Genomic DNA, 69,439 nt, shown 5'->3' with positions numbered 1-69,439 from the left:
TCCCAGTTTCTCCTCTTGAATGAATTTTCCTTTTTTCTACGCTCACCCCTCCATGGACATACTCTCCCACTCCATGACCTGTATCTTTGTCATACACCCTTGGGCCTTGGTCCCACCCCACAAATGATCCCGCCCATTATTCCTTTTCTGAACTGCCCCACAGAGTTTTCCTCTGCACCTCATTCCCAGTCTTTCTATTTCACACAGCCTCCACCCCAGGCCTCCTTGGTTACCAGCATCCTTGTTCCACACTGCCAGCACTCGGAACACGAAGGCGCTGAACGTGGCTGCAAAGAATCCTCGCCAGTAGTTCCGAACAGCAAAGTAGGTGGAGGTGACCTCGATGCTAAACAGCACTCCTGCAGGGGCACAGAAGTGTGGTCGGGGGCAGACAGCAGTGAAAGGGCTCCCCCACACTCCCCAATCCTTGGACCTAAGGAGCTTTTGCTGAAACATGAATCTGGGAGGAAGCAGGAGTGGAAAGTCATGAACTCTTGGATTCCCATGCTCAAAACCACACAACCGCTCAGGCTAGGAGTTTTTTATTCTTATTTTTATTTCAGACAAGGGATGGGTTCAACAAGACATAGAGAAGGTTGAAAATGAATGGGCCTTCAACTTCCAAAACATGAGGATCAAGTGTCCGTGCCCTCTGCATCCCTTAGAATGTAGGGTGGAATGGGGTTCACAACTGTCAGATATCCACAGGGACTAAAAGGTAGTTGAAAAAAATCTGCAGAAAAGTTAAGAGAGAGAAAGTTCCAGAGCAGGTCCTCAGTAGAGCTGCCAAGCAGAGTTCAGGATTTACAGGGACTCTCTTTAGCACCCTCCTCTGGACTTTCCTACCGCTCTACATATACCATGTACCCTGGAGCAACCTTATAAGGAAGACAGAACAAAAATAGGAGGGGTCTTTGCAGGAGCTGACGATTCTCGATAGTTCAAGAAAAGAAGGTAGAGGAGTCATACCAATAATAAGAATAAGAATAAGAATAAGAATAAACTAATACTAGGCCAGGCGCAGTGGCTTATGTCTGTAATCCCAGCACTTTGGGAGGCCGAGGCGGGCGGATCACCTGAGGTCGGGAGTTCGAGACCAGCCTGACCAACATGGAGAAACCCCATCTCTACTAAAAATACAAAATTAGCAGGTCGTGGTGGCGCATGCCTGTAATTCCAGCTACTCGGGAAGGCTGAGGCAGGAGAATCGCTTGAACCCCGGAGGCGGAGGTTGCGGTGAGCCGAGATCGCACCACTGCACTCCAGCCTGGGCAACAAGAGTGAAACTCTGTCTCAAAAAAGAAAAGAAAAGAAAATAAAAAAACCAAAAAACTAAAAACCTGACTTAAAAGGACCAACGCAAGGGGAAAAGCCAAGAGCCTAGAAGAAGATAAAAACAATCATGCTTAAGAAAAGTGGGTGAGGCAAAAGGAAAGCTAAGTAGTAGTTCTAAGTAGTACTGTGTCTGAGCGTAGGTGCTGGAGCAGAAATTGAGGGGGTAGATCTACAGAAAAAGAACAAGGGTTGGTAGGGACAAAGCAAGGAATGCCAGTGAGGGCATAAAAAGCAACACTCAAGAGAGGCAAAGAAAAAAAATCTTTCAACATATTAAGAATAAGGGGGGTGGACTTTAATCCGATGCAAAGTAGAAATTGATGACAAAATTACCTAAAACCTAGCTAAGCCTCATCTTTATCAAGAACGAGGAAAAAGAACCAGGGAAATGCAACCATGCACATAATTGGATGAATGGAGATGAGGCCTGACCTCAGGAAACCTTGAACTAGGCCGGTTTGTCCCCTTTCTCTCCATGTGAACAGAGTGAACGCCCTCTTCAGGCAGCATCTCACATCCTAGTAATTTTCTTCTCCCTGTGCTATACTCAAAAGTCACATCTCTTGAATCCCCCAGGACCACCACCTTCTCTTCTATAGGTGACAGTCGACTAGTTACATCAGGTCATTTGCTCCAAGGGGAGGGTGGCCTAATGGTTACATCAGGTCATTTGCACCAGGGGGAGGGTGGCCTAATGGTTACTCCCGAATACAGCAGCTGCTGCAGTTTGGCAGAGGATTTCCAGTGGTCAGTCCCAACTCCCCTTCCCTGGGAAGCCATCCACAATCCTCCTCTTCAGGTCGAAACCATCTGTCCTTCAGCCTGCGCTTTCAGAATTTTGGGTTACTATAGCACTACCACTTTCAGATCCAGATATTTGTTTACATTTCTGAGATCCCCTAGGATTGAAAATTCCTTGGAGGCTGGGTGCAGTGGCTCACGCCTGTAATCTCAGCACTTTGGGAGGCCGAGGCGGGTGAATCATGAAGTCAGGAGTTCGAGACTAGCCTGGCCAACTTGGTGAAACCCCATCTCTACTAGAAATACAAAAATTAGTCAGGTGCGGTGGCAGGCATCTATAATCCCAGCTACTTGGGAGGCTGAGGCAGAATAATTGCTTGAACCCAGGAGCCGCAGGTTGTAGTGAGCCAAGATCGTGCCACTATACTCCAGCCTGGGTGACAGAGCAAGACTCCGTCTTGAAAAAAAAAAAAGAAAAGAAAATTCCTTGGAAACCAGCACCTAGTACGGTGCCTGGTGCATAATCAGGGCTGAATGTCTATTCTAGGGATGAGCAGGGGAGGAGAGGAAAGGACAGGATGAGGATAAAAGAGAACAGAAGAGAACAGAATTTCAGGAAACAGAGCAAGGCAATGGACAATGTGGGGCAGACAGAGCTTCGTCAATCACCCCTTCTGCCCTGCTCTTCACATCACATCAGGTAAGCAGCTACCTCTGGGGCCTAAAAGGAGGATTTGACACAGCAGGAATCAGGTAGAGTGAGTCTCTCTCCTTTTCTATACCAGTAACAAAAGCAGTCAGCTTTCATTTGCCTGGGTGTAAACTATCCAACTGATGAATATTTTACAACAATTTTTTTGAAATCCTGGGCTAGGTTTTCTTTCCCATGACGTGGTTCTGGGACACTTTCCCTAGCAGTCTGTCACTGTATGCTCTGAAATGAGAGCTAATTTTAATATTAGCCTGAGCCAAACATAAAATGTGCAGTTAAAAGGAAACAAAGCATTAAAAACAAAAACAGCTTTTGGAAACTCTCCGCTCAGGTTCTGGAACATTGCTCTCTTCTCCCACCCTGGATTCCCTCTCTACCTTCTCTGCTGCTCCTGTGCCTCTGCTCAACCCCAGCCTTTGTCCTTGGTCTCCTACTCCTCCTATTCACAAACACACTTTCTCTCTCAATTTCATGTATGCTCGTGCCATCACCTACACCTATATGCTGCTGATTAGCAAAGCTATGTTCCTGAGCTTCAGACTCGTCAACCCTGCTGCAAAAATGGTATCACCTAGATATGTCACAGGAACATCAAACTGAACACACTCAAAGTGAAATGTATCAGCTAGCTCCTCCCACCAGATCAGTTTTACTTCCCGTATACCCAGTCTTGGTTACTAACACCACTATCCACCCAATCACCCTTGTAGGAAAGCTGGGTGTTAGCCTAGATCCCTCCTCTCTTTTACCCCACACAAAATTAATCACCAAGATGCCAGGCACAGTGGCCCATGCCTGTAACCCCAGCACTTTGGGAGGCCGAGGTGGGTGGATCACTTGAGGCCGGGAGTTTGAGACCAGCCTGGCCGACATGGAAAAACCCCGCTTCTACTAAAAAAAAATACAAAAATTAGCCAGGCATAATGGCATGCGCATGTAGTCCCAGCTACTGGGAGGCTGAGGTGGGAGAATTGCTTGAACCCAGGAGACACAAGTTGCAGTGAGCCAAGATTGCGCCACTGCATTCCAGCCTGGGCCAGAGAGCAAGACCCTCTCTCAAAAAGAAAAAATAAAATTAATCACCAGGTTGTATCAATTTTACTTTCTATCATTCTTCTCTTTCTCTTCTGCCTCTGTCCAGTGCAGTCTCTTACTACACAGCATCAGGACTATGACAATCGTCTTCTTGTTAATCTCGGATTAATCCTGTTAATCCTCAGGCCGATTTTGTCCTGCACACATCTGACAAAGGGATTGGGTGGACACTCAAGGCTGGCCATGTCACTTCCTTGTGCACAAGTCTTTCATAGCTGTAATTCACCCATGACAGCATTTCCCAAAGTCAGGTCTGTGAGATACTACAAATCCCATGAGACAGGGTTCTGTGGGAAACGCTGCATTAGAGCCACATTTTGGATATTCCCAATGCGTGTCACCATATCAAATGTTCTGGCAACTTTTTCTTTTCCTTTTCTTTTCTTTTTTTTTTTTTTTTTTTTTTTGAGATGGAGTCTCACTCTGTTGCCCAGGCTGGAGTGCAGTGGCGCAATCTCGGCCTACTATAACCTCTGCCTCCCAGGTTCAAGCAATTATTCTGCCTTGGCTTCCTGAGCAGCAGAGACTACAGGTACCTGCCGCCACACCCAGCTAATTTTTGTATTATTAATAGAGGTGGCGTTTCACCATATTGGCCAGGCTGTTCTTGAACTCCTGACCTCGTGATTCGCCCACCTCGGCCTCCCAAAGTGCCGGCATTACGGGCATGAGCCACCGTGCCTGGCCACTGATAACTTTTCTAGTTTCAGAAAGAACTGTCTCTCTAACCAAGCACTTTCCAACTGATTTACAGAACCATTTTTACACATTAGATCTACAAAACCATGAAACACATTTATGCAAATCCTAGTCTAGAGAATAAATTCCATATTCTTATACATAGCCATGAGGGTCTCCATAATTCAGTCACCCTTTACTTGTCCAGACTCATTTGCTATTATTCCTTCCTCTGTATCCCCTGCTAATACGCAGCTACTGCCCCCATCTTGACTTTGCAATGCTGGTTCCTCTATCCAGAATACCCTGCCCCCACCATCCTCCTTGCCAGTCCTACTTATTATTCAAGCCTCATATCAAACACCACCTCTTTTGTGACGCTTCATGGGCTCTCATAGGCAGGTTAGCATAAGGTTCCCACTGCACTTTGCCCCAGCTGCCATTGGGCCACTTTTTCGAGTGGGCTATGACGATAGGTTTGCCTGCCTGTCCAGCCTCTCAACCAGGAGCACCCTGAGTATGCATGATCCAGCACAGGGCCTGGCACAGAATGGGAGCAAGATGCTTGTCATTTTAGCAGAATGCTGAATTCTATTTATTTCATTAGTGTAAGAAATTAAGAGCTGACTCCATAATGAGTACATCATTTCGATACTAATTTTCCTTTCAGAATTATTCAGTATTCATTTTAAAAAATCAAGTAATGGGCCAGGCACGGTGGCTCACACCTGTAATCCCAGCACTTTGGGAGGCCAAGGTGGGTGGGTCACTTGAGGTCAGGAGTTTGAGAGCAGCCTGGCCAACATGGTGAAACCCCGTCTCTATTAAAAATACAAAAAATTAGCCGGGTGTGATGGTGCGGGCCTGTAATCCCAGCTACTAGGGAGACTGAGGCATGAGAATTGCTTGAACCTCAGAGGCAGAGCTTGCAGTGAGCCAAGATGGTGCCACTGTACTCCAGCCTGGGTGACAGAGCAAGACTCCATCTAAATAAACAAACAAACAAACAACAACAAAAAACCAGGAATGCCACCTGCAAATACCTTTGTCATTTACCATGTAATACAAACAGCCTAAACATAGCATCTTAATTTTTAAGTTCTTAACAATTTCTTGTGTCAACAGCAATGCTTTATCTATGAATTTTTTCTTCCCTTTTCTAGCACAATGGTTTCAGAACTGTTGCCTGTAACTTCTCTATGATCTTTACCTCTCCCATACTTGACCCAGGTCCAAGAAGAACCTTTCTGATTCTTCTCAGAAATTCCAATGTTATCAGGAAAATGCAAATTCTCTTCACATTAAGAGAATCTGGCTGATTGAAACAAAATAACAAAAGTCTCCCAGTCTAAAAATATTCTTTAGACCTCCTGGATTTGAAAGGCTAAAGAGTAAATAAAGGTGAAAGTGGGTACAAATGTAAGTGTGAACGTTTAACATGTGCAAAAATCCAAATACACTATCCTCCGCTGACAAGGATTAGTGATTTTAATGAGTAGAGCTGAGGACAGAAATGTAAACAGGATGCTAGCTGGTATGCTTGCTAACTTGGGCTCCGAAGTCTGTGCTTTGCCACAGTGTTTGCATAAGTTAGATCATGCATTTGCATTAACTTTAAACTCTTCTCCATTTATCATTCCTGCGCCAAGTCATTTTAGTTCCCTGGAAGACTCTATGAAAAGATTGCTTAACATTTCCATAACCGAAAAGAAACCTCTAACAGTGGGTCTTTTAAGAAGCAAATGCCCTTCCTACAATTTTGTTTCTTCACATATCTACTTAGTGTCCTTTTTATCATCAATGAATCCAATGAATGACCTGTATAATTCTGCCCTGCTAATCTAGCGTTAATTGATTTTGATGAGTCAATACACAGATACGACTGCTTTCTCCGACTACATCCATTTGTTAATCATCCATGATAAGGAAAATAATCTGAGAAATCACTATTTGCCTTATACTTGGAGAAAGAGCTAAACTTAACTTTAAATTGCTATCAAGGGACATTTATCCCTTGAAACTCTCCTAACTATTCTTCACTAAAAGCTTACCATTAATCTAAATAAGGTCTACCTGAATTCCCATGCAATTAGTAAAGCACAACAAAATGTGGGTTTTTCCCTTGAAGGAGGAAGTTCATAGAGTTCTCCGTTAGAGATGTCATCGGCGTAGGGCAAAAACATCCAACAATACAAACAGGTTTTAAAATAATTAAGGGAGCCACGGAGACTGCCTTGGTTTTAATTCCCAGCTTGGACCTTACTAACAGAATGAACTTGCTCAAGTCACTCTCCCTCTCTGTAATTCAGTTCTCTCCTCTTCCTCCTCTGGAATATCAGTCTCATATGGCTTTGGCCAGGAGTAAAAGTAAGTGCTTAGAACGTTGCCTGGCACATAGCAAATGCTTACTAAAAGTCAGCTATTCTTGTAAATAACCTGGTAATACCAGCACTTATGGATACTGATTCAAACTGTTTTGGGAGTCAGGCCAGGCAAGATGATTGATGGGGGAGGGGGCCAATCACTTGCCTCCAAGTGGTGTCCCAAAACAACAGCCGACTCCCACAGCACAGCCCACCGTCAGGATATCAGAGTAGTAGTATGGCTGCTACTAGGGGAGAGACAGACAGAGAGACAGGTGGAAGAGAGGGAGGTGGGCAGGCAGAGGACAGGAAAACAAGCAGGGATGGGGAATAAGGCAGAATGAGAGGCCTAAGTCACAAGTAGTCCTTGTGGTCCCATGGCCCCTATGATTCCCAGGCCAAGAGAAACTCAGTGAGTTTGGCAAAAAGGAATTAACCTCATAGCACAGCACCGAAATGAAATAGAAAGTAGAAAATGAAATAAAAGTTACGCAAATATATGCCAGGCATATAAATCAACAAATGATAAGCAGAAAAGAGAGCAAGAACTCCAGAAAGCAGTACTAATACATCCTGCACCACACAGCAAGCAGTCTCAAAAGAATACACAGCCCTTTGGTGAAAAAATACAGGTATCTGGATCCTAGGGGCTGTGATCCACAGCCATTCCCTGGATGCCCACTCCAAAGCTTGTGGCAGCCACCCAAAATCCCCTTCTAAGTCTTGCTTAGGCAATCGGGATAGGGAGGAAGTGCAACTTGCCTCCAACACGGACTGCAAAGCAGCATCCCACGCCCACCGCACAGGCCGACACCAGGAGGTCAAGCTGCCCAGGCACGGTCTGCAACAGAGAAGCACGCGGGACAAGGGGGTGGAGGGGTGGGGCAGGCGGGGCGTATGTAAGAGGTGGGGTGAGGGATTGGGAGCTACACAGGGAAGGAGGAGCACAAGAGGGAAACGTGGAGGGAAACTGACACAGAGGGGGTGGTATGGACTAGCAGGGAGAGCATGGGAGCAGACCACAGGCCAGCCCTCCATGTGGGGGCACAGGTCAAAGAGGGGTGGGCATTCAGAGGACAGGCACAGGTTAAACAGAGGCATTTATGTGGCTAGGGTAGGCGGACAGGGGGACGAGGAAGGGAGCGTGGATTAGTGCGATGCTCCTTCAGCACCACAGCCAGCCCAGAGCAGAGGCAGCCCTCCCAACACCCTGGACACACAGCCGGACTCCTTCTACCACCTGGCCCTGGCTCATTTCGCTGTCTCAACCTTACCTCATACACCCCACAGAACACAGACATGAACTTGCTGAGGACAGCAGCACAGATGCTGGCAATGTGGACGAAGGGGCCCTGGGGGAGGGGGAGCAAGGGGGCGGAGGTCAGAGGCCAGATGGAGGCTCTGCAGCACTCACTGGACTAACATTCCTTACTCTGGGCACTGTGCCAGGGGCTGCAAATACAGGAGTTACGCAGAGGTCCCGTCCTCATGAGGCCTCATCCCAGGGAGGAGGAAGACGAGAAACCAGTGTATTTCTCCTCTCCAGAGAGCAAGGGTGGCGGACGGTGGGAGGGCACGTGTTTAGAGGAAAGAGCCTGAGGAGCCTCCCTCAAGCAGGGCTCTGAATGATAGGCGGGAGGGAGCCACGCAGATGTCAGGAGGAAGAATGTTCCAGGCTGGGAAAACAGCACACAGGGGCCCTGAGGGGCCCAGGGCAGAGTGACTGAGGGACAGAAAGGAAACCTGTGAGCCAAACACAGGGAAGCGGGGGCAGAGGCCTGGAGAGAGGAGCAGCCGGAGTTCACAGTCTCGAAGGCCATGTAAGAAGCTCCGATTAGGCCGGGGCGTGGTGGCGCATACCTGTAATCCCAGCACTTTGCAAGGCCAAGGCGGGCGGTCACCTGAGGTCAGGAGTTTGAGACCAGCCTGACCAATATGGTGAAACCCTATCTCTACTAAAAATATAAAAATTAGCCGGATGCGTTGGCTTTTGCCTGTAGTCCCAGCTACTCAGGAGGCTGAGGCGGGAGAATCGCTTGAACCTGGGAGGTGGAGGTTGCAGTGAGCCGAGATTGCACCACTGCACTCCAGCTTGGGCAAGCGAGCTAGACACTGTCTCAACAACAACAACAAAAAAACTTTCAATTTTATTTTAAGAGGCATGGAAAGCCTTAAGAAGTTTTTGACCAGGGGTCAGATGAGGCTGATCCCATTTTTAAAAGATGCCTCTGGCTGCTGGGTGGAATATGGCAGTAGGGGGCAAAGGTGCACACCAGCAGAGAACAGAAGGAGGCTGCACCCTACTGAGCAACCTTGAAAATAGCACAGCCTCATTCTCAGTCCTGGTTTTCTCAGATTCAAGCAAAGGAACTGGTCTGGGTGATCTCTAAGACAGTGTTCTCAACCAGGGGAGATTTTGTCCCCCAGGGTCCATATGGCAATGTCTGAGGACATGCTGGTGTCACAACTCGGGGATGCTGCTGGGCATCTAGGAAGGGTCAGAGGCCAGCAATGCTGCTAAGTCCCCTCCACTGCGCAGAAAAGCCTCCGACAGCACAGAGTTATCCAGCCCCAAATGTCAGGGGTGTCCAGGCTGAGAGCCTGCTCCAAGCTCCCCAGGCTGTGCGGTTTTTGTCATTGGACCCCAGGTGGAGGACCTTCCAAAGCATTTCCCCTTCCTAGTGTCCCCTGGCCCTGGCCTTGGTCCTGTCCCTCTGATCCTCTTCCACTCCCAGAGCTCCCTCTAGAGTTGGTGCCACCCTGGCTCCTGAGGGCCCTTCCCAGCTCTTGCTTCTGTCATGCCAGACCTACCTCTTTCCCCACGGGGATGCCACTGCCCAGGCCCGCAGTCAGGGCGACAACCTTGGCCACAAAGGCTTTTATTGTGAGGTATTCCTTCAGGACAACCCCACGAAGTATTGTCTTCATTTCAGGGATTCCAGAGCCTAAAAGCATAGAAAGATTATGTGCAGAGTCAAGGTGGAGGTTAAAAGGGAGATGACTGTTCAGAATATGGGAATGGGAATTGGAGAGGGCTGAAGAGGCAGTGGTGGGGAGGATGGGGCCAGGCAGCACCGGACTGTGGGTGGGGCTGGATGGTGGGGGAGACAGACAGGGCCCCTCTCAGGCCACCCAGCTCAGGCTGAGTCTGGTGGCAAGTTCTCACCAACAGCCTGGGGAGAGATGAGGTGGCAGAAGAGGGCGCTGAAGAGGATGAGGGCGAGTGGGAAGGTGACCCAGACCAGGAACTGCAGAGGAAGGCTGGGCCGCATCTGCGCGTAGGACCACTTGTAGGCTGCGGAGACACATGCCTGGGGTTAGGCAGAGCGTGGCTGAGCAGCTGTGTCCACAGCACCAGGAAGTGTGCCTGGCGTGTTCTCGGGCCGTGCTCATTCTGTGTGCCCCTTCCAAGATGGTGCTGCTGTCATTTGACACATGGGAAGCCTGAGTTATGGGAGGTGATGTGGCCTGTTCCAGTTGGTAGTTGGTGGCTGTGTCATGAATCCCACTGGAGTTTTGACTTCTCCCTTGCCTTCCCCTCACCCTGCCCTGGTGTGGTGGTTAGCATGGGACCAGCTAGAACAGATCTGGCCCTTGAAGGGCTGGAGGACTGGGTGTGACCAACCACCTGGTGTGCCCAGAACCAAGGGGCTTCCTGGGATTCAGGATGTTCAGTGCTGAAACTGGGAAAGTCCCTGGGAAACTGGGGCAAGTTGGTTACCCTATTAGAGGGCATCCACTGTTTGGATGGCAGTGAGTGGAGGGGCGTAAGAAGTGGAGCAGGGCTAGGTCTGGTCTTTTCTGGGCCTGGAGTCCCACCTGATCCCTCTCGGTGCAACATTCGTTTCCCATAACACACCCTGCTTACCCTAGGTAGAAACTCCAGAAACAGCTGTGAGCAAAGGTCCAGGTTAAACCTACCCTGAAGGCTTTTGGCACTGACGTAGTCCATGCACCAGCTGACCAGAGCCATCAGCAGTCCCAGAAGCACCAGAAAGATCCAGTCTTCCCCTAACTTTCTTCTCACCACCTGTCCCAGGCGGCGGGCACAATCTAGGAAGAGATGAGGGGAAAAAAAACAAAAACAACAACAACAACAACAACAACAAAAAAATATATATATAGAGAGAGAGAGAGAAAGAAAGAGAGAGAGAGAGAGAGAGAGAGAGAGAGAGAACAGCTAACCAGTCACTACTTTGGGTGCTAGACCCAAGATGGGAGGGCAAGCTTTGGGTCCTCAGGGTCCATACATCTTACGCACTGAGTTTCTCATTACCCCTCTGCTGATCGCTGCTCTGGCCCCGGCAAAAGGCAACAAAGTCCAATTCCCCATGAATATTTGAATTCCTTTCTAAAACTCATTTCTTGAAGTTGTGGGAGGAATAACAGGGAATAGGCAAAGTGCAAAGGAGGTGGAGAGGGGTGCCTTTTCCTTAATACTTAGAGGGGCCAAGCATGGTGGCTCACACCTCTAATCCCAGGACTTTGGGAGGCTAAGGCGGGAGGATTGCTTGATGCCAGGAGTTCAAGACCAGCCTCAGCATCTCTACAAAAAAGGTTTTAAAATTAGCTGGGCATGGTGGCATGTGCTTATAGTTTTAGTTACTGGAGAGGCTGAGGCAGGAGGATCACTTGAGCCCAGGAGTTCTAGGCTGCAGTGAGCTATGGTCACTCCACTGCACTTCAGTCTGAATGACAGAGTGAGACCCTGTCTCTTAAAAAAAAAAAAAAAAAAAGGTAGAGTTTTTGTAGCAGGGAAAAGAGTACGTATGTGCAACGGGATGACCAAGTTATTCTCCTAATCCCTATACCTCTTTCTACTCCAGATTTATTTGTTCCTCAGTCCCCATCACCTTGACATTTGGAATAGTGATCCTCATCCTTGCTGTCCACAGTAGAACTGGAGCCCGTCTTCTTGGGCATCCCTATGTCCCGCTCCCTGTCTGAGAATTGTTCTTTGTGATGGCCATAAATCTGGACAGAGAGAGAATGATCAGTGTCTGCCTTGTTGAAGAGTAAAAAAAAAAATAATAGACAGAGGGCAGCAGACAGACTCACAGAAGAAAAGAGCAGCAGCTTTTTTGAATTCTGGGAGTTGACTGCATGCAGGGTGACTTTGTGGTCATCCCTGCCCTCTAGTCTCCACCCTCCATTTCCACATTTCCCACCCTTTCCCTTGTCCATTCATCCTACCTTCTCTCCACCCATTCTCCAACCTGTACTCACCTTGATCCAAGGTAACCTTTATAAAGGAGGCCAGTTTCTGCTTTGAAGCAGAGGTACAGGACTGTGCTGAACCCAGCAGCCCATATCAATCAGGTGTTTTGTGTCACTGCTTTCTGTATGTCCCACAATTTCCCCAGACCACCTGCATTAACTTTCCTCCTAATATGAATGGTGAGGACAGACTGGGTTATCAGGGCAGTCTTGGTTGCACTTTGCCTTGGTGTGTCTAGCCTTACCTGAGGCGCCTCAGGTCCTCTGTCAAGCTTCAAGCCCACCTACCTCATCTCCCAGCGCTTGTATGCACACACAGGAACTAGCTCGAAAAGGCAGGTCAATCTACTTCTTCCTACAGCCAGATAATTAGACCCCCACCTGCCCTACATGTGAAGGGGGCAGAGCAGCTTCCTCAGATCTGGTGGCCCTCCACTTCCATCCCGAGACAGAGCACGTGTGTCTGTCTGTGTGGAGTATGCAACAGCTCAAACTGCTTTTAGCCTGCCCCACTCCCACTGCACTAACCGTCCTCTGGGGCCAGGGTCAGTCCAGGCCATGTTGCTGGATTCTGGGAGAGCCTGAGTAGAAGAGATCTGATTTCACAATATGAGCAGCATTTTACGTCGCAGTCCTGAACAGGCACACGCACGAATTACCCTGCTCATGGCTGTTTGTCTTCTGGGTTAGTGACCGAGGAAGGCAGTGTTTCCTTCCAAACCCTACCTGGGACCCAGAGAGAGAAGATACTTCCCACTGGAAGTCAGACAGCTGAGGCTGTCTCAGCTCCTCGAGGCCCCAGGCCGGTGGAGACGAGGAAGGGGCTTGCTTCATATCATCATACCTGGGCTGGGAAAACACTTCAAGGGCCAGATCTGTTCTAGCTGGTCCCATGCTAACCACCACACCAGGGCAGGGTGAGGGGAGGGCCAGGGAGAAGTCAAAACTCAAGTCTACAAGTGATACAATGTCTGGGATTTGTTAAAAAGTATTCCACCGTGTAAGCCAGGCTCGGTGGCTCACGCCTGTAATCCCAGCACTTTAGGAGCCTGAGGCGGGCAGGTCACCTGAGGTCAGGAGTTCGAGATCAGCCTGACCAACATGGAGAAACCCCGTCTCTACTAAAAAAACAAAACTTAGCCAGGCATGGTGGCGCATGCCTGTAATCTCACCTACTCAGGAGGCGGAGGCAGGAGAATCGCTTGAACCCGGGAGGCGGAGGTTGCGGTGAGCTGAGATCGCGCCATTGCAACTCTAGCCTGGGCAACAAGAGCGAAACTCCATCTCAAAGAAAAACAAACAAACAAACAAAAGTGTTCCACAGTGTGTAGAGGGATGAGGGTGGGGAAGGGGAGAACAGATGTAACAATAGTGACAAAACATTGATAACTGGGGGGTTCTTGGGGCTTCACTATACCATTCTGTTTTTGTGTAAGTCTGAATTTTCCATAATAAAAATGAAACAAAGAAAAACTAATCCAAACTCTTGTTTGCTTTTGAGACCTGTAGAAAACAGCTCAATTTTACTCCCCAAACTAACCATAGCTTCCCAACACGAGGCTTCATGCTCCCCTGGCCAGTCTCCTCACTGTCACCAGGAAGTGCCATAATGGCACTGTTACTCAAGTTGTCATCCCACCCAGATACGACCATGTACATCAGTGAGAGCACAGGGCCGGGGGAGGGGTCTTCCCCCCTACTGATCCCAAATGGTGTTCAAAGGCCTAGTCAGACCCCGCTATCTCCAGGGAACCTTCCCAATGCTCGATACCAGCCTACACTGACCTGTATGTCCCTGTTCTCTACTGGGTCCCTGGTGCTGCCTTTGCAAATACTCCTGGGGGTTGGTCAGAGACTGAGAGCAGATCCTTTTGACCCCCAATGTTGAGATCCCCTGCACAGCTCATGCCTCAGCTTCCCAGCCCTAAACCTAAAGGAACTGTAGGCTCCCTATTAAAAAATTAATTAATTAAATAAAAAAAGTATTTTAAGTTATGACCAGACGGGGCGCAGTGGCTCACAGTTGTAATTCCAGCACATTGGGAGGCCAAGGTGAGTGAATTACCTGAGGTCAGGAGTTCGAGACCAGCCTGGCCAGCATGGCAAAAACCTGTCTCTACTAAAAGTACAAAAATTTGCCAGGCATGGTGGCAGGTGCCTGTAATCCCAGCTACTCAGGAGGCTGAGGAAAGAGAGTTGCTTGAACCCAGGAGGCAGAGGTCGCAGTGAGTCCAGATAGCACCACTGTACTCCAGCCTGGGAGACAGAGTGATAGACTGTCTCAAAACAAAAAAAAAAAAAAAAAAAAAAGAAAGTTCTGGCCACCTGTCCTCTGGACAAATTCTATCCTCTGTTGTTCTCTGCATTCTTTGGAGGGAGAGGCATACTTACTTATTAGCCATGACCTATCTTTTTCCATGACAATTTCACAACCTTTCCTTTAGTTGTGCCCATCCCCATTCCCCCTTTCCTTGGTGGTCATATCCCACCAATCCCACAGCAGGAGGCTGCTCATCCCTAAACACTCCTAATTAGTCTGCATACTTCTGTTGCTGGGATCACATCTCTGCACTTTTTCAGGTGCCTAACACTTAATAGGTTCTTACTTGATCATCTTGCCACCTAAAAGCTTGATTACATCTCTGCTCATTTTGACGTTGGTAGATCTTTGATCACTGATACGCAATTCAGTCTGTTTTCTACACTTGTCCAGTTCCTTTCTTCTGCCTTTCACAGAAAGATTCGTGTGTTTGTGTATTCTGCAGAGGGTCACAGAGGCAGAAATCTGGCAGTGTCTGCCTGTGGGTGAGGGTGTAGGAGACAGCTCCCAGCACACTGCAGTGTGGGCTCCTACGCAATCCACTCCACGTAGGTTATGTAAGCACGAGCTATTCGTGCATGTGAGGCTCTGCTGTTTCCCCATAAGATTCGGGTACTCTGTTGGTAAAGGTTGTATGAAAGTGCATGCATTTCTCTCTAAGTGCATATTTAGGTGAGCCCAGATTTCCAAAGATTTTCATATTTTGAACACATTACCATGTACTTGTTTTTTAAGTTAAAAAAATGTGACACTGCTCCCTCTTTTTACCCAATTCCTAATTTTCACCAGTCTCTGGCACCACTGTCTCCCCTCATCCGTGGCTCCCCTCTCCCCTTATAGCACTTTACCTGTGTGGGGTGGACGTTGTGGCGGGGGCCTGCATCCTTCCGGAGCCTGTGCTGGAGGCCCCCGTTCTCAGAGGGCAGTCCGTAGCTGGTGCAGTGTTCAAAGGGCATATACTGGTACTGGGGGTCACTCCCCCACCAGCTTTGTTCACCCCCACGCTGCTGTGACCGGGATTGCTCCATGTTCCCTCCCCCCGAGCCCCGGCCAGGCCTTGGCCTGCTTGCCCCTGTCCTTCCCCCAGTGTAGCTCCTTAAGCCTCTGCTCTTGCTGTCCCCAAGGCGTCTGGGGCAGCATGCCCACCTCCAGCTATTTATAGCCCCTTCTCCATCACATGATCCCCCACTGCCACATCTGATCTGCTTGGGGTCGAAGCAGGTGTGAGTGCAGTGCGGGGGTGGGGGTTGGGATGAGGACCTGAGGGACAGCCCCACAGGGGATTCCCTCTGCTGAGCCAGTGGCATTGTCCCCCTCCTTAGTCACCAGTAGTAGACTTCCAGCTCCATGTCACTGGTCCCTCTATAAATATCGCCTGGATCTGGATGAGAAACTGCTGAGTATGCTCTCAAACCTATGTGTAGAGCCGGATCTGCATGGAAGCCCTCCAGCTGCCCATCTCTCTTCTTCAGGATGTGGAAGGTGAGGGGTGGGTGCTGGATAAAGATGAAGTGACTCGAAGATCTGGAAACACTGGGGCGTTAACTCACCTGGGAGAGTAACTGGTGCCTCTCTGCCACCTCTCCTGGCTGGCTTGTTCCCAACTCTGTGTCCACCCAGGGTTCTGTCTGGCCAGCTCTGCCAGCCCATCCCATGTCCAGCGTTCTTCTCCAGCTCTTTGCCCTCCTGTCTGCCAGAGGCTGCTAATAACAGCTTGGGGGCATCCCCTGATCCCATCCTTATCACCCGCTGGGTGTGGAACGCTTATGGGAAGTGGGAAGTCGGGGGTCGGTAATAGACTTGGGTTCTAGAATTTCTCCCACATCCCAGACTGTTAGGTGTCAGCCACGCTGCTAACCTGGAGGGACTGAGCTTCCATTTGGACTGTGGAGCGCCCACACTGGCTCCATCAGATAGATTACAGGGGAGATAGCAGGGGAGAATCGAAAGTAGACAAGAGGCACAGGGAAGGGAGAGGTGGCAAAGGAGTGAGGGCTTCTCACGACAAGCCCGACAAACATGAAAGATGATGGGGAAGTGCTCTCTGCTATTCTTCCCTTTTCAGGTCAATAAATACTTTTTGGCCAAGGACAAACTTTTCTTTCTGGCATCACATTATAAAACCAATTTTCCTATGACATATCTTCCCTATGAACTCGTCACTATAGGAGAAAAGTTATGAACTGGGCCGAAGTGAAGTTTAGGATCCATTACCAAGTGGGGTCGGTCCCAGGACAGTCCAAGTTTAGGGACTGAAGGGCAGGGACAGCAAACATCTGGTCTACAATGTGATTTCGACCTAGGCTAAATGGAACCACCCAAAGCAAGAGGGAAGCCAATATCATTAAAAGTACTTTTTCTAGGGCCTCAACATCATTAATCATCAGGAAAATACAAATCAAAATCATAATGCAATATCACCTCATACCTATTAGGATGGCTATCATCAAAAAAGCAAGAAATAGCCAGGTGAGAGGGCTCATGCTTACAATCCCAGCACTGTGGGCGACCAAGACGGGCAGAATGCTTGAGCCCAGCAGTTAGAGACCAGCCTGGCAACATGGGGAGACTGCATCTCTATAAAAAATACAAAAATTAGCCAGGCATGATGGTGCATGCCTGTAGTCCCAGCTACTTGGGAGGCTGAGACAAGAGGATCACTCAGGCCCAGGAGGTGGAGGCTGCAGTGAGCTGGGAAGCCACTACTGCACTCCATCCTGGCTGACAGAGTGAGATTATGTCTCAAAATAATAAATGAATAAAAAGATGAGATAAATGTTGGCGAGAATGCAGAGAAAAGGGAACCCTTGTGCACTGTGGGTGGGAACATAAACCGGTATAGTCATTACGAAACAGTACAAAAGTTCCTCAAAAGGTAAAATCAGAACTGCCATATGACTCAGCAACTCCCATATATCGAAAGGAAAGGAAATCAGTATCTTAAAGAAGTATCTGCACTCCCATGTTCATTGCAGCATTATTCACAATAGCCTAGAAACGGAAAGAACCTAAGTGTCCACTAACAGATGAATAAAGAAAATGTCATGTGTACATAAATATATATAATGGAATACTATTCAGCCCTGACAAAGAAGAAAATTCTACCATTTGTGACAACATAGATGAACTTGGAGGACATTATGCTAAGTCAAAACATGACATTATGCTAAGTCAAAACATGACATTATGCTAAGTCAAAACATTGCAGACGCAAAAAGAAAAATACTGCATGATTGCACTTGTATGTGGAATCTAAAACAGTCAAACTCATAGAAGCAGAAAGTAGAGGGTAGTTGCCAGGGGCTGGGCTGGAGTAGGGGATGGGAGAATGGGGACATTTGGTCAAAGGATACAAAGGTTCAGTTATACAAGATGAGAAAGTCCTGGATATCTAATGTACATGGTGACTATAGGTAGTAATACCACATACTTGAAATTTGCTAAGAGGGTAGATCTCGAACGCTCTCACCTCCCTCCACTCCCACAGCAACTATGCGAGGTGATGGATACGGTAACCGGCTTGATTGTGATCATTTCACAATGTATACATATATCAACACATCAAGTTGTACACTGTTGGAGGCCGCACAAATGTTTCTTATGATTAGGCACAATTGAAGCCTGTCAGTAACAATATGAACCTGTGATCAATTAAGCAGCTGACCAATCATTACCTCCTCCTTGTTCTTGTTACCCAGTAAATATCAAGGGCTGAGAAGTTTGGGGGGGCTACCTTTGCTCACCAGAAGCAGGGAGTTCTCTTCTCCATGTTGCCTTTCCTTAAAACAGTTTCTTTTGTCTTAAGTTTTCATTTCTACATTCGTCCCTTTGTTTAGTCATAATGACGGTTTCAAGTGGTAACAGTAGTAACTGCTGTAATCATGGTCTCAAGTAGTAGTTGTGGCAGTCAGCCACAGTACACCTTAAATATGTATAATTTCTATTTGTCAATTATACACCAATATAGCTTAAAAAAAATCTGCTCTAACAACAGTCCTACAAACCTCAAGGCCTATAAATCTCTCCAAAAAATTACAAGTGAATTGAGAAACTAAAGATTCTGTGATGATACCCACCTTTTCTGCAGGCAGAAAGTAAGGACAGACATCTATGGGACTGGTATGAGCAGAAAGGATTACTTTCTTAATAAAGAAAATAGAATCCATGGGTTCCGCCCTCCCTCCGCGCCTCTACCCTGGCTGCTGCATGGGAGAGAGGCTGAGATGGCAGGTGAGATCGCCAAAGCTCAGGTCACTCGGCCTGGTGGCAACACGATCTTCGGGAAGATATCTGCAAGGAAATCCCAGCCAAAATCATTTTTGAGGATGACCGGTGCCTTGCTTTCCACGACATTCCCCCTCAAGCACCAACACATTTTCTGGTGATACCCAAGAATCATAGATCCCAGATTTCTGCAGCAGAAGATGATGACGAAAGTCTTCTTGGACACTTAATGATTGTTGGAAAGAAATTTGCTGCTGATTTGGGCCTGAATAAGGGTTATAGAATGGTGGTGAATAAAGGTTCAGATGGTGGACAGTCTGTCTATCAAGTTCATCTCCATGTTCTTGGAGGTCAGCAGATGCACCGGCCTCCTGGTTAACCACGTTTTGGGGATAATTTTCCCTTCTCTAGGCAATGATTAAGTTAGGCAAGTTCCAGTATGTTAAACAGCACACTTATTTTTGCCTGTGTATGGAGAGATTCAAGAAATAATTTTAAAACCGCAGACATAACAAAACACATTGTTGCATGAAGAAAAAAAAAAAATAGAGTGCCAAGGTAACATTGTATTCCTTGGAGGGCTTCAGATAAAAGATTCTCCCCTGTTTGTGGAGTATAGCTCTCCTGAAGGTAATCAGTTGCTGTCGGAACTTGATAAATATAAGCAGCAAATATGAGATGCAATTATGATTTTCTTACTATTTCTGAGAAAGGCAGGTCCGTAAAACAGAGCAGCCTAGTCATGGACTCTGAGATTTGAAGGCAGAGACCAGTGGAGTGAGGAAAGTACTCACATCCAGCCAAGCTGAGTGGAAGTGTGTGGTCTAGAAGGAAAGCACCAAGTGCAATTCTTAAAACCAGATTCTGAAATTAGGAGGGTCAAAGACATCTACAGGCTGCCAGTGCTGGAGGACAAGGGTTTGAGAGTAAATATCCTGTGTTTGAAATTAGGAATAGTTGAAATCCCATGGGTTTAAATCCCTGCAAGAGAACAAGAAAAGAAAATGTAAACCATGCCCACTCCTCACTCCATCACTCCGCTGGGCCTAGAAGCTTAGGTTCTTATTTGGAGGCACAAAGATGGGCTTCCGGGAATTCCTATGAAGCTCCTGAATGTGGAAGCAAATTCATAAGCATGCATAAATGATAGATATTCTGTCGGGGTTTATTTTATTTACTTATTTTTTGAGATGGAGTCTCACTGTCACCCAGGCTGGAGTGCAGTGGCACGATCTCTGCTCAGTGCAACCTCCTCCTCCTGGGTTCAAGCAATTCTCTCACCTCAGCCTCCCGAGTAGCTGGGATTACAGGCACTCATCGTCATGCCCGGCTAATTTTTGTATTTTTGTAGAGATGGGTTTCACCATGTTGGCCAGGCTGGTCCTGAACGCCTGACCTCAGGTGATCTGCCCACCTTGGCCTCCCAAAGTTGTTGGGATTACAGGCGTGAGCCACTGCACCCGGCCTCTTTTGGGGTTTTAAATAGATCATCCTAGGGTCCATTATACAAAAAGTTTAAAAGTCCATAGGCTTATGGAATTGCTATTTGAAAGAAAATTGTCCAAAGTTGCCATACAGGATACATGGAGGAGAAGTTTTGTGTTGGGTATAGGTGAATGCATTTTCTTTCCAGGCTACACCCTTGTTTTCAGAATCTCACGTCTTCCAGTCTGGCCTCCCCAACATACTGGGCAGTAAAACCCTTACGCTCTTTAAAGGTGTTTTCAGTCATCATTTTCCCTCTGCGTATCAGGCAGCCGTGGAACCCATGGCCACCTACTTTCTGAAATTTCAGCTAAGCTACAGCTTCCTCTGAAGACACTTTGTCTGTAGTGCACTCCACTGGTGGTCATGTCTCCTCTCCTCTTTATTGTGTCTTGCCTCATTCTTTTTTTTTTTTTTTTTTTTTTTGAGACGGAGTCTCGCTCTGTCACCCAGGCTGGAGTGCAGTGGCATGATCTCTGCTCACTGCAAGCTCCACTTCCCGGGTCATGCCATTCTCCTGCCTCAGCCTCCCGAGTAGCTGGGACTACAGGCGCCCGCCACCACGCCCAGTTAATTTTTTGTATTTTTAGTAGAGACAGGATTTCACCGTGTTAGCCAGGATGGTCTCAATCTCCTGACCTCGTGATCCACCCGCCTTAGCCTCCCAAAGTGCTGGGATTACAGGTGTGAGCCACTGCGCCCAGCCAGCCTCCTTATTCTTTGAGCAACCTTAGTCCTTTCCCATCCTCTGCACTCAGGCTTTCCCTGTAGTATTCGACAGGTCTCTTTCTCCCCCTTCTGGCTTTTCAAACATGATACATTTTTTCCCCAAACTCCTACCTAATTATGACTTAAGATGGAATAAGGTTTTGGGTCTCAGTTTCATTCCCCCAGCCCAATGGGAGGAATCTTACAGCCCAAAAAAAAGTGAGGAGGAAAAATCCTTCATGCCAGAATAAGTCACAGAAGCAAGGCTGTTGTTAGCATATGCTCAAACTGACAGCTTCGGTTTCACATTCTGACCTGTTTCCTCAGAAAGGCAGTAACTAGAGGGTTAAGAAGATAAAATAACGCATGCAAAAAACATGCTATAGGCTGGGCGCGGTGGATCACGCCTGTAATCCCAGCACTTTGGGAGGCCGAGGCAGGTGGATAACGAGGTCAAGAGATCCAGACCATCCTGGCCAACATGGTGAAATCCCGTCTCTACTAAAAATACAAAAATCAGCTGGGCGTGGTGGCATGTGCTTGCAATCCCAGCTACTCAGGAGGCTGAGGTAGGAGAATCACTTGAACCCAGGAGGCGGAGATTGCAGTGAGCTATCACGCCACTGCACTCCAGCCTTGCGACACAGACTCTGTCTCAAACAAAACAAAACAAAAATGTGCTATAGTGTTTGACTAATAGTAAGAACCGTTTACTCATATTAAACTGAAGCTCATTCTGTGAGTTAACATTTATCAAGCATTTTTATGCATTAACATCATGTGATTTACATGCATCGTCACATTTAATCCTCATGGGGACATTGGAAGGTAGACGCAATATTCCTAATTTTTAAATAAGGGAAATAGGGGCTGTGTTAGCTACCTTGATCAAGGTCTCCAATATCTTCAAAGGCAGACCCAGCACTCAAAATCAGATCTACTGAATTCTAGAGTCCATACCATTAAAGCTACATTTGTGGACAGGCGCAGTGGTTCACGCCTGTAATCCCAGCACTTTGGGAGGCTCAGGCGGGTGAATCACCTGAGCTCAGGAGTTCGAGACCAGCACGGGCAACATGGTGAAGCCCCGTCTCTACTAAAAATACAAAAATTAGCTGGGTATGGTGGAGAGTGCCTGTAATCCCAGCTACTTGGGAGGCTGAGGCAGGAGAATGGTTTGAACCCAGGAGGCAGAGGTTGCAGTGAGCTGAGATTGCGCCATTGCACTACAGCCTGGGTGACAAGAGCAAAACTGTTTCAAAAACAAAAGGGAAAATGACTCCTTCCCAGAAGCATGGGGAAGATGAAATGGAAAGCTCCTCTCAGAACAGTTGTAGCTATTATTGTCTTCCTCCTTCTCAGATTAGACACCTTTCCTCCTGCCCATTTTTTTTTTTTTTTTTTTAGATGGGGTTTCACTATGTTGCTCAGGCTGGTTTTCAACTCCTGGGCTCAAGCAATCCTCTCTCCTTAGCCTCTTGAGTAGCTGGGACTATAGGTGTGTATTACTGTGCCTGGCCCATTCTTTATTTTTTAGAGACGGGGCTTTGCCATGTTGCTCAGGCTGGTCTCGGACTCTTGAGCCCAGGTGATCCACCTGCCTCAGCTTCCCAAAGTGCTGGGATTACAGGCACGAGCCACTGTGCCCGGCCAGCCCGGCACCATTCATAATATCACAGCTTTGATTGGGTGTGGTGGCTCATGTCTGTGATCCCAGTACTCTGGGAGGCCGAGACAGGAGGATCACTTGAACCCAGGTGTTTGAGACCAGCATGGACAACATAGTGAGACCTCATCTCTATTTTATAGAACAAAATTTTAAAAATTAAAAAAAAAAAATCAGCTTTGGTCTGATATTACAGTTTTTCTTTCTTCCTGTTTTCCTTTCCCCATTAGAGGAAACAGGATGGAGGAGGGCAGCAGAGGGCAGCCCCCAGCTCTGGGAGGGGGATAATTTTAGAAGAGAATCCTCTGGCAGAGGTAAGCAGAAGGGAGCAGAGCTGTGAAATTCAACCTCACACCCTTATTCAAGGGCAAGGGGGTTGGGGGGCGGGGAGGACACGGAATCCAGTTCAGAGATACTGCTCTGTAATTCTCAAACATTATCACACCTCTGAAAAGCCTTCCTATCCTGAAAATGGGTATTTATCTTACTCCCACTATTTCCATAATTTCTTCGCCTGTCCTAGATTTTGTATCCCTCCCTTGAGGCTCTCCCACGGTTGTTTTTCTTGCAGTACAATCAACCAGTTTCAGTCCATTTTTCACGCCCTTTTGTCTCCAGCATTCTGTACCAAATTCTGCTCTATTTGCCGAGGTGCTTCAGCTCACCTCGGTCCCCTTCTGCTCTTCCTAGACAGCCATTCCCTTCTATCACTCAACAATGTTTCCAGCTCCCACAGCTGTTTCCTACCAAACAAAAGAGTTTTCTTTCTGGCTGGGTGTGGTGGCTCATACCTATAATCCTAGCACTTTGGGAGGCCAAAGCGAGCTGATCGCTTGAGGACAGGAGTTAAAGACCAGCCTGGCTGACATGGTGAAACCCCGTATTTAAAAAAATAAAAAAAAAAGTTTTGTTTCCTACTAAAACTTCTGTAGAAAATACCTACAGAACATTCCATCTCTTGCAAACTTCCATGGCCCATCTGCACCTGCACTTAACCTCTCAGGCATATCCTTTAGATACAACGCACCCTCAAAATATCCCAACTTACACAAATTCATTGCTTTGATCTCTTCTACGCTGCACTAGAATTCTCCTACAATCTATGCCCACTCTAGAAGACCTTAAATGCAACCAGGTAAGAAATGGAATTTTACTACCTTCACTCTCCCATTCTTCTATTCCAGCCCAATCTGTTATGGCAGCCTACATCTCATAGTCTAAGTAACCAAGAACCAGCACTGGTTGCTAATGACTTCCATTTCATCTATGAGAAATCCCAGGACTAGGCCAACTGAGATGGACCCACACTTGCATATATTTACAGGACCATGGCAGCAAAATAAGAAGGGGTTTTCAGGTCTGGGTGTGCCTTGTGAGGTGGTGAGGAAGGCTGCACTGTAAGGGGCTAAGGAAACAAAATCTGTGGACTTCAGAGGACTGAGTATCTACAGAAACAGATATTGAGCACACAACAGTAATAAATATGAGCATTTATTTGGCACCTGATGGCAATACAAAATCCTGGCAGTGGGAGTGGAAAGGTTATCTCACTCAAATACTTCCATCCTATGTCGACCCAAAGGCAGGACTTGGCAGCAAGGCTTCCAACCACCCAACTCACAAAACAAATATTTATTGAGCACCTTGACTACTACAGGCCTAGCATTTTGCTAGGGACCATGGGAGATGTGAAGGAAGTTATCTCACACATGAAATGTCTTCAAGGAGCTAAAAATGCCAGCAGATAAAAGCAAAACACATGGAAAAACAAAGTACACATAATAATCTGTGTATATTGTCAAAAGGAACATTTTATCAAAAGGTAGGATTGCAGCTAAGGTTGGCTTGCCTTCTTCCCTCTTTTATTCAACAAACATTTACTGAAGACCCACTATGTGCCAAGCACTTGGTACGTGATGATGAATAAAACAAACAAGGTTTCTGCCCTCATTTACAGCCTGGTAGGGGAGACAGAAATGAACAACTAGAAGTAGCATACATATAAACTGCAATAAGTGCAATGAGGGGAAAAGACAAGATGTGGTGACAGACACAGGAGTAGACTGCTCAGGGACTGAAGGGCCCGGGAACAGTCAAGAATTGAGGAATAAGGACACCACCTGAGTCAAGAGTGGTGGGGGTGGACAGATGAGAAGGCCAAGGAAGAGGGCAGGAAAGAGCACAAAATTAGAAGCCGAGGAGACCACTCGGGCTGGAGCTTAGCAAGAAATCACCATTTAATGAGGTTCAAGGGGAAGGCAAGAACCAGTTCTCATAAACGAAGGTGAGAAGTTTAAATTTTAAGTGAGGTGTAATAGAAAGCAGAAGGGTTCTAAGCAGGGAGGTGACATAATCAGATTTATATTTAAACAACCAAAACCTGGCCAGGCGTGGTGGCTCACACCTGTAGTCCCAGCTATTTGAGAGGCTGAGGTGGGAGGATGGCTTGAGGCCAGGAGTTCGAGACCAGTCTGAGAAACATAGTGAGAACTTGCCTTAAAAACCAAAAAACACCAAATAACAAAAAAAAAAAAAAAAAAAAAAATTAAAAACCAAAACTACTGTTATGTGGAGAATAGACTGGAGGAAGAAAGAAGTTTTTTTTTTTTTTAAAAGGTCTTAACAGGGAAGTTTCAGATAAGCAGGGATAAAGGTTTCTAGATTGAAAAATGACACGTATAGCACTGAAATAAAGGCCACATAATATCAAAGTAGAGTTTAATACTGAAGCAGAGAGCAGGAAGAGAGAGAGAGAGAGAGAGAGAGAGAGAGAGAGAGAGAGAGATATAGAGTCTAGGGAAACACACCTGGCCTTCTCTGATGCTCCCCACGAGGCTCATTACAGTAACAAAGCTCAGAGAAACAACCAACGAAAGATCTTTGAGACTTCCATGGGCAAAGATCAATAAGGTACAGATGCAAAGCAATGTCGGCGGACAGGCTGTGGAGCCTTGAGCCCAAACGAGGCAAGAGTGTCCTTCCACTGGGGAGCCCTGCAGTACTGAAGGGAACGCACAGGCCGCTTCTGCACACTGCAGCAAGGTGTGTCTCTAGTCACATTGCAGCAAAGTGTGTCTCTAGTCATGTTTACCTCTTCAGAGCCAAAAGACAATGTCTACATTAAATCTGTACACCTTCCAAACTCTCACTCTAGGACAAAAAGGGTGGGGGATATGAATGAAATAAAACATAGGAGATGATCCCTCAGACATCTTAACTAATGTAATAAAAGCAATTACTAAAGTGCCATCTACAAAAGCTGGAACTGAACACAAATACGGGGAAGTTATATGCCCTCTCCCCATAATGACACTGTGTTTACAACTTCACTTGTCAGGCTCTTCAACTGCAGCTGAAACATTCCTGGCAATAGGTCCGATCAAGGCTGGCTCTACAGGCAGAGGGCTTCACAGAAGAGGAGCTGGCCTGGAGTCCCACACTCAAAGGCAGAGATGATGGGCACAGGAAACAAGTCTGGGAGATTCCCACATCCCTGAGGGGGCAGAACAGAAACTGTGCATCCTGAAGATCAAAGGCTCTATCACACCTCCTGTGGTCCAGTGGCTTCCACTTGGCGTGGATGATGGGGAGGTGGCATCATGTGGGAGGGTGTCCTGGGAACAGGTAGAGGTGGCGGCACAGAGTGCTGCAGTATTCAGACATCTCCTTGCACCGGTGGAACTCTGTGCCAGGGGCATAGCCTTCCCGATCCTTGATAAGTGCATTCACCTGGAGGGGCAGAACCAACAGGCCCAAGTCTGAGAATCTCGGGCTTCATGAGAGCAGCACGACGGGAAGAGGAGACGGACTATGAAAGAGCATTCAAGGGAGAAGGAAAGTAGAGCACTGTGGAGACGCACAGGGGTCACGGAGCCCGCTGGCTCACCTTAACCAGCATGTCGGCCACGTGCATATCACAAGCCCGCTCAGAGAACACTTGAGCGAGGGCCTCGATGTACCAGGAACCTCGTTTGGTGTTCCGCATGGCGGCAGTCCCTGCAACCAAAAGGGCATTAATCACAGTGTGAATGCCATCACACAGCTGGACTTCCCAAACTAGACTCGGCCATGGCACCTGCACCCTCCACAGAGAACCCAACATGAAGAATCCAAGTCTAGGAGGGTACACTCTTTTGAATTATTGGCATACTTTGGAGATACTGTAGGTCTGTTTCCAGACCAGCTCAAGAAAGTGAATATGGCAATAAAACAAGTCATACAAGTTTTCAGGTCTCCCAGTGTGTATGGAAGTTACGGTCACTATCCTACAGTCTATTAAGTGTGCAACAATATTATGTCTAAAAAATGCATATGCTGTAATTAAAACATACTTTATTGCTGAAAAATGCTAACAGAGGCATGCCAATAGAAAAATGGTGCTGATTTTAGACGCTTGAAGGAGGACTGCCACAAACCTTCAATTTGTAAAAAGTAGCTGAGCATCCCAAATCCAAAAATCTGAAATGCTTCTAAATCTGAAACTTTCCAAGTGCCAACATGATGCTCAAAGAAGGTGCTCACTGGAGCATTTTAAATTTACAATATTTGGATATGGGACACTCAATTAGTAAGTATAATGCAAATATTCCAAAATCCAAAAAAACAAAAAAATCCAAAATCTGGGACCAAAAAAATTCTGGTCCCAACATTTCAGATAAGGCATACTCAACCTGTATCTGCAAAGCATAATAAAGTAAAGTGCAATAAAATGAGGTATGACTCGACTCTTTTGGAACTCAAAGTACCTTTGAGGCAGGCATAGCCGCATATCATGTCTGAGCGCGTGGGCAGTCTCATCTTTGGCAGCTTTTCTTTACCGGCATCACTCTCCTCGCACCCAGGGGATCCTGCATGGTTCTTTCCATCTTGTTGGTCAACCCCACGATCAGTCTCATCTGTAACAAAGGCAGACAGAGTGGACAAAGATGTTACTTCTTCTGTCTCTCTTGGGCCTGTCACAGGCAAGCCCACATTCCCTACAACCTTGAAGGGGAAGAGCCATTTCCAGCTGTTGCCTCCAACCTATGGCTGATAAACTAAAAATAAACAAACAAATAAATAAATAAATAATAAAAATTACTCTCCCAGCATGCATCTGTTACTCAGGGGATGCCTCATACACACCAGGCACCACGCTCAAGCACATGCATATCTGTGTGGTTGGAGCAGTTCCCGTTCTGTGTAAGACAGGGAAAATGCCAAATCAAATACTCCTTGTAAATGGAACTGAAAATCATCTAAGTCCACAACACACTTGTTCGATTAACAGTATGCCTGGGAGTCACAGTGCTTTTTATTACAATACATAATAAAATATTGATATATTTAATTACATAAACAAGAAAAAACAAGGTAATAAATAACAAATACGGTTACCATAAGTATGCTACATAAAAATCACAACCTCAAACTATCTACCAAAAAAATAATAAAACTAAGTATGATCAGTTGTTTCCAAGGTGGTTTTGCTATCTTTGAAGCACTATTTGTTAATTTCATAAGATAAATTACAGCAAGCATCCAAGATTTAAGAAAAATAATTTTTATTTATTAAAATAACTTTTTAAATCTTTTTTTTTTTTTTTAATAGAGATGGGGTCTTGCGACGTTGACCAGACTTGTCTTGAACTCCTGGCCTCAAGTGATCCTTCTGCCTTGGCCTCCCAAAGTGTTGGGATTACAGGCATGAGCCACCACACCTGGCCTTATGAAAATTTTAAGAGGGAAAAACTTAAAATGGGGAGAATTTGACTATGTTCTCCCAGAAAATTTAAAAAGATCATCCATATTCAACTTCAGCAATACTTTCTCAACATACCCTGAGCAGATCCTTGCTCTTGATACAGGCCTTATGTATCCCAAGACAGACTCTTATTTTTGATGATGTTGTTTTATTTTGGGTGTGGGCAGGGGTGCTGTCAGTAGGAAAGACAGATAGGGAGGACTCTCAGGTCAACACATAAAAAGTAAGAGTACGCTCTATTACAGTACTTCCTGATCCACGCAACATGAAGGAGCTTAAGAAAGATGGGAAGCTTTAAGAATTGGGGGGGAAAAGGACCAAAGCACAGACTTAATAAAAATTGTCAAGCAACTGCCATGTGTTGGGCACTGTCTTACTTTAAGGCCTAGGGATAAAGTGAAGAGAAAATTCCTGCCATCATAGAGCTTACACTCTAGTTTAGAAGCTGACTGGGGCAGGGGGGTGGAGCTTTTTATAGACATTAATTATATTAACCAAATACAGCAGGAAGACAGGTGAACTCAAATTTTCAAAGGAACAATTGGCTACTGGTCATTCCTTGAAGGATTTAATTTCAGAAAAGTTAGAGAGACAGAGTCAAAAATTCAGATTACTCCAGGAAAGAGCAATTACTCCTTATCCAGATCCAATAGGGTATTAAATCCCTGGATATAGGAGGAGAAAATGACCATTTAACTGTCATTTTGTTAGTAAAGACGCCTAAAGGAAACAGGCTAAGCTAAAGAGAAAGGAGAATTCCTCTCTCACCTTTATATCACAGATCCATCAATCAATAAATGCCATTGGTTCTTTTGTCACTATATTCTCATATTTGTTTTTTACGTAATACCTACAGTTTTTCAGGCAGATTAATTTTCATCCATTCATTCGACATTTATAAGTGCTACCATGCGTCAGGCAGGGCCCTGGGCCTGGGGATAGAGCAGGGAATGAAAAGTGAAGTTTGTGCCCCATAACCTCTTTCCTTAGTGCAGCCCCCTCCACGGCAACCTTCCTGGAAAAAAAATTCATCACATTATTTCTTACTTAAGCTCCCAACTGTTCCTTACTTTTACCGGCTGATGTCCAAAATCTCAGTTATGACTAAAGGTTTGAAATGAGCTGAACCTACTTTGTTATGACCAGCCACATCTCACATACTCACACAGATGCTGTTTTAAAATCAGATCCGAGCATTGGTTTGGGAGGAGGGGAGGCACAACATGCCCTCTGAATCTCAGTGTGCTTATCATGTTGTATTGTTTCCTTCCCACGACAGACTCTAGATACTACTCTACAACTATGTAAATCAAATTACTCCAGGTACAAATGAAGCCGTATCCTATCCACAAAATCTCTTTAAACTACCCTCACTTAAAATGATCTACTCTTACTGCATACTCCTTTCTAAGTATGGTTTGTACCTTGCTAATTTCACCCTTGCTTACATGAGGCCTGTGAACTAGTCTTAAGCTACTTCATGCATATTTACTTTATTTTCCTGAGTAACTGGTCTGCTCCTTAGAGAGGCCACATTTCCTTCTGCTTTTGGGGCAGTAACTGCTGTAGTCTGAGTCATGCTGCAGGATCTCAACAGACTATATTCTGCGGTAATATCAGATCAGGATGACAATAGTATTAGCTATTTACATTTGGCCACACGAGAGATTAAAACAGTAATTATTTGAATGTTTGGACAAAGCGACCTTTGAAGCAAACTATAAGCCCTTTATGGCACTGATCGTGTTTTAAGAGTGATAGCTGGCATATTTTGTGGATGTGCTGTGAGTCAGGTACCGAGCTATGTAAGCCCTTAAATGCATAATCTCATTTAACCATCACAAGCACCTTATGAAGTAGGTACAAGGACTATTTTCATTTTATATTGAGCAAACTGAGATGGAGGGATGCCATTTAACTTAACTTCACGTAACTAGTAAATGGTGAAGTCAGAATTTGACTCCAAAGTTAGGGCTCGTAATTACTATTATTTTCCTCCAGGATGAGAAGCATGCCTATGGGTCTTTTAATCCTCGTCCTGCAGTCCTGGCTCTTAAAGGAGTAAAACAAACTGCATGAGAAAAGAGGGGCAGCAGCCGCTCATGGAAAAGGAAGAGTCAAAGGCCAACACGGATTCTGTTCTGCTATCCTGCATGACCCATGAATGGTAAGAAGAAAGGAGGCAAGAGCGAAGTGTAGGTAAAAGTGAAGTATATGGAACCAGTGAAAAGGAGAAAGAGTGAAAGAAAGGAGATAAAATAAGAAGGACGGGGAAAAGACAGATCAGAAATCCGTAACTGGAATGAGTAACCAAAAAAAGGGCACCGGCGTTAATAAAGCAGAGAAGAGTAAGAGTTCTCAGAAAGGAAAGCAAAGACACTGATAAAAGAGTCCTGAGAACAGGATATGGTGGTGCACGGAGAGCTGACCAGCCTGAGAGCCATGGGCTGCCCAAGTCCCAGCACACCCCATGCATTGGGAGACACTTACAGAGCAAGAGAGGCGGTGGCAGCAGTGAACAGAAGGAGGTGCCCAAGGGATCCAATAGCACCTGAGAGGAGCAAACAGGAAAGTGAGAGCTGGTGGGAGGCCGCCCAGGAGCCACCACCCAGGTGCTGGTCTGCCAGGGCACTCACCTCCACGGCAGGCCTGGATGAAGAACATTTTCGGTTTGTTCTGTAGGCTTGGGCAGTTGGCGTTGTCAAAGAGTCGAAAAACCTCTTGTAGCTGCCAGAAAGAAACAAGGAAGAAGGGAGGTTAAGCATTGGGTGGGGCCTCCTGAATTCCTATACATGCAACAGTCGCCATCACGGGACAGACGGCAGGCAGGAGGTGAAGCAGCCTGGTTTCAACAGCTGGCTTCCACCATGGTATCCGCACCTGGAGCAGTTTCCCATCCACACCATAGATGGCGCCCTCCACACCATGCGAGAGGAGTGCTACGATGCAGGAGTCCGTAACTCTGTGTGCAGGTAACCGCGCAAAATTCTGGAGTTTCTCTTGCATTTCCTAAAAGAAAGGAGTGTTTAGTGTTGTGCACTAGAGTCAGCACCAATATAAGCATCACACTTTGGTTTCTTTTTGAAACCCTAAGCTATTAGAAGATAAAATGCTTTCTGTATATTCCTGTGGTCAATGATAAAAGAAGAGGCCTTTGGAGAGACTGAAGAAAGCTATGGACTCACCAGAAAAACGCATGTGAGTTCAGACACAATATTCTGAATACAGATTCAGACGTACTGAGACAGGCAAAGAGCTCCTGGATTAAAACAAGTTACTAAAGAAGCTAATCATGAGTTGGTCAACTCTGATTAATGCCCTGTTCATAACCAGATCCTTCATTAGAGCAAGTGCCCTTGTATATAAACGGCATAAGCGTGACTCAAAGTGTAGCTATGAATATGTAAATATGCATATTCAGCTACAATAAACTGTTCTGTGACAGCATCATGATAGTAGAGAATAGCAATACTTGTAATGTTGTCTTCTAAGATTCTAAGTATTCGAGAGACAGTGATGATGTCTGTATAAAACGCTTTGTTTCAGCAAGAGCGCGCTATAAAGGAGGATTCTATACAGGGCAGTAATTACATACACAGGCCCTAGGGTCAGACTGATCTAGGTTTGAACCTTGGCTTCATGAGTTGGAACAACTTACTCAGACCCTTGAGACTCTAATTTTCACTTTATAAAAAAAAATTATGAGGACATTTTCTCTTAAGTTTGTGAAGATTAAAATGAGATATTATGACAAAGGACTTGGCCTGGGCAACCTAGCAAGACTCCATTAAAAAAAAAAAAAATTAGCCAGGCATGGTGGTGCATGCTTGTAGTCCCACCTACCCTAAAGGCTATGGTGGAGGGATCACGTGAGCCTAGGAAGTCGAGGCTGCGGTGAGCCGTGATTGCACCACTGCACTGTAGCTTGGGTGACAGAGAGACACCCTGTCTCCAAAAAAAAACAACCAAAAAAACCCAAAAACCAACCGCTGTGTCTGGGACACATTGCAAAAAATCTGCTGTTATTACAATGTACACGTCTAATAAAGAGTATTTTTCTCAAAGAAATCTATTACTGGTCAATATTGTAGTTCAACTTAAGAACTCTCTGTTCCTGTTTATTTATTTATTTTTTTTAAAGACAGGATATCGCTATGTTGCCCGGGCTTGAGCATACTGGCTATTCACAGGTGCAAGATCACTACTGATCAGTACAGGAGTTTTCACCTGCTCCATTTCTGACCTGGGCTGGTACACCCCTCCTTGGGCAAGCCGGTGGTCTCCCACTCCCAGGAGGTCACCATATTGATGATGAACTTAGTTTGGACACCTGATCAGCATAGCACACTACAGCCTAGAACTCCTGGGCTCAAGGAATCTTCCTGCCTAAGCCTCTAGAGTAGCTGGGACAATAGGAATGTGCCACCATGCCCGGAGAATCTTGTTTATCTTGCACTAAGTTGTGATACATGAAGACCACTACCTTAAGCATCTGGTCCATCCGTCAGAAAGTTATATTGTGTATCTAAAGAGCATAATAATTGGGCACACATTTTTAAACCTATGCCTAAACCTATGCCTCCCTCTATAATTCACGATGTCTGGGTCTTCTATCTGAGATGGGGCAGACAGAAAACAAGTTCATTTGATTATAAACTTGAATAAAATTGTAATGAAAATAAACTATCCGGGTGGAAGAATTAAAACACATATATTTAATCACACACACTGCCAAAATAAAAAGCACACTTCTATAACGCACTGCAGTAGCTCTCAAAGTGTGGCCCCTAAAGCAGCAAGAGCAGCATCACCCAGGAACTTGTAAAAAACGTGAAATTGGGCTGGGCGCGGTGGCTCACGCCTGTAATCCCAACACTTTGAGGAGGCCGAGGCGGGCGGATCACAAGGTCAGGAGTTTATGAGACCAGCCTGGCCAATATGGTGAAACCCTGTCTCTACTAAAAATACAAAAATTAGCCGGGGGTGGTGGCGGACGCCTGTAGTCCCAGCTACTCAGGAGGCTGAGGCAGGAGAATCGCTTGAACCCGGGAGGCGGAGGTTGTAGTGAGCCGCTGAGATCGGGCCATTGAACTCCAGCCTGGGAGACAGAGCGAGACTCTGTCTCAAAAAAAAAAAAAAGAAATCTTAGGCCCCAGCAAAATGTGTTTTAATAAGTCCTCCGGGAGGCTCTGATATGTTAAAGTTTGAGAGCTACTAATTTAGCTGTTCGGAATACTTCTGTTTGTAGATAATCGAGATGCAATTATATAAAATATTTGAAAGTCTGCAATATAACTAGAAATAGATTGGTGTTGAAACGTACGTATATTTTCTAAGTAGAAGCCAACAATAATAATAGAAATCTTAAGGTAATGACAGATAATCAAAAAAATTCTTCCAAGAAAATATAATTTCAAGAGAATACGTAACTGTGAATGTTCCTCTGGAGCTGACGCTAATAGAATTTTAACACTGAATAGTTAAAGAAGTTAATTTTGCTCAAAGAAGAAAACAAAAATTATACACCTGGGCACTGAATCACGACCATTTTGCATTTAGTGAGATTAGGTCAGCAAATAGAAAACAACGTCCAAAAACAGAATACACGCACTTTGTAACCAAACTTAGTAAGACTCAACCATTCAATAAGTGGGGATTAGACATTTGGAGGACTTTTTCCACAAGTAGAATAGCTTAAAATAGGATCTGCAGATTTGTTTTTGATAAAATTACAGTACTTCTATAAATAGCAGGGTTCTTAACTCCTAAGTGTATTTTTAGCTAGGGGTTGGGGGACATGTGAAGAGAGTAACTTGTGAACCCTCTGAAATTATATGCTAAATTCTACGGGCAGCTGCATTTTCCAGGGATGACCTATAGCTTGTCCCTACATTTTCAAAGCGGTCTGTGACCCAAATGCAAGCTAAAAAAAAAAAAAAAACAATACACGTGGTAAAAGAAAATTTCCATTTTGAAGAGTACCTCGTTTCCTAACATAGGGTCAATCATAATTCTAGAACTAGTAACTTCATGAAGTAGATGCAATCAAAAGTTGGTAACAGAGAAAAGTGAAAAAATTAGGGCAGGGAGAATGCCCATGCTCATTGCAGCACTGTCAGGGAAGAGGAGTCTCTAAGACTAATTCTACTATTTCCTGTTTTTAAATGGAATTCCTCTCTCAAGTAAAAAAGATTTGATAAGGAAAAGAAAAGAGGATCTTATTTTTTTTGGTTCTGTTTCTTTGCTTGCCAAACAGCTATATGATAAATGAGTTGAGTCTCTAGCGAGATCCCACCAGGAAGAGAGTATTCTGTGCAGATGCCCAGTGCACCAAATTATGACACCCATTGCAACTACCTGGTTTATAACACACACATTTCTTGTCCACATACTGTTCTCCCTGCCTAGGGTGGCTTCACCACTCCTCTCTGCTTTAGTAACTTCTATCCTTCAAGGCCAGCTTAAGTCCTGCCTCCTCCATTTATCCTTCTGATCATATCTACCTAGGCATTTCTTCTTAGCTATGACAGAAGATACTTTCTCTAATCTTGTTTAGTCCTTAGGAACATAAGAGGACACATTTCCTTTTCTGCTGATGTCAAAACTCCCTCATCTGATCTTTAAACAAATCTGTGGCAGCTCACATAGTCCCCCATCATAAGGTGCTCGAAGTTCAACGCTACTCAATTCCAGTTATAGAGCAATTTGACCAAAGAATTAGAATCCAATAGGTCACTGAATATGCATCAGGCTTAGCATAAACGGAAATGGTATTTAGAAAGTGGGCTCATCAACTCACCAAATCTACTGACGGTCTCTGAAAAAACAGCAGTATATAGCTGACTTAGTGGCTCAGTATTGCACCTTTAACTATTAGACATCTAGGATCCTTTATCAGCTGAATACAAGTTGAAAAACCAAGACATAATAGATTTCTAGTAAAATAAATGGCTAGACCAAAACCTCTAAGAAAACACACACAGCGCACATTTTGTTAAGTGACCTTCTGTAGGAATTACGGATGGTATCTGCCCTTTGTCTCTTTATGCCCAGCAGACTTCTCAGGAAAGCATATAAACTACCTGAATACTTGAGGACTGAAGCAGCTGTTCCTGCCGTGGCTTTAAAGCAAGGGTGGATTTAACTAGATTGCATGTGCTACAATGGGGAAACTGGTAAAAACAGCATGTAAAGGACAACACCCAGGTACCTGTGGATGAAACCAGCCTTGCCAAAAACATAGTAAATACATAATTATTCTCACAGGAGGGCAGCTGAGAAAGAGAAATGAAGACTACAGACAATGCTGAATGGAAAACAAAGATCCTCTATCCCAACAGATCAAAGTGAATCTCCTAGAAATTTTAATTTCACCACTGACAACCTCAAAGCAAGTTTAAGAAAGTTCTATTACTCTGGAATAAAAATAAAGAGTGAATATGAATCTACAAATAGGCCATTATTGATTGCAAAACAGAAACCCTAAAGGTCACAAAGTCAGTTGTGCAGTACAGTAACTGAGGTTAATGAGGAACAGCCCATAATGAAAATGCTCACAATTTCTAGCAATCTGGTCCAAAAACAATCCACCCTATGATATGACTTGTGGTTACATAACTATTAAGAATACTTCCCAGCCAGGCGCAGTGGCTCACACCTATAATCCCAGCACTTTGGGAGGCAGATGGGGGCGGATCACCTGAGGTCAGAAGTTCCAGACCAGCCTGGCCAACATGGCAAAACCCTGTCTCTACTAAAAATACAACAATTAGCCGGGCATGGTGGTGCGCGCCTGCAGTTCCAGCTACACAGGAAGCTGAGGCAGGAGAATCGCTTGAACCTGGGAGGTAGAGGTTGCAGTGAGCCGAGATCATGCCATTGCACTCCAGCCTGGGTGACAGAGCTAGACTCTGTCTTAAAAAAAAAAAAAAGTGAGAACCCAACTGTGGACTATTATTACTTTATGAAACCACAACCTGAGATGTCAACACTAAAATGGCTGGCTGGCCCTAATTCTACTAGATTGCAAGATGAGAGGCAGAACAGAGTGAATAAAAATGTAAGTAGAGTAGACCAACTTTTAAGATATATCCCAGCAGGCACAAGAGCAAAAGATGTCTCTGGTCCCAAAGTGTTGTTCAGTCCTCTAATTTACACATCAATTTTTCCTGCCTCGGGTACCTGTGCAGTCTGGTCACGCAGAACATGGACGTCATAGCCCAAAAGCTTGAAGAGGGTGACTAGAGTACTGTGGTCCACATCCCCTCCAGAGCGAAATTCCAGTTCTTTCTCTCCAGTGAAGTGCACATTGCTCAACACCAATGCTAGGCCACGAGGCCGAGACTGCAACCTATAAGCCTGGGGAGGAGAGGCCAGTTAGAGGATGAGCATCTCGATGACACAAGATTCCCCGGCTAGATTAGACATTTCAAGAAAACAAAAACATCGTAGTTTTCTTCTTAACCCCCAGCAGGTAAAAATAGACAAATGCTCACATAAGGCATTTAGCCAGTAACAACTTTCTGACTAATAAGGCAGAAAGGAAATGTACATGCAAACTAAGTTCAGGTTCCCAGGAAGGGTGTCTAATTTCCCAACTCTCTTCCTCTTGTCATTATGCAAAAACTCACCAGCTGGAAGTGTGTCTGATAAAATTCAGGAGTGCAAGGCTTCACCTGAAGGCAGACAGGACCATCTTTATTGTCTAGGGAGTGTTCCACAGTATCTGTGGTATAGACAGAAAACCAAAAAACTAGTATTTAACTTAACCATCAATCTTAATATGTCATTGTAACTTCAGACATCTCTTGGAACCAGGTTTTGATAAATATTGGTCTCACTCACTCCCCAAACCTGTAGGCTTCATGAGGGCAGAGACTCTTAGTTTTAGCTCACTAAAGGATTCTCTGCACATAGCTTGCATGTAGCAGATGCTCAACTGGCTGAATGACTAAATGGGCTAGCTGGTAAAAGTCTTGCTCCAATCACTAGGCTGCTCCATCAGCAGGCTGGTGGCCCCAAATGTAGTCTTTTCTCTTTCAGCTTTATAAAGGCCAATTGAGCATGAACTTCCTGCCTATATACATGCTACTCAAAGGGCCAGTTATCATAAAAACTGTTTTCTGGGGTGGAAAGGATATGGGACCACCTATTTATAATACCCTGCCTAGGCGGTGACTCATGCCTGTAATCCCAACACTTTGGGAGGCCGAGGCAGGCAGATCACGAGGTCAGGAAACGGTGAAACCCCGTTTCTACTAAAAATACAAAAAATTAGCTGGGCATGGTGGCATGCACCTGTAATCCCAGCTACTCAGGAGGCTGAGGCAGGAGAATCGCTTGAACCCAGGAGGCAGAGTTTGCAGTGAGCCGAGATCGTGTCATTGCACTCCAGCCTGGGTGACAGAGCAAGACTCCATCACAAGAGGGGGAAAAAAAAACAAAAAACAAAAAAACAAAAACAACCTCCTGCCTAAACTGTCCTACTAGCCCTTAACAAATTCACTGACAACTGTTCCCAGTATAAAGTATGTCTCAGCTGGGCGTGGTGGCTTATGCCTATAATCCCAGCACTTTGGGAGGCCAAGGCAGGAGGATCACTTGAGGCCAGGACTTTGACACCAGCCTGGGTAACAAAGTGAGACTCCTTCTCTACAAAAGATTTAAAAAGGAACTAGGTGTGGCGGCATGCACCTGTAATCCCAGGTACTTGGGAGGTTGAGGCAGGAGGAGCTCTTCAACCCAGGAGTTTGAGGCTGCAGTGAGCTATGATGGTGCCACTGCATTCCAGCCTGGGTGACAGAACAAGACTCTATTTCTTTAAAAAAAAAAAAAAAAAAAAAAGGCTCATGTTAGGGCAAAGCCAGATACCAGACAAAAAGAAGTCAAACTGGGATCTGGGACACCCCCTCCTTTTTTTTTTTTTGAGACTGACTCTCACTCTGTCGCCAAGGCTGGAGTGTGGTGGCATTGTGTTGGCTCACTGCAACCTCCGTCTCCTGGGTTCAAGCAATTCTCCTGCCTCAGCCTCCCGAGTAGCCGGGATTACAGGCACCCACCACCATGCCCAGCTAGTTTTTATATTTTTAGTAGAGACGGGGTTTCACCATGTTGGCCAGGCTGGTCTTGAACTCCTGACCTCAGGTGATCCACCTGCCTCGGTCTCCCAAAGTGCTGGGATTACAGGCGTGAGCCACCACGCCTGGCCTGGGACCCCTTTTAGTCCATCAATTCTCACCTGTCGACAGGCGGACCTTCTTGTGAAGTGGACAGGACTCACACACCGGGAAAGGGAGACTCAAGTCGTAGTCACAGCTCAACTGTAAGAAATCAAAACTCATGATGACAGACCTTAGGGAGGTGGTCCGCTCCAAATACAACAAAATCTAGTCTCCCTCACTCTGACTTACAAATTGCTTTCCAGTCAAACTTTCCTTCCCAACACCCCATATGACTAAAGCTTCATACCGGTGGGAGTACATGCTGAAGCCCGGAAAGGGTGGTGAGCAACATATCCTCCAGGTGGCCTTGCTTGGTCTCCCTCAGTGCTTCACAGAAGGCATCAAAAGCTTGGGGACCCCTCTTAGGCAGCAAGTTGAGGAGTTCCACGTTCTGGCTGAAACTGCCCACTTTGGCCTAAGACACAAGAATAAAACATGGAATCATATTTACTTCTCTACCTATAATTCTATTTCTCCACATGAGCTTCCTAGTAGTGTCCTCATTCCTCTCAATAATTCTTTTTACAGGAAAAGATATGTTTAGGTGAAGTCCTTCCTGTTATTCTTGAATTTATATCATTTCTGTCAAATGCTCTATGGTAGAAGGGCACTTCCATTTCTTTAGAAACGTACAACTTCCAACTGGGTGTGGTGGCTCACACCTGTAATCCCAGCACTTTGGGAAGCCAAAGCAGGTGGATCATGAGGTCAGGAGATTGACACCATCCTGGCTAACACAGTGAAACCCCATCTCTACTAAAAATACAAAAACTTAGCCAGGTGTGGTGGCACCCGCCTGTAGTCCCAGCTACTTGGGATGCTGAGGCAGGAGAATCACGTGAACCTGGGAGGCAGAGGCTGCAGTGAGCCAAGATCGCGCCATTGCACTCCAGCCTGGGTGACAGAGACTCTGTCTCAAAAAAAAAAAAAAAAAAAGGATAAAGATACGACATCCTTTTAATATTTTGTCAAGCTCTGTTCCCACCCCTATGATCAATTTATCTTCTCTCTTTTGCCTCCAGATACCTGGATGAGCTCTCTCATTTCCAAGGTGATGATGTCCTTCTCCAGAAGATGTTCTAACAGTTCACTCAACAACAGCTGTTTGGCTAGCACCACTCGGTTCTTTTTTAGAGTTTCCTGATGGTGAGGATGCATGCCACATACTCCCAATATCCTACAGATAAAAGGTAGAGGGAAAGGCTGTCAAGTACACAATTTGGCACAGAAGAGTGGAGTGGAAGAGGCATGAATAGAAAGAACGAAAAAGAATAAGACTTCTAATAACGAAGATTATGCATATTTATTGAATCTGGTTAAATCAAAGACGTACTAAGCAGTAACGCATTGATCATAAGAAAATAATGTCTAATTCCTTATGGTTTATGTTCAGCTGAGATCATCTGAGATGAATGGTCTGACTAGGGGAGGGAAATGTGTATCTTAAGCAAAATAATACCCCCAAGCATACATATTTATGAGAAGAAATACTTCTCTGATAGACCAATTTTAATTAAGAGAACTATTTCAGAAATCATCTCACATTATTTAAGCTGGTGAAAGTGATGGAAGTTTATAATGATCTTGGATGAGGGCTAAAACAACGCTATGACAAAAACTCAAGCCAATGGCTTTAACAGAAAATAAATGAGGCTGACACTAACTCTCTTTCACTAATGATATAAACATATAATTACATGTTTTTTTAAAACTTTAAGTTCCAGTGACAAAATGGCACTAGAAATTATCAGAATCCCGTTAAGATGTGGATAAGCAGGAAGTATGACAGAAAGTCACAGTGGGTAGGTACTTATCTATTTACTTTAAAACAGATAGAGTCTCACTATGCCACCCAGGCTGGAGTGCAGCGGCTCTTCACAGGTATGACCGCATTACAGAGCAGCACAGGAGTTTTGACTTGCCCAGCTTTTGACTTGGGCTGGTTCACCCTTCCTTAGGCAAGCTGGTGGACCCTGGCTCCCAGGACATCACCACACTGATGCTGAACTTAGTGTGGACATGTGACTGGCACAGCACTCTACAGCCCAGAACTCCTGGACTCAAGTGATCCTCCTGCTTCAGCCTCCCAAGTAGTTGGGACTACAGGCACGTGCTGTCACCTCCAGCTAATTTTGCCACGGGCTTGCAAAGAGATCAGCTTCTGCTTATAAACTAAAATAATCCTATTGCCAATATATGTCATCTACATGTCTACTTTACATAAATCCAGAGTTCTCTAGCCTGCCAAGTCACATTTTCCAAATATGTGACAACAGGAAGGGCGGCACCTGATAGCAGTGAAGATATAGTAACTTCAGTTTATAACTTCAAAACCTACTCTAAAATGCATCCTGATTTCTAAGGTGTTAAAACAGGAAGGGAGGCCGGGCACGGTGGCTCATGCCTGTAATCCCAGTACTTTGGGAGGCTGAGGTGGATAGACCACCAGAGGTCAGGAGTTTGAGACCAGCCTGGCCAACATGGTGAAACCCTGTCTCTACTAAAGATACAAAAAATTAGCTCAGTGTAGTGGTGCATGCCTGTAGTCCTAGCTACTGGGGAGGCTGAGGCAGGAGAATCGCTTGAACCTGGGAGGTGGAGGTTGCAGTGAGCTGAGATTATTCCACTGCACTCCAGTCTGGATGAAAAAACAAAGAAAGACTCCATCTAAAAAAAAAAAAAAAAAAAGGGGAGGGGAAAAATGTGTATCTTACAATCAGTGAAATACCACACATCTATGGAATGGATGCACTTGGCTTGGAGATGTTATTGGGCGAGAGATTTTCAGTTAGAAGAGGGAAGAGCAGGATCCTGAAGGAACTGAGAGACCTAAGATAGCAGGTGGGATCCTAAAGCAGACAAAGTGGGTTGGAAGCAGTCAATGAATCTGAGGTTTGGAAAAGTGAGTCTGAAACTCCATTTTTCCTTATTTTTACTGTCATATTTCCATTACCCCAGACTTTCAGTAAAAACCGGCTATAAGAAAAAAAGCTATACAAATAAAACAATCCATTTAAGAATGAATCACTTTCGAATACATCAAAGCAGTAATAACGATCACATATAACACTGCAGCTGGGATACCAACCAATGGTGCAGCAGATTTCGTCCATTAGTTTACCAGTAGTATTCGCTCCTTAAATTGTTCTCTTCCTCTTTTTCCATGACAGCACCTGGGAGTCTTCTCTCTGCCTACCCAATTCCTGTTTTCTTTAGAGGGCCTTTGGCCTCCCCTTAATGTTGATGTTCCATTAGGGACGCCCCTTCAAAGACCCTTTCCCTAGACAATCTCACCCATACTTGCAACTTACTGACTTACAGTTCTTAACTCTCTCGAGTTCCAGACTTGAATTTTCAATCAACTCTTTAGTTTTAATCTGAAGCATCAACCACTCTGCACACCCGCTCCTTCCTCTACTCCGTAGTATGAGAGTCTTAAACGTGAACATTACAAAAGTTTCCAATCATTTAGAATTTCAGGACACAACTGGAAGGGGAGGAGGGGTGAAGGGCACCACGGGACTTCCTACGTCTTAATTCTGTGTCCTTCTGCAGGTTCCCTTTGCGAAGACCTTAATCTTCAGTCTCGAGCGGGAGGCATTACAATGTTCTCCTGGGTGATGCCTGCCATGAAGTGGAAAGACCGGGGCAGAGGCATGAACACTCGGAGCCACAGGAACCCCCTTGTTCTGCCAAAAGTACTCAATTTCCAAACCCTGTACTGACTTCTTCGAAAATCTGGTGACTGTATGCAAAGCCAAGCAGATCATGATACAGTCGATACAAATCAAATGCACATCAGGCAGAGCACCGAGGTCTGCAGAAGGTCTCGGCGGTTTTTAAGGGGGCAGAGTACAGTCTTTTTATAATCTCCCTCATAAGGGAGCCAGAGGAAAGGATGAAGAATCTTCAAGAGAAGCCAAGAGTGGGCAGGACTGCAAGGAGCTCCCCTTATTTAGAACCCTCGTGGGTTGAACAAAGGGAGGCTAGGGCAGTCTTCTCCCACGAGGGACAAGGCCAAGAGGTCCGCCCGCGGGCCCCTGCGCAGTCAGGCTCGGAACTGCTCGGCGGGGCCTCCCACCCTTGGCAGGAAGCGCGGACAAGGCTGCTTTCCGGGGCTCCGAGGGGAGGGGGCTGCAGGGCCGCACGCCTGGGGCCCACGTTCCCCTTCCCTGGACCCTCCCTTAGTGGCCCTAAGACTGTTCCTTACTTACCTGCGTCCCCTGTCAGCGGCCATCAGCTCCTTGTGCTTGAAGGTAGACCAAGACCCTGCGCTCGGCGCCGCCATTTCCCGTTTTTCCCGGGCTCTGCACTGTGCACCGCCCACAGCCCAAACAAACCGGGGGCCGTCGCCTCGCCCACATCCCTCCCCCACAAGCGGAGACACATTGCGCCTGCGCCCGCGCCCTGCCGCGCCCCCACGCCAGGCCACCGCGTCCTCCCGCCCGGTGCGTGCGCAGGCGCAGAGCTCTAGCGGCGGCCGCGCGGGCCAATGGGGTGAAGTGGGGAGCTCGGCGGAAAGACAAAAGGAGGAGAAGGAGCGGGGCGGGGCAAAGGGCGGGGAAAGAGCGAGTGCGGGCGGGTGTGCTCCGTTCGGCCTGGGAATCCGATTGGTTATCGATTCCCGCGGAAATCACCCCGGTACCTCTCCCGCCCCCTGGCCGGCCTATGGCGATAACTTCACGGAGACTTGTGTGGCTGGAGTTTTGCTTTATTGAAGTTGAACGGTTGGGGCCAGGCTGCGGAGGAGACTGAGCGCGACAAGGTGCTGGACAGATACCCGCGCGGGGAAGGAAGGCTGGCTTAGGAGGGGGCGTCAGCTATGGTTTAGCAGCTTCCTGCGACCGAAACCTACATCACAGCCGCAGCACACAATTCCAGGAAACCTGGTGCTCAATATTGGGATCTCAGGAATCCGGACCGGCGGCTGGGGTGAAAGTCTAGCGGTCAGAGCGCAGGAGTGAGGAAGAAGCTATTAGAGATGCTTCGCAAGTGGCCGCGGGGCTTCATATGGATGATTCAAGAGGGAATCTCCTGGCCAGAAAGCTCACATGTTTCACTCTTTCTGGCCTTCATACCCACCCTCCACCTAGGGCCACTGACTCCACTGTTTTCAAATACATTGGGGACCCTGCACTGGGGACTGCTCTCTAGCACCTGGGCAGGAGAGGCACAGACACTGCTACCCATGCGGAGCAAGGATCCCCAGAGCGTTGACTGAGTTTGCTCGTCCAGGAGGCTGAGGACATGCGTGCCCATGCTCAGCCCACCCCCTCTGTAGACACAATTGGTCCCCCATTCTGTTTATAGGAAGTCTTCCACCCTGCACCAGCAGCTGTCCCTAGACAGGGATTGGGAGACATGCACGTGGCTTGGCTTCCTGTTATCTTGTGTTGAAAACACAATAGGCTTTGGGATGAGGAGTTAATGTTATTTACTAGCAGTGTACCCTCGTGCACGTTATCAAACTCCTCTGACTCTTGGAATCCTCATTTTTCAATATAACTCACAAAGCTGGCAAGCCTAAGGGATCTAACAGCTCGAACAGCACCTGGAACAGAAGCAATAGCCGTCACTCAGAGGTTACGTCTTCCTTCTCCACCTTCTCTGGATCACCTCCCTACCTCTTCCTCAATTTAACGCTGGAAATATTGGATATGGGGTAGGTCACCAAATGTTGCCAGAAGACTCAAATTATGCCACCCACATCTCAGCTGGGAAGGGCTTACCGTGGCCTGACTTTCCTCAGGGTCCAAGTCCCCATTTATGATATTCAGCCAGAAACACTGTTTCTGACACATAGTAGGCACTGGAAAATGTTGGTCAAATGAACGAGGTCTGGTGTGGAGAGAAGAGAAATCTTGGGAGAGTCGTTTAAGGGGGTGCCCAGTTGTCTTCACAAAAAACACTATCATCATCAGGTTGACCAAAGCAGACATCATAGGCAGGGGGTGGAGTCAGGGGCTCTAATCTGGGGAGTGCCCCCAAGCTCTGCAGATCAGGAGCAGTGGACACAGCCCGTGGTCCCCGAAGCCGAAGGCTGATTGGAGCTCTTTCAGGGCTTCCTTCCTGGGCCATAGTCTCTGAGGCCATTCGCCTCTGTTCCAGTCCGGCTCTCCTGGACCCCTCTGGATGGCTAGGTTGTTCATCCTCAGGTGCTGGGAGTATCACAGCAGTGCTGTAGGGGGGTGGTTGGTCCAACTCTTGGGGGCGGCTCTGGGATTCCAGTCCCACCACGGCCTCTTCATAGGCTGGCACTTCAAAGGCTTCATTGTCCCTGAGGGAAGAGAAATAAGGCCATTGGTGGCTTCCATGAAAGAAGCCCTTTTTCCCTTTTTTTTGTCTGCTACGGGCAAAAGATCCTGTTTTGGCCTCTGACCCCTCCTCCCGCTGATGCCAGTGACAGAGGAAACCAGAGACTCTATGCCTCAGAGACTACGGGGAGAGAGGGAGGGAGGATGGGCCCAAGGTGTATTCCTCTCCTGATGCCCACCCCTTAACTCACCGTGCACTGCCTGAGGGCCCTGGGCTCTCAGTCTGCATTGATTGGAGCTGGGACCGAAGCCCACATTCCAGAAACCGGACCAGGAGATAGGCAAACAAGAAGAAGCCACCCAATGTGAGAAAGAAATAAGCAACAGGGGTGATGTCCGTCTTTATGCCCAGCAAAGCCAGCCCCAGTAGGAAGGAGGCGCAGCACAGGAGGAGAAGCGGCTTCTCCAGTCTCCCCAATAAGTACATTGGCACCATGGCCCCTCCCCAGGCTCCTGCAAAAAGACACACAGCTCTTGTGTCTACACTAGCAATTGGTGTCATGGCTGTGTCAGATACCAAAGTAACCATATGATATTTCCTTGTTTGGTTTCTAGGTTCTTCAATCTCAAATCAAATAATCTGTGGAGTCCCCTCCAGCTCTGAAATGCTCTCTAGGTCTTGGCGTGTGTGGAATAGCCAGGAAACCAGCCCAGGAGCCTTGACTCCCAGCCATTCTGTAAGTTGACTGTGTCATGGCTCTGTCTTCTTTCCTTTATCCTTCCCTGTAGTCTCCCTTCCAGCTCTGTCCCTCACCACCATCCAGGATCCGGTCCTGGGCACGCCTTGCCTGGGGCTTCAGTGCACACTGGCATCTCTGGAATTCAGGTGATGGGGCAGGCCCTGCCCTTCCTCTGTTATTGCTCCTGGATCTCCACCCCCAACCTCCCCAGCCAGAGGCCCTCAATCCAGCCCTGTTAGAGAAGAGGGGAGGGACCCCCACTTACCCTGTCTGACTCTGTCTTTTCCTTTCCTCCGGTGTCAGCCCATGCTCCAGGTGGAGGGAGAAAGTGCACACAGGCGCACCACAGCCACAGGGACACGACTGCTTGAGAAACAATTGTACAGGCAAAGGCCCAGCACAGTGGCCAGAGGCCCTGATAACTCCTGTCCTCTTCTAGATAGACTCCACATCTGCCAGGGCCTTCCTCTACCCTCTGCTGATCCTAACTCGTTAAACTCAGTTTGCAAGTTTCCTGCCAGGAATTAGCCCAGTGGCTGGGAGGCGGTGGGCAGGGGAACCCTTTTTCCTTGTAACAGCAACAACCCGAGGCAGCCCATACCCCCAAAACAGCCTGTCAGAAGTTGCCAGCGCTCTGTGTAGCAAGGAATTGCAGATTCCCTCCTCACACCTTGGTCCCAATCCCATGACCCTCCCGACCCTCACACTCACACCTGTCTCAGGAGTTCGTCGCTCACCTGTCTCCACAGACTGCAGAAAGTAGATGGGGTGGGGGTGGGGGGAAGGGCCGGAGCGGGTAGGTGGAGCCCACTGGCCCCACCCTCTTTTTCTTTTCCAATCCCTCTGTTCTGGCCCAGTCAGTCTCCGCCCCTTTTCTCCCTAAGGCTGACTTCCAACTGCTGCACCTTGATTTGTTCTGGTTTTTACTCTCTCCACCCACCCCTACTGTGCCCTAATGAGAGTGCACCCCTTACTCCCAATGATCTTTGTACTTAGGACCAGAGTTAGCATTAACCTTTCCCTCTCAGTGCATATTGTATGTTAATTACAGCCCTGGGCAGTTTGCCTTCTATTTGATAATTTACCTTGTGCCTCTCTCCCAAATGACTGGAAGCAGAGACCTCGGCTTATTTAATCTCTGTAGATCAGCACACAGTGCATTGCACACAGGAAGCAATGCTGTGGGCATGGAATGGTGTGTCCCGCTTCCATTGCCCAAGTGCTATTTTTGTGGACTCCCCGTTTTCTGCAGACCTGTGAGAAGTGTTTGTGCGTATACTTCTTGACCCAGTTAACTCCTGAGTCTTCAAGATCCTCCTCCGAGGTGATGCTGCTTTGGAGCCTGCTCCGGTGTATCCACACTGTTCCTTCCTAAATCTGTTCCACCATTTACCTGGTTATGTAGCATTTTTCTGTTTACTGATTTTCCTTCCACTGTGAGTTTCTCAAGGTGCGTGATTAGTTTTAATCATCTCTGAATCCTAGAACTAACATGGTCCTGACACGTGGTAGGGCACTAACTAGAAGGCTCCCCTCTCACCAGGCCTCACCACACCTGTGAAGATCCAGGAGCCATTCTTTTCAGTTGTGGGTCACGCAGTTAAGTCTGAGTAGGGGAGGTGCTTGGAGGTAGAGGGTGGGTAGAATCATACTTTGTTCTTGAGCCAGAGGGTGAACAAGACTGGGCCCCGTTCCTTCAGAGGGTGACCAGCAGACAGACCGAGGGGAGCTGCAGACCATGGGCACAAATCCAATCTAGGCTTCCCAGGGACAGCTGGGGTGGGGGAGCATAGCAGAGGGAGTGTGTGTGTGTATATATGTGTGTGTGTGAGAGAGAGAGACAGTATGAGAATAAGGATAACTGTGTCTGTAGTGGTTGGTATATATATGTGGCCACTGGTGGGATATTGAAGATTCTCTGTCCCATAGCCCCAGATCAATAGCGGAGACATAACAGGAAGGCTGTGGGAGTCTAAATGAGGTGTGCCTCTATGTAAAGTAGGCACGGAAGTGAGAGGGGGCTGATTGTTGTTCTGTTTCAGCCAGTTTCCTCACTGTTCTGCTAATAAGGGGAAAGTACAGCTGAAATCAGGACTTCAGTCTACAGTTAACATATGAATAGAAGGAAATTGGCCAAGGGTCATTGGTATGTGTGATAGGAAAGGGGGGTTTGTTAAGGAGTGAGTTGTGGGGATGGGAAGGTGTAGGCTAAGTCGCACGGGGCCAAAGGGTATGGGCCTGAGGTGTAAGGGGAGAGTCCGGGAGAGGCTGGACCTTTGTAGCTTAAGTCTCTTGGTTGCCTGAAGGAGAGTGCAATAGATAAGAACTGGATCCCAACTGGAGAGGCTAGACTGCTGACTGGCTGTGCCATTCATACAGTCTCAATTCCAGTAATGTAAAATCAAGTTTTTAAAAATTGCATTTGTTAAAAAATAAACATGACAATATTTAAAAGCTAAAGAAAAATAATCATCTACTGTTGTGGGAAGTCAGGGACCCCGAATGGAGGGATCGGCTGAAGCCGTGGCAGAAGAACATAAATTGTGAAGATTTCATGGACACTTATCACTTCCTCAGTCAATACCCTTGTGATTTCCTATGCCTGTCTTTAATCTCTTAATCCCGTCATCTTCTTTGTAAGCTGAGGAGGATGAATGTTGCCTCAGGACCCTGTGATGATTGTGTCAACTGCACAAATTGTTTGTAGAGCATGTGTGTTTGAACAATATGAAATCTGGGCATCTTGAAAAAAGAACAGGATAACAGCGATGTTCAGGGAACAAAGGAGGTAACTTTGAACTGGCTGCCAGTGCGCCGGACAGAACAGAGCCATATTTCTCCTCTTTCAAAAGCAAATAGGAGAAATACCGCTGAATTCTTTTTCTCAGCAAGGAACATCCCTGAGAAAGAGAATGGGCCCCTGAGGGCAGGCCTATGAACGGCCCCCTTGGAAGCGTGCTGTCTTTTATGGTCGAAGCCGAAGGGATGAGATAAGCCCCGGTCTCCTGTAGCACTCCCAGGCTTATTAGGACAAGGAAATTCCCGCCTAATAAATTTTGGTCAGACAGGTTGTCTGCTCTCAAACCCTGTTTTCTGATAAGATGTTATCAATGACAATGTGTGCCCGAAACTTCATTAGCAATTTTAATTTCACCCCATCTGGTGGTCCTGTGATCTCGCCCTGCCTCCATTTGCTTTGTGATATTTTATTACCTTGTGAAGCATGTGATCTCTGACCCACACCCTATTCATGCACTCCCTCCCCTTTTGAAAATTGCTAATAAAAACTTGCTGGTTTTATGACTCGGAGAACATCACGAATCCTGCCGACATGTGATATCTCCCCCAGACACCCAGCTTTAAATTTCTTTCTTGTGCTCTTTCCCTTTATTTCTCAAACCAGCTGAGACACTTAGGAAATAGAAAAGAACCCACATAACCGTCGGGAGCGGGTTCTCCCGATAGTCTACCATCTCATTATCCTAACACGGCCATTTAAAATGTTTATATAGTTCTTCCAGACTGTCCACATGCAAACCAGAATATACTAACCACTTTGTATCTTTAAAAAGTTTTATACTTTATATTGTATATATTTCACCTTGATAAAGACTTTATTGTAGTAATTTCAAACAGCCATGTAATATTTTATTCAATCAATATGCCATAATTTGATTAATATGCCCTCATGATACATTGCTCAATAACACTGAGCCTATTTCACTCTATATTTTTGGCCATTAAAAATAATGCAGGTTTCCGGGTGCGGTGGTTCATGCCTGTAATCCTAGTACTTTGGGAGGCCGAGGCGGATGATCACGAGGTCAGGAGTTCAAGACCAGCCTGGCCAACATGGTGAAACCCCGTCTCTACTAAAAATACAAAAATTAGCTGGGCATGGAAGTGCATACCTGTAATCCCAGCTACTCGGGAGGCTGAGGCAGGAGAATTGCTTGAGCCGGGACTCGGGAGGCGGAGGTTGTGGTGAGCCGAGGTCACGCCATTGCACTCCAGCCTGGGCAACAAGAGTGAAACTATGTCTCAAAATAATAATAATAATAATAATAATAATAATAATGCAGACTGGGCGCCATGGCTCATGCCTGTAATCCCAACACTTTGGGAGGCCAAGGTGGGTGGATTGCTTGAGCATAGGAGTTTGAGACCAGCCTGGGCAACATGACGAAACCATGCCCCTCCAAAAAAAAAAATACAAAAATTAGCTGGGTGTGGTGGCACGCGCCTATAGTTCCAGCTACTCAGGAGACTGAAGTGGGAGGACTGCTTGAGCCCTGGAGGTTGAGGCTGCAGTGAGCTGTGATCATGCCAAAAAAATACAAAAATCAGCTGGGGGTGGTGGTGCATACCTATAGTTCCAGTTACACAGGAGGCTGAGGTGGGTGGCTTGCTTGAGTTATGGAGGTCGAGGCTTCAGTGAGCTGTGATCATGCCACTGCATTCCAGCCTGTCTGCATTCCAGACCCTGTCTCAAAAATTAGTATAATAATAATAATATAATGCAAGAAAGTAGATTAGAAGTTGCTAGGGGTGGGGAGGCAGAGGGAGAAATGGAGAGTAACTGCAAATGAGTTTCATATTGGGGTGGTGAAAATTTCTAAAATTACATAATGGTGATGCTTGCACAAGTCTGAATGATTCTTAAAAAAAAAACCCACTGCATTGTACACTTTAAAAGGATGAATTGGCCGGGCGTGGTGGCTCAGGCCTGTAATCCCAGCACTTTGGGAGGCCGAGGCGGGCAGATCACAAGGTCAGGAGTTTGAGACTAGCCTGGTGAAACCCCATCTCTACTAAAAATACAAAAATTAGCTGGGTGTGGTGGCAGGCGCCTGTAGTCCCAGTTACTCGGGAGGCTGAGACAGGAGAATGGCATGAACCCAGGGAGGCAGAGCTTGCAGTGAGCTGAGTTCATGCCACTGCACTCCAGCCTGGGCAACAGACCGAGACTCCACCTCAAAAAAAAAAAAAAAAAAAAAAAAGATGAATTATACCTTTGTCAATCAAGTAAAATGACTGAGGCAAGTCTCAATCATTTTAGGAGGTTTATTTGCCAAAGTTAAGGAAGTGCACCCGGGAGACAAGTCTGTGCTTTTCTTTTAAGATTATTTTGGTGGTTTCAATATTTAATGCCTTTGTCTGGCTTAGTGAATCTGCATTTTTACATAAGACAATGTAGATAATAGGGCAGAGGAAACAATCAGATACGCATTTGTCTCAGTGGGCAGAGGGATGACTTTCATTTCTGTCCTGTGTCCCCCGACCTGTGAAGATAAGCTATGAATTTACATTGCCCTGGTGAACTTTAGCTGAAATGCTTTAGGGTAAAGATCTTGGGTACCACAGGGAATCTCCTTGTGGTCAAGATGTGAGGGAGGTGTGTAGCTTTTCATCTTTGTAGCCATCTTATTTAGAAACCAAAATGGGGCTGGGCGCGGTGGCTCACGCCTGTAATCCCAGCACTTTGGGAGGCCGAGGTGGGCAGATCAGGATCACGAGGTCAGGAGTTTGAGACCAGCCTGGCCAACATGATGAAACCCCGTCTCTACTATGGCGTGAGCCTGTAATCCCAGCTATTCGGGAGGCTGAGGCAGGAGAATTGCTTGAACCCGAGAGATGGAGGTTGCAGTGAGCCGAGATCATACCACTGCACTCCAGCCTGGGCGACAGAGTGAGACTTGGTCTCAAAAAACAAAAACAAAACAAAACAAAAAACCAAAGAAACCAAAATGGGAGGCAGGTTTGCATGACCCAGTTCCCAGCTTGACTTATCCCTCTGGCTTAGTAAGTTTGGGATCCCAAGATTTATTTTCCTTTCACACCTTAAGAAAACTGTTTAAAAAATAATACAATGAACATCTTATGTATAGTTTTCCTTTTGCTTTGGATTATTTCTTCAGGATGAATTTTAAGAAATGTCATTGTCGAGAGAGAAGCAATAGGAAAGTTTTTATTGTCCTGAATGCATATGGCCAAATTGCTTCCCAAAAGTTTTGCTTTCCTTTATTTCTTCGTCAATGTAATATCCTTAGCAAAACAGGAATGCACCACTTAATTCAATTGTCATCCACTTTCTACTTGCCTGCCTTTGACAAACCCTACTGGAGATGGAATTACTTCTCCTTGACCACTGTTCCCTGCTCGTTTGGGTGGATGACAGTGAAGGGAAGTGGAAGGGCAAGGAGAACAAGGGAGAAGTCAAGCTTACTGCCTCCCACTCTGTGCTTGTCTCTGTGGCTTTGTATTTCTGTGATTTTTGTGTTTCAGAATCCAGGAGTGCTTTATAGTATCATCATGTGTAGAATGTTTTGTGCATACTCCTCACCATGTTACTTTACACTAATTAAGTAATTTAAAATACGTATGCCATACTAAGAGGTAGTTACTGTGATTATGTCCATTTTATAGTTGAGGTCAGAAACTTGAGGAATGTGGGTAGCTAATTAAGGGTGGGGTCAGGATTTGAACCCATGATCTGAACCCAGAATCCTGGCTCTTAAGCACTACGCCATCCTGCTCTAAACACTCTCTTGGGCTGCTCTCAAATGATAATTTAACAAAATGCTAGAGGCATTCTGAATCATTATTCTCTTCTCTGGAGGAGTGGTTAGATGCTATTTTCCCCCATCATTTGGCATTTTAAGAAAAGGCTGATCTTTAGACAGCAAGGGCAGCCAAGGAGATGATCAGAAGGTAAATTAAAGTTACTGACATATAAGGCAGGATAAGGAAATGAAGATGGCAAGGTCTGTATTGGAAGGCTTATCTTTTATCATCTGATTAAGACAACTAAGAAATAGATCACTCTAAACTGAATAAGCATACAACCCACTGCTGGTGACTTCTAAAAAGATATTGGTGACAACAGATACATACCTTTGTGTAGAATCAATTGATTGGACCCACATACACGATCTCATTTGATCCTTATTAACAATCATTTGGGCTGCCTGATTATCCTTTACATTTTACAGAGGAGGAAACAAGCTCAGAGAAAGTACATGATTTCTTTAGTTAGAAGGAAACTCAGAACCTTGACCTTTTAATTCAGCTGGGTGTGTTTTCCTCTTTAGAAATTGCCTTAGTCACAGCTTCTACAAAATGTGTAAGGAAGGTGGATAAATGGTTTATCATGACATAGGTGAGCAACATTGATATTTTCTAGACGGAAATGCTTTCAACAAATAATAAATCCTCCAGTATGTAAGAATAAATACATGCAGTCATCCCATCAACTAGTTTTAATATTGTACAAAGCTCACTAAACAAGGACTGAGTGAACAATGGGGTTGAGGCAGTCAGTCTAGCTCAGATATTCAGCATTAAGCCGCAAAAAGCTTCTGGAATTTGAGAAATTGAGTGTGGTTGTTGCTAAGTAACAACAACAAAAAGAGCATTGTGTTTGTTAGAAATGTCTACCGATAGTGACAGCAGAGTCCCACGTGGATATTCCTGTAAATACTAGCAAACAGTAGGCCGTGCAGTTATGCACATGTGTTTTGGCCAACCCTGGTTTTCAAATCTCATTTCTACCACTTACTAGCAGTGTGACCTTGGACGAGTTACTTCACCTTTCTGAGCTTCGGTTTCTAATCTGTAAATTGGTGAAAGTAAACCCAAGTATATCACCCCTTTCCCACCCTGCTCCTCCAGCTTGGGGAACTACAGCCAAAGTGAGTCTGAGTCTGACTGTAGTGTGTACAACTGTGTGTGGGACCAGCGAGGGTCACCATCTTGTCACTGGGATCTGATTTCACCATGGAGCATTTGTTTGTAACTACATTGTACATAGCCCTGTGCTAACTTCTAAGGGCATCTACCCAGGAGAGGTAACATATTTGATTGTGGTCTCCAGGATTTTCTGATATGGACAGAGAGATAAGACATGCATATGAAATAATTAAATAACAATTAAAGACAGTATCTGACAGCCTGGGCAACATAGTGAGACCCTGTCTCTACACACAAAAAACATTAAAAATTAGTCAGGTGCAGTGTTGCCTGCCTGTAATCCTAGCTCTTTGGGAGGCTGATGGGGGAGGATTGTCTGAGCCCAAGAGTTCGAGAACTCTTTCTTGCAGAAAACTATGACTGTGCCACTATACTCCCGCCTGTGTGACAAGGCAAGATCCTGTCTTTGAAAAAAAAAGAAAGAAAAAAAGAAGAAAGAAGAAGACAGTATCTGAAAAACTACTAATGTATGTGCCAGGCAAGGCTCACGCCTGTAATCCCAGCACTTTGGGAGGCCAAGGCAGGTGGATCATGAGGTCAGAAGTTCAAGACCAGCCTGGCCAACATAGTGAAACCCTGTCTCTACTAAAAATACAAAAAGTAGCTGGGCATGGTGGCATGCACCTATAGTTCCAGCTACTCGGGAGGCTGAGGCAGGAGAATTGCCTGAACCCGTCTTTCCGTGCCTGGCTTATTTTATTTCAGATTCCTCTATGTAGTTGCAAATGACAGAATTTCTTCCTTTTTTAAAGACTAAATAATATTCCATTGTGTGTGTGTGTGTGTGTGTATCTGTGCATACAGTCATGCACCACATAACAATGTTTCCATCAGACTACATATAGGACGGTGGTCCCGTAAGATTATAATGGAGCTGAAAAATTCTTATTGCCTAGTGATTTGTGTTATAATTGCCTACAGTACTCAGTGCACTAACAGGCTGTACAGGTTTATAGCCCAGGAGCAATAGGCAATACCACATAGCCTATTTGTGTAGTAGGCTATACCATCTTGGTTTGTGTATGTTCTGTATACTCCATGATGTTCACACAATTACAAAATTACCTAATAATGCATTTCTCAGAACATATCCCCATCATTAAGCAATGCATGACTGTGTATTATACACATCACATTTTTTAAACCATTCATTTGGGTTACTTATTTAAAATTTAATTAAAATAAAATAGAGATGAGGTTTTGACATGTTGCCCAGGCTGGTCTCGAACTCCTGGGCTCAAGCAATCCACCCACCTAGGCTTCCCAAAGTGTTGGGATTACAGGCGTGAGCCATTACGCCCAGCCTAACCATTCATTTATTGATGGACACTTAGGTTGATTTCATATTTTGGCTATTGTGAATAAGAGCAAGGTATCTCTTTGATATACTGATTTCATTTCTTTTGGAGATGTACTCAGAAATGGGATTGTTGGATCATATGGTAGATCCTTTTTTAGCTTTTAGAGGAACCTGCATACTATTGTCCACAATGGCTGTACTAATTTCTATTCCTGTCAACCCTTTTCTCCACATCATCACTAACATTTATCGTTCAGCTTTTTAATAATAGTCATTATAACAAGATGTGAGGTGCTATCTCATTGTAATTTTGATTTGCATTTCCCTGGTATTAGTTGTTGAACATTTTTCATAAACCTGTTGGCCACTTGTATGTCTTCACTTGAGAAATATCTGTTCTCGTCCTGCAATCGTTTTTCACTTGGGTGATTTGTTTTCTTGCTATTGAGTTTCTTTTATATTTTAGATATTAATCTCTTATCAGATGTATGGTTTAAAAATATTTTCTTAATCTTAAAAAAATATAATCTTACCAACCTGTGGGTTTACATTCTTTTTTAAAAACATTTTTATTACAGAAATATCTCAATACACATAATAGAGGATAGTATAAATAACTCCCCATATATCCATCACTCAGCTTTAAAGATAATTAACATCTTTTCACTCGTTTCATCTATTCCTTCTGATCTCCCACATTTTAAAAAGCATCATGTCATTTCTATCCTAAATATATATATATTGAGACAGAGTCTTGCTCTGTTGCCAGGCTGGAGTGTATTGCTGCAATCTCGGCTCACTGCAACCTCCGCCTCCTGGGTTCAAGCCATTCTCCTGCCTCAGCCTCCCAAGTAGTTGGGACTACAGGTACATGCCACCATGCTCAGCTAACTTTTGTATTTTTAGTAGAGATGAGGTTTCACCATGTTGGCCAGGATGGTCTCAATCTCTTGACCTCGTGATCTGTCTACGTCAGCCTCCCAAAGTGCTGGGATTACAGGTGTGAGCCAGCACACCCGGCCCTATCCTAAATATTTCAAAATGAATTACAACCAATGAAAACTTTTTTTCGTGCACAGTCACTCAGCTATTATCGCATAATGAAATTAACATTAATTCGTTAATATCACCTAATATTCATTCCATATCATTTTCCCCATTGTCTCAAAAATGTATTTTTACAGTTTGTAAATTCTTTTAAAATCTACTGTTAAAAACAACACGAGACATTTTCAAAGGAGTCTAATTAGAAAGTAGGCAAAAGACATGAACAGACATTTTACTGATGACCATGTACAGATGGCAAGTAGCACATGAAAAGATGTTCATTAGTCATTGGGGAGATGCAAATTAAAAATCACAATGAGCTATCACTACCCACCTATCAGAATGATTAAAGTAAGAAACATTAGTAACACTAAATGCTGGTGAGGCTGTGGACAAACTGGATCACTCATGCGTTGCTGGTGGAAAAGTGAAACCAGCTACTCTGGAAAACAGTATGGCGGTTTCTTTCTTTCTTTCTTTCTTTTTTGTTTGTTGTTGTTTTTGTTTTTTGAGACAGGGTCTGGCTCCATCGCCCAAGCTGGAGTGCAGTGATGTGATCATAGCTCACTTCAACCTCCGCCTCACAGGTTCAAGTGATCCTCCCACCTTAGCCTCCCAATTAGCTGGGACTGCAGGCACACATCACCGTGTCTGGCCATTTTTTTTTTTGGAGATGGGGTTTTGCCATGTTGCCCAGGCTGGTCTTGAACTCCTGGGCTCAAGTCATCCTTCTGCCTTGGCCTCCCAATGTGCTGGGATTACAGATGGGAGCCACCATGCACTCAACCTTGACAGTTTCTTTTAAAACTAAACATGCACTTACCATGGGACCCAGTGGTTGTGCTCCTAAGCATTTATCCAGAGAAATGAAAATAAAAACCTGTACATGAACGCACAGAGTAGCTTATTTGTAAGAACCTGAAACTGAAAACAATCCAAGTGTCTTTCAACAGATGAATGTTTAAAAAAACTGTGTTACATCCATACTATAGAATATTAATACTATTCAGCAATAAAAAGGAATAAACTCTTGATACATGTCAAAACCTTGGATAGATCTCAAAGGGATTGTGCTGAAATCAAATCTGATTCCATTTATATAGTATTTTTGAAATGACAAGATATAAAGGAACAGATAAGTGATTGCCAAGGGTTAGGGAAGTACAGGAGGGAGGGAGGTGGCTGTGGCTATCAAAGGGTAGCATGAGAAATCTTTATGCTGAAGATGTTTTGTATCTTGGCTGTGGTGGTGGTCATCAGCCTACATGTGATAAAATTATGTAGAACTAAATACAGACACACAATGAGCATGTGTTAAACTGGTGAAATCTGAATAAGGTGTATGGATTATATCAATGTCAATTTCTTGATTGTGTTATTGTTCTATAGTTATGCAAGATGTTACCACTGGGGAAAGTATGTGAAGAGTATATGGAATCTCTCTGTATTATAGCTTACAAAACAGATATATAAAAAATAGAGAGTAGGAATGAGAATGAGAAAGGGAGGACTCTTCTTACTCGATACCTTGCTTTCACTGTTTTTACCACATGCATGCATTATTTTTTTAAATTACCATGTGTTTGGTTCTGTTAAAAAAAAAATCATGTCTGGAAACTTCACCTAAGAAAATACAGATACAATAAGATTGTTTTGGAAACATAAAGCTAGTTGTTAACCTTGGAATTTGAATTACAATGCAAGAAAGTAGTTCAGTATTGAATCTGAGTATTGGCACAATTACAAATTTCATATTACATTACAATTATTGATCAGAAGGGAAGAGGGCAAGAAACTAAGAAAAAGTATGAAACCCACCTTGGATTAGAAGAAAAGAGTGTTCCATTATTCACAGACAGTTGCTTTGAGAGGCTTTCCCCTTTCCTGTTTTGATTCTATTTAGAAGAAGGATTTCAGAAATTAAAATCTGGATCATGAGTGTAAGCATTAGTCTAGAAACTGTCTAGTACCTCCAGAGAAGATTAAAGTCAGCCACTGGATGCAGAAAATAGGATGATAAAGTCTTCAAAGAAAGACTGAGTAGAGGCAGGAAATATGCATCTACAATAAAACATTATCCCATTAAGACTGGGAAAAGATTCAGGATTAAGTTAAGTAGTTAATAATACATTTAGAAATCAATGGGCAAGATGCACAGTTGTACTGCAATGTGAATCCACAATTTTTTTTTTTTTTTGAGACAGAGTCTTACTCTGTCGCCCAGGCTGGCGTGCAATGACCCGATCTCAGCTCACTGCAACCTCCGCTTCCTGGGTTCAAGCAATTCTCCCACCTAAGCCTCCTGAGTACTTGGGATTGCAGGCATGAACCACCACAAACAGCTTAATTTTTGTATTTTTAGTAGAGACTGAGTTTCACCATGTTGGTCAGGCTGGTCTCAAACTGCTGACCTCAAGTGATCCACCTGCCTTGGCTTCCCAAAGTGCTGGGATTACAGGCATGAGCCACTGAGCCCAGCCAAATTTTTTATTTTTCATTTTTATTATTTTGTGTATCAGAATACATTTTAAAGAATGAAAAATTTTAAAAGTATACAAATAAAATGGAAAGATTTTGATATATTTTATCTCAGAATAATGTCCTCTGTATTGTTTTTATTCATCAAGACATTGAGATCATACTATATAGTTTCATCTTTTTCCAATCAATATTATATCCCAAGAATTTCCAATGTTCTTAACAATTCTTCACAAATACAATTATTATTATTTTTTTTGAGACAGAGTTTCGCTCTTGTTGCCGAAGCTGGAGTGCAATGGCACGATCTCAGCTCACCACAACTTCTGCCTCCCGGGTTCAAGCGATTCTCCTGCCTCAGCCTCCCGAGTAGCTGGGATTAACAGCACGTGCCACCATGTCCGGTTAATTTTTTGTATTTTTAGTAGAAACAGGGTTTTACCATGTTAGCCAGGTTGGTCTCGAACTCCTGACCTCAGGTGATCCACCCGCCTTGGCCTCCCAAAGTGTTGGCATTATAGGTGTGAGCCACCATGCCAGCCCTCAAAAAATACAATTTTTGATGGCTGTAAAACATTATCTCCTGAATCTGTCATGATTTATTATTCTCCTCCTAATAGGTGTTTAAGTTGTTCACAATTTTTGATATCAACAAATAGTGCTGAGACAAGCATCTTTATTCATAAAACTGGTTCCACTCACCCTGCTCTGGGAAGCTTAGTTTTGTCTCAATTTGTCCTTATGATTTTTAAGATTGGACATCTTCCTATATTTTTATTTTACAGTAGTTGTACATGAAACTCCTTTGAAATAAAAGGAGTACTTAATCTGGAGATGTTCTTTTGTCATTACTTCACAGATAAGCTGGGTAAAGTTGATTTTAAATCCTGGAGGATGCTAGAGATATGGGAAAGGTGAGAGAGGAAGACAGAAAGTAATGGGAGATAAAAGGGGAAAATGGAGTATGGGAAGAGCCAGACCCAGAGGGAGAGATAGAAGGGAAGGTGGCATGACTCCTGAAACTCCTCTGGTCTATGTAAGGCTCTGTACTTGGTTCCCAACAATGGGTCCAAGTGAGGTTTCAGCTTCCAAATACAGAGTATTCTCAAGGAAGTCAAAATACTATTGAAACAAGGGATTCTGATAGTTGCACAATGGGCACAGCTAGAGGCAGGGACTTTGGATCAATTACTGGGGGAATGGAAAAGTTACATGTATGTAGTAGGGAACAGGGGTTATACTTGGAGTTTTCTCAGAATCTGCACTGAGGGTTAAGGGAGCTATCTATGAAAAGGTGTGCAACTTCTCCAATCCCCAGCAACTCCAGCCAGTTTCCCAGTACTGCCTTGCCCTGGTCCTGCAGGTGTGGCTGGATGCAGTTTAAATATCTGGGCACAAGCTCAGCCAGACTCTGGTTCCCTCTGCTGTTCACTCCCACTGGGCTTCTGGTCCCAGCCCCATCTCAGTCACTGTGGCTGGTCAGAAGACAGTAAATCCCAAACTGGTTAGTTGCAAAGTCCATCTGGCTTGGTTTTCTGTTGCTGATAGAGAGACCAGGGGAGTTTCTGTGTGAGAGAATGAGGGACTATTCTCACTTCTTCCACAGCCCCAAGGAGGGCTGGATGGCTGATCTGGCTGGAAGTACCAAAAGAGCTCTCCTTCACCTATCCCTAGAGTAGACAGGATGTGACCCCAGGAATGAGAATACACCAGGGCAGATACAGACACAGAAACATTTTGCCTGAGGGCATTAGGTTTATTTTGTGGGAAAGCAGAGTGGGGACTCTCTGAAAGGCACTTGTGAGGCATAGAAGTAAAGGTTGCCACATAGCTAATGGTGGACCCCTTCCTGGTGTCCTTGGGGGTAGGGGAAAGATAGACAGCTCCCAGGGCCACAGAAAATACCTCTATCAGATAGAGAAATCCAAGTCCCAGTGCCTTATGGTGGAGCTGGGGTTCAGCAGATGGCCTGCTGTTTTTATACGAAGAGTTTGCTTCCTCCGGGCAATCTTAAAGTCTGGCATTCACAGCTGGAGGCACAGGGCCCATCCACTTCTCTCCTGGATGAAGGAAATAACAGACTCTGCACACTGTTCTCAGGTGTGCTGGCAGCAGGAGTTGGTCCCACAAGGTCCCAGGGGTTTTCTAATAAGACCCTTGCTTGGCTTCAAGGTACAGAAGGCTTCCTTCTCTTTTATGGCGATGAAGACAGCCCCTGCCCATTCAACGTTGAACAGCACGGACTGCATAAGGCTTTGCTACTGGAAGTACCAAGAATATTTTTTGCTCTGAGCCCCTCCTTCCAGTCAACTGATATAGTGGGGGTGGAGCTGGGGTTAAAGGCAGTTCAGTGTTGAATCTTTTTATTTTTTGAGATAGAGTCTTGCTTTGTCACCCAGGCCGGAGTGCAGTGGCATGATCTTGGCTCACTGCAACCTCCACCTCCCAGGTTCAAGTGATTTTCCTGCCTCAGCCTCCCAAGTAGCTGGGACTACAGGCGTGCACCACCACGTCCGGCTAATTTTTGTATTTTTAGTAGAGATAGGGTTTCACCATGTTGGCCAGGATGGTCTCAATCTCCTGACCTCATGCTCCGCCTGCCTCAGCCTCCCAAAGTGCTGGGATTACAGGCGTGAGCCACTGCACCCGGCTCAGTGTTGAATCTTTAACTTACCCAGCAGGAATGCCAGCAGCTCCATCCGGTCAGAGCCAAATATCATGTGGGTTTGGCCATCCACATGGGCCACGGTGATGGGCAGCCCAAAGGCCTGGAGAAAGCAGTTACAGTGCAAGGAGGAAGGCAAAGGAGCAGGTATTAGGCGGGGGTTGAAGGCTTCGAGTCAGTACTTTTCTGAGTTCACAGAAGGAAAGAGGTGTAAGAGGCTCCATGGCCCCAGGTGCCTTCCTGTTTCTAAGAGGCTGTCTTTTCTCTCACTATCCATCTCCTTCCTTTCCTTTCCCTGAGCCCAAGGAAAAGAAGGGAAAAGATGAGGGTTGTCTAAGAGCATTGAGGAGAACACTTGGAAAGCGAGCTTTTGCACAGAAGCATGGGGACTCACACCTAGAGATTCTCAAGTCTCCATCTTCAGGATGGGGGCTGGGAACACACATAAAGAGCTGCTCACCCCGTATCTGCAGGCTGCCTCAGTGGTCTCCTTCAGCTGGTTCTTCACCTTTGGCGTTGAGATCTTTTCCAGAAGCCCCTGGGCTTGTTCTGCAGACATGCCAGCCTTCTCTGCAGCCTAAGGGAATATAGCAGGGAATACAACTGTGGCTGCATGATATTGGATGGGGATCTCAGAGGAAAACTCTGGTCTTTTTATTTTCTGCCCCCAAGTTTTCCTGGCAATGCCCTTACCCACCCACAAGTGGAGATCTGTCCTTGCCAAGAGGAACTATTTCCTTTCTCCCAAATCTTGAGATGGGTGGAAAAGGTAGATGGCACAGAGTCAGTCACAGAAATTAACACCAGGGGACATCTTAGAGACCAGCTAGATAGACCTCTTTATTTCACAAATGAAGAGCCTGAATCCAGAAGTGATACATTACTTGCTCAGAGTTACAGAACATGTTGGTAGCAGAGCCAACACTAATATGGAGGTCTCTAGAATTCAAGTCCAGGGCTCTTTCCTTCCTACTTCTCAGAGTTCCTGAGTATCTCATGCTTTTTTCGAATCAAGAGCTAGGCTCTAATTCCAGTGGAACTTCCTGAGGACCTTGTAACAAGGCACATGGCTGCAGCCACCTACCTGGCTTCAAGACAAAGACAAAGGCTTCAGTTTGTGGTTTGGGTATAGTTTGGGATAGGTGGTTCTTAACCTTGGCTGCCCATTTGAAACTCCTGAGGAGCTTTAAAAAATCTCCACGTGAGGTCATCCCTTAGAACTAGAGCCAAGCACTGTGGCTTATGCCTGTAATTCCAGCACTTTGGGAGACTGAGGCAGGAGACTGCTTCAGCTCAGGAGTTTGAGACCAGCCTGGGCAACACAGTGAAACCCCCATCTCTACAAAAAAATTAAAAAAAAAATTAGGCATGGTGGCACATGCTTGAAGTCCCAGCTACTCGTAAGGCTGAGATGGGAGATCACTTGAGCCCAAGAGATTGAGTCTGCAGTGAGCCATGATCATGCCACTGCACTCCACCCTGGGTGACAAAGCAGGACATTGTCTCAAAAAAGAAAAAAAGAACAAGAACAATTACATCACAATTCCAGGGGGAAAGGGTTAGCTCCAAGGTACTCCAGGCGATTTTAATTCACAGCCAAGATTGAGAACCACTGCATCTTGACTTCCTAGATCAGAAGTGTGACCCAGGAATTCATGTAGCCTGTCCTAATGAGACACTGTCTTTGACTTGGTTAAATTAGAGAATTATGTACCACACAAAATGTTTACAGAAAAATGGTTAAGTAAAACAAAAATAAGTCCACTCAATAGAACCTCTATAGAAACAAAGAACTATACTTTCAAAGAGTTAAAAACTGCATGGAGGCCAGGCACAGTGGCTCATTCCTGTAAACACAGCACTTTGGGAGGTGGAGGCAGACAGATCTCTTGAGCTCAGGAGTTCGAGACCAGCCTGGGCAACATGGTAAAACCCCTTCTCTCCAAAAAATAAAAAAGTTAGCCGGGCATGGTAGTGTGTGCCTGTAGTCCCAGCTACTCGGGAGGCTGAGGTGGGAGGATCGCTTGAGCCCAGGAGGCAAAGGTTGCAGTGAGCCGAGGTTGCGCCACTGCAGTCCAGCCTGGGTGACAGAGCCAGACCCTGTCTCAAAAAAAAAAAAAAAAAAAAAAAGGCACGAAAAATGATTATTAAATATGAAGTAAAAAAGCAAGCTAAAAATTACACATGTACTTTGCAGGAATATAGACTGTAGAAGATATATTTGCCATTCCTTATACATTTAACTTTTGTGTGATTTGCCACTTGATATATTACATTTGAATAGGTTTCAACTATTTTTTTGTAAGCCAGAGGAATAATACTGTTTTGAATTTCCTAATTTAATCCTGAAGACAAACTTACTTATCTGTGGCTCACTGGTCAATGTTTTGAGCTATTTCCATTTGTTCTCACTCAGGCTTCTATATACCGTGGCATTAGTCAGTTATCTCTTTTTGTCTTTTTAAAGCCTCTTGGAAAAAGTCTCCTGTCTTCTACTCTGGATGTGTTGGTGAGGTTTGTGTTGGAGTCTGTGGAGACTTGTGAATACTACATCCCTCCCCGTCCAGGGGTTCCGACACTGAGCATTTTTCTCTCATTGATGTCTTTCAGCAAATAAATTCTACCCATATGTTGTCCCTTTTGCACTTCCCCTTTCAACTTTGAGATATCCTTTTGAGGATCCTTAGTTCTGACTTTTCAGTAATTTGTCCCCTGAATCACAGACATCCTTTCTTCCCCAGTAATTATAACCTTTTCCATGCAATAAGAGACCTATTGTATTCTTTACCCCCAACCGCCAACTGCTCTCCGATTCTCTCTGAGTACAGTCGAGGTGGAGCCAGGACACTCACCGCCAGGATGCTCTGGGGCTGGGTGATGTCTTCATCCTAGGAAGAAGAGAACACTCAGCAGGAAGCAGTGCCTCTCAGAAGGAGAGGGGTGTGACTGGAGGACAGTAGATCCTCTGGGGTGGTGGGGAGGGCAGGATCATGACCCTGAAAACATTTCTGGGGAAGGTCAGAAAGTCATCGAAGGTCCTCCCAGAGGATTCCCAGAGCCCCACACGCACCCTTGACCAGACGCGCATCCACAGCTCCCGGGACACTTTCTCCAGCATCTCTGGATGCTCTAAGCTCACCGCGGTGAGGAAACGCATGGCAGACAAACTTCCTGTGGGGCAAAGGCACCCAGAGGCAGGGCTCCTCTTGCTGCTTTCCTGGTGGAGGACTAGCTCTTCCTTGCTTCTGACATCCCCCAGAGCTCCTCTGCCCTCAGCCTCTCACCCAAGGTTCCCATGACCTATTTGCCTGCTCTTCTTCCCTTTCATGCTCGGCAACCTTCAGCTCCCTCAACGCTGATCCTGAGGTTTCCCAAGGCAGGCTTCACTTGCTTTAGTCTCCTGCAGCCCCTCCATCCTATCAATCCCGCAATCTCCCACTTCTCTGTTCTTCACTGGATACCCTGTCTGCATCCCACTCTCTTCACCTTTTTCAATAATCACAGAAAAGAAATCCTTGGGGAACTGGATGGGAATCTGGAAATGGTGTCTCAGGAGCTTTATGTCATTTGCCATGTATTGTCCTTTGCGGGGAAGCAGACCTGGAGGCTTGTTTCCTGTCAGGAGAAGGTTGGGCACGTTAAGTGAGAAAAGGCCTAAGGGTCCCAGGTTTGGGGACCTCGACCTGGGTTTGGGGCAGAGGGCAGCTTTCTTTTTTCTTCTCTCTTTTTTTTTTTTTCTCGTTGTTTCGCTCTTGTTGCCCAGGCTGGAGTGCAATGGCGCGATCTCAGCTCACCGCACCTCCGCCTCTTGGGTTCAAACGATTCTCCCACCTCAGCCTCCCAAATAGCTGAGGTTTACAGGCATGCGCCACCACGCCCGGCTAATTCTGTATTTTTAGTACAGACGGGGCAGAGGGTAGCTTTCTAGCTGCCAGTGCCAATATAAGGACCCGCTGGGGTCGGCTCTCTTGGGCCACTGAAATCACCCTTGCCCCGACCCTCCCTTCCTACCACTGTCTTTCATGATCCCTCCTATGAGGCTGGGCCGCAACTGCAGGTTGATGTTCCAGATATTCTGATACCGGCAAAGGACCTGCGGGCAGAGGTCAAGAACGATTGCCAGTGTGCAAGATGGAAAAGTGAAAGAGCCGAGGGAAAGGGAAGGGAGCCGCTAAGTGCAGAGCAGAGGTTATGCGGACACCCTACATTGTTTGGTTTGAAATCGCAAAACTCTCCCCTCTACCAGAAATCTATTCCAGGATCTTCGCTCCTGTGGCCAGTTTTCCCCAAAACTGCCATCGTTGGGCTAAGAGGTGGGCATGTTCTGCATTTCTCCCCGAATGTTTGGAGCCGCCCCTCTTTCCACCACCGTGGGAAACTGCAGTCGGGATATAAAGGCTCGGGTTGGAGCCAGCGACTCTATTGCGTTTAAAAGCACTAAGTGACCTTCAGCCCTGGAGCTCTCCCTGCTTGCCCTAATCCCGTGGGCGGCGCCAGGAGTTTCACGAGACCTCTGTCCCTGTGCCCTGCGCTCATTTTTCCCTCCGCCCTCATACCCCAGGCCCCGCCGAGGCGGCCACCCCAGCGTCACCTCGAAGCCCAGCCAGGAGTAGGGGGACAGCACGTCATAGAAGAGCTCCACGGTGCGCAGCAGGGGCCCCATGCTGCAGGCTCCGGAAGAGCGGCGGCAGCAGCAGCTAGCTCCCCGGAACTTGGCACAGGCAGCCCGGCTTCTGGACCTGCCCGGGACCGCCCACCGCCTTAGCGCGCAGCCTCAGAGAGAAACTGCCCTGGCAGAGGCCCCCTTCAGGCGCAGCGGGGCGGGGCCAGCCTACGGCCCCCAGCCAGGGGCGGGGTGGGTAGGGACCCCTTGGGGAGCGCGCAGGTGTGGACAAGAGGCGCAGCAACCGCCTTTGCAAAAATTTTAACAGTGAGGAAATTACCAAGGTGAAACATCTGAATTCACCAACTCCATTGTGCCTTTAACCTCCAAACTGCCGTTGGTCATTCCTGAGCATGGGACGAGCTAATATAGGGAGAAATTTGGTATATAGTTTAAATGATAATAGCCCTTCCCCAAACTAAAGCAGTTTTATAAAACTAATAAAAGTCCAACAAGTTTAGGATTATGAGAGGGGCCTGAATTCTGCTAAGATGTAGGCATTAGAATTACCAGACGTTGTTCCAGAGGTCACAAGCTCTGCAACTTCCCCAGTTATCCCTGTAAATAACCACTTTTGTCAAACCTAAGACTAGCCTTTGAAGATACCTTCTCAGACTTTTCCATTTCTGATGACAGGATGACTCCACCTGGATCAGTGACTCCTCTGTGGCCCTCATCCAGATGCAACTCAGTGCACTGAGGGCGGTTTTCCACACCCCTGTGATTGCATCCCCAACCAATCAGCAGCACCCGTTCTCTAGCCCCTTGCCCACCAAACCATTGTTAAAAAACTAGCCGGTGGGCATGGTGGCTCACGCCTGTAATCCCAGCACTTCGGGAGGCTGAGGCGGGTGGATCACTTGAGGTCAGGAGTTCAAGACCATTCTGGCCTACATGGTGAAACCCTGTCTGTACTAAAAATGCAAAAATTAGCCGGGCATGGTGGCATGTGCCTGTAATCCCAGTTACTCGGGAGGCTGAGTCAGGAGAATTGCTTGAATCCGGGAGGCAGAGGTTGCAGTGAGCCAAGATCATGCCATTGCACTCCAGCCTGGGTGACAGAGCAAGACTCCATCTCAAAAGAAAAAACAAAAACAAAAAAACCCACAAAGCCCCTTAGCCTCTGCCTCCGAATTTTGAAAGGTTAATTTGAGTAATAGTAAAATTCTGGTCTCCTGTTTAGCAGGCTCTATGTCTATTAAACTCTTTCTCTATTGCAATTCCCTTGTCTTGATAAATCAGCTCTATCTGGGTAATGGGCAAGATGAACCCATTGGGCTGGTGTCAGGGTGACTCTCCTGCTCTGCAGTGAAGTCTTTGGGAAGGAGATAGTTTGAGATGCCTATAGTGCCTTTCACTTAGCTGTGCCCCTTGGGTGAGCCACTTGACCTCTCTGAACCTATTTCCTCATCCTGCATACACATGGGGAATATCTAATGATAACACCGGCCTTATGACGAGTTGTGAGGATTGAGGTACTCCAGTAACTGCTAGCTCTTATTTTTGTTACTTGGCAGTTGCATGAATCTCCTGAACTGGGGCAGAATAAGAAGTTCTCAGAGTACACATTTTCTTGTGTTACCTTTATCGATTTGCACAATGTCTGGGACACATTTGACCATTGATACATATATTTTGAGTGAGTGAAAAAAAGAGGGACTGGTAGAAGATAGAGAGGCCTCACCATAGATAATTGTAGTGATAATGGGAACGATTGGCCCTATTCGTTTTCACAAATATGTGAGTCATATTGTCTTATATTGGGATTACATTTACTGCAAAGAAACAGAATTTTAAAATAATTCCATTTAACTTTGTTAAAATTATCTTTAACATTACTAATTTAATAAGTTGGAAAACATATAAAGATTTCACTTTTCATTTGTATCAATAAGGAAAACAACTCCAGGCTATCAGAATACAGAGATACAAGGTAAACCCCTACATGGAGAAGAGCATGCAAAATGGAATGAAAAATGATGTTATCATTACCTACTTGCAGAGTAAACTAATTGTTTGACAATCACTGAAACTAAACTTTTTTTTTTTTTTTTTTGAGATGGAGTCTTGCTCTGTTGCCCAGGCTGGAGTGCAGTAGCACAATCTCAGCTCACTTTAACCTCTACCTCCCAGGTTCAAGTAATTCTCTCTGCCTCAGCCTCCCAAGTAGCTGGGATTACAGGTGGCCACCACCACGCCCAGCTAACTTTTTGTGTTTTTAGTAGAGATGGACTTTCACTATGTTGGCCAGGCTGGTCTTGAACTCCTGACCTCAGGTGATCCACCCATTTTGGCCTTCCAAAGTGCTGGGATTACAGATGTGAGCCACCACAGTCCACCTTTTTTTTTTTTTTTTTTTTTTTTTTGAGACGTGATCTCACTCTGTCGCTCAGACTGAAATGCAGTGGTGCAATTTTGGCTCACTGCAACCTCTGCCCCCTAAGCTCAAGCAATTCTCCCACCTCGGCCTCCTGAGTAGCAGGGACTACAGATGTATGCCACCACACCCAGCTAATTTTTGTGTTTTTTTGTAGAGACAGAGTTTCACCATGCTTTCCAGTCTGGTCTTGAATTCCTGGGCTCAAGTGATGCTCCCACCTCGGCCTCCCAAAGTGCTAGGATTACAGGCATCAGCCACCATGCCCAGCTGCATTTTTGTTTTTATCCAGTAATCATAATTTTAAAGTGTCCAAGAGCTAATTCAGCATGGTAATTTAAGGTTTCATTTCAAAGGTAGATCAATCGCTTATTTTAAAAAGCTTTTTATATTTGGAAATATTTTAGATTTCGTGAAGACTTGTAAAGATAGTACAAGGTTTCTGAATACCCCTCATCCAGCTTTACCTAATGTGAAAATCTTACATAAGTATGGTATAATGATAAAAACCAATACGTTAACGTTGGTACATTAGGTACATTACTTTTTTTTTGTTTGTTTTGTTTTTTTTGAGACGGAGTCTCACTCTGTTACCCAGGCTGGAGTGCAGTGGCACAATCTTGGCTCCCTGCAACCTCCGGCTCCCAGGTTCAAGCGATTCTCCTGCCTCAGTCTCCCGAGTAGCTGGGACTACAGGTGTGTGCCACCACGCTCAGCTAATTTTTTGTATTTTTTAGTAGAGACAGGGTTTCACCATATTGGACAGGCTGGTCTCCAAGTCCTGACCTCATGATCCCCCTGCCTCAGCCTCCCAAAGTGCTGGGATTACAGGCATGAGCCACTGCTCCCAGCCTGGTATGTTACTATTAACTGAACTACAGATTTTACTCAGATTTCACCAGTTTTTTCACTAATGTTCTTTTTCTGTTCCAGGATCTAGTCCAGCATACCACACAGAATTTTGTTGTCATGTCTCTTTATTCTTCTCGTATCTATGAAAGTTTCTTGGCCTTTTCTAGTGTTTCATGACTTTGACACTTGTGAAGAGTGTTGATCAGCCATTTTATAGCATGTCCCTTCATTTGGGTTTGTCTGATATTTCCTCAGAATAAGACTAAGGTTGTGGACTTTTGGGAAGATTGCCACAGAGGTAAGGTGCCCTTCTTGAATCATGTCATGAGGTACAGGATATCAACATGACTCATCACTGGTGATGTTTACCTTGGCCACCTGATTAAGGTGGAGCAACTGGCAAATTTCTGCACTGTAAAGTCACTATTTTTCCCCATCAAACCCTGGTTTTTGGAAGGGAGTCACTAAGTGCGGCCCACCCTGGGAGTGAGGGTTGAGTAGATTAAGTCCATCCACTGGAGGGAAGAGTATTAAAGAAGGTATGGATATACGTTAACACCACCATGGTAACTAATAAATATTTGGGGGAGATACTTTGAGGCTATGCAAATATCCAGTTGCTCCCTAAACTTTCACCCATCAGTTTTATTGTTCTTCAGTGAATCTTGCCTGCAGCATGTATTCTAATGGTGATTCTCTATTTCCTTAATTTTTTACATTTATTAATTGGAATTCTTCTGACAGGAGAATTGTCCCTACTTTCTATTTATTTATTTATTCAGTCAGTTATTTATGTGAGTATGGACT

The 69,439-nt window shown here is 45.6% G+C and overlaps 4 protein-coding genes and 1 pseudogene across 18 annotated transcripts in view; 1 reads left to right on the top strand and 4 right to left on the bottom strand.

The window, feature by feature from the left end:
• Positions 1 to 15,489, bottom strand: part of CLCN1 (chloride channel, voltage-sensitive 1) — a 37,182-nt gene extending 21,693 nt beyond the window's left edge. Inside the window, exons 1-8 of the mRNA XM_011989941.1 lie at positions 15,310 to 15,489; positions 11,778 to 11,898; positions 10,846 to 10,977; positions 10,091 to 10,219; positions 9,736 to 9,869; positions 8,199 to 8,276; positions 7,091 to 7,169; positions 234 to 359 (exon numbers count right to left, since the gene is read on the bottom strand). Coding sequence (XP_011845331.1) covers positions 234 to 359; positions 7,091 to 7,169; positions 8,199 to 8,276; positions 9,736 to 9,869; positions 10,091 to 10,219; positions 10,846 to 10,977; positions 11,778 to 11,898; positions 15,310 to 15,489 — 979 coding nt within the window. The remainder of the gene's footprint in view (positions 1 to 233; positions 360 to 7,090; positions 7,170 to 8,198; positions 8,277 to 9,735; positions 9,870 to 10,090; positions 10,220 to 10,845; positions 10,978 to 11,777; positions 11,899 to 15,309) is intronic.
• A 3,144-nt stretch (positions 15,490 to 18,633) lies between these two features.
• On the top strand, positions 18,634 to 19,071 carry LOC105546623 (annotated as a pseudogene).
• A 6,460-nt stretch (positions 19,072 to 25,531) lies between these two features.
• On the bottom strand, positions 25,532 to 43,030 carry CASP2 (caspase 2, apoptosis-related cysteine peptidase). The gene is made up of 11 exons (XM_011989881.1): positions 42,722 to 43,030; positions 39,534 to 39,684; positions 38,755 to 38,922; positions 38,525 to 38,606; positions 36,918 to 37,012; positions 36,469 to 36,645; positions 31,168 to 31,296; positions 30,924 to 31,014; positions 27,290 to 27,439; positions 26,431 to 26,540; positions 25,532 to 26,273 (listed from the first exon to the last, which is right to left on the bottom strand). Exons 1-11 carry the CDS (start codon positions 42,793 to 42,795, stop codon positions 26,142 to 26,144), a joined length of 1,359 nt encoding a protein of 452 aa, XP_011845271.1. The 5' UTR covers positions 42,796 to 43,030; the 3' UTR covers positions 25,532 to 26,141.
• Positions 43,031 to 43,200: 170 nt separating this feature from the next.
• TMEM139 (transmembrane protein 139) lies at positions 43,201 to 52,486 on the bottom strand. Of its 9 annotated transcripts, XM_011989888.1 has the most exons (5): positions 46,215 to 46,313; positions 45,767 to 45,864; positions 45,576 to 45,662; positions 45,013 to 45,274; positions 43,201 to 44,784 (listed from the first exon to the last, which is right to left on the bottom strand). In XM_011989888.1, the coding sequence occupies exons 4-5, from the start codon at positions 45,255 to 45,257 to the stop codon at positions 44,382 to 44,384; spliced, it is 648 nt and encodes a 215-aa protein (XP_011845278.1). In that variant the 5' UTR covers positions 45,258 to 45,274; positions 45,576 to 45,662; positions 45,767 to 45,864; positions 46,215 to 46,313; the 3' UTR covers positions 43,201 to 44,381. The 9 variants fall into 9 exon arrangements, 8 of the variants coding, with proteins under 8 accessions (XP_011845278.1, XP_011845275.1, XP_011845274.1 ...); XM_011989885.1 differs by lacking the exon at positions 45,576 to 45,662; XM_011989884.1 differs by lacking the exon at positions 45,576 to 45,662 and having other exon boundaries at positions 45,767 to 45,867; positions 46,239 to 46,313.
• A 7,324-nt stretch (positions 52,487 to 59,810) lies between these two features.
• GSTK1 (glutathione S-transferase kappa 1) lies at positions 59,811 to 65,510 on the bottom strand. Of its 7 annotated transcripts, none has more exons than XM_011989874.1 (8): positions 65,332 to 65,510; positions 64,752 to 64,833; positions 64,227 to 64,355; positions 63,811 to 63,911; positions 63,593 to 63,628; positions 61,201 to 61,317; positions 60,746 to 60,843; positions 59,811 to 60,135 (listed from the first exon to the last, which is right to left on the bottom strand). In XM_011989874.1, the coding sequence occupies exons 1-8, from the start codon at positions 65,401 to 65,403 to the stop codon at positions 60,054 to 60,056; spliced, it is 717 nt and encodes a 238-aa protein (XP_011845264.1). In that variant the 5' UTR covers positions 65,404 to 65,510; the 3' UTR covers positions 59,811 to 60,053. The 7 variants fall into 7 exon arrangements, with proteins under 7 accessions (XP_011845264.1, XP_011845265.1, XP_011845266.1 ...); XM_011989875.1 differs by having other exon boundaries at positions 59,811 to 60,132; XM_011989876.1 differs by having other exon boundaries at positions 60,750 to 60,843.
• Between the last annotated feature and the right edge of the window lie 3,929 nt (positions 65,511 to 69,439).

The sequence above is a fragment of the Mandrillus leucophaeus genome, unplaced genomic scaffold, assembly GCF_000951045.1.
Source record: "Mandrillus leucophaeus isolate KB7577 unplaced genomic scaffold, Mleu.le_1.0 Scaffold365, whole genome shotgun sequence".
NCBI lineage: Eukaryota > Metazoa > Chordata > Mammalia > Primates > Cercopithecidae > Mandrillus > Mandrillus leucophaeus.
Note: the sequence above shows the minus strand (reverse complement) of the source record. Positions and strands in the feature narration are given on the sequence as shown.

Bases quoted from the DNA above. Each gene is read 5' to 3' on its own strand.
- CASP2 (XM_011989881.1), bottom strand. From the start codon at position 42,795: ATGGCGGCGCCGAGCGCAGGGTCTTGGTCTACCTTCAAGCACAAGGAG. The intron at 39,685-42,721 runs GTAAGTAAGGAA...TTTTATCTGTAG, and splicing joins GCCGCTGACAGGGGACGCAG to GATATTGGGAGTATGTGGCA. The intron at 38,923-39,533 runs GTATCTGGAGGC...CTTGTGTCTTAG, and splicing joins AAATGAGAGAGCTCATCCAG to GCCAAAGTGGGCAGTTTCAG.
- TMEM139 (XM_011989889.1), bottom strand. From the start codon at position 45,257: ATGGTGCCAATGTACTTATTGGGGAGACTGGAGAAGCCGCTTCTCCTC. The intron at 44,785-45,012 runs GTGAGTTAAGGG...CTCTTCCCTCAG, and splicing joins GGGCCCTCAGGCAGTGCACG to GGACAATGAAGCCTTTGAAG.
- GSTK1 (XM_011989874.1), bottom strand. From the start codon at position 65,403: ATGGGGCCCCTGCTGCGCACCGTGGAGCTCTTCTATGACGTGCTGTCC. The intron at 63,912-64,226 runs GTGAAGAGAGTG...TTTGCCCCACAG, and splicing joins TTCTGTGATTATTGAAAAAG to GAAGTTTGTCTGCCATGCGT. The intron at 60,844-61,200 runs GTGAGCAGCTCT...TGCTTTCTCCAG, and splicing joins AGGCAGCCTGCAGATACGGG to GCCTTTGGGCTGCCCATCAC.